Raw genomic sequence first — 72,089 nt, forward strand, 5'->3', positions numbered from 1 at the left:
AAAAAGAGAATTGGTACAATAAAGTAGCCAAAAAACTTTTATTGATCTAAAATACACAATAAAATACAGAATTAATTAATTATTATACACAATTTTATTGTGTATTTTAGATCAATAAAAGTTTTTTGGCTACTTTATTGTACCAATCCTCTTTTTATTGCACTCTCTATGCACTTTAAACTTTTTTTTTACCTATTCCTGGCATTTTAACCTTTCCGGGTTACTTTTACTTCCACTGGCAATTTTAAAGTTACAGTACTCCAAGGAATCCTAGGTGGGGATCATACCACCAGCGCCTATCCATAGAGCAGTACCTCTGCTCTATCTTTGTGAGTATTATTTTATTTCCTCTACTACTCTCTTAACCTATCACAATTGAGAGCACTATTTCTGCTTTTTATTTTTCTATATTGGAGCCTTGGATCACCAGACGGTGCTGACGGACGTATCGCCGCTACAAATCCTATAAGCGGGGATTATACCGCTGTACGCTATCCACACCAGAGCTGGCCATAGCTCCCTCAAATGTGAGTTTTTTACCTCTTCTTATCTGCACACTGAACCACATCAAAATTGAGAGCACTATTGTCCCTTTCTGTCTTTCCTTTCCCAGTTCTGGACTACCAGACGGTGTTGACGGAGACCCCCTCCCTACATATCCTATAAGCGGGGATTATACCGCTGTACGCAATCCACACCAGAGCTGGCCATAGCTCTCTTGAATGTGAGTTCTCTACATTTTGTTACCTATCACACCCTGAACTTTCATACTATACCATTAGTCGCCTCTACCTCTCTTGTATTTTCATATACGGAACGGTCTACACTAGACGCATCCACAGAGGAACTCTATCAAGTATCCTAGACCATCTATTGGCACCCTATCAATACTTTACTGGACTATCTACCCTTATTTGGCGCAGCCCTTCCATATCTTTTTGTATCTATCCACCGAAGGACCCGAGGGGTTTTCCTTCATTTGGGTTGCTGCCTACCTTGACTAATTTTGTGATTACTAGCGCTGAATTCTTTTTGTGTTTATCTATATCTGTAACCCTTACACTACCTGATCGATACAACATCATACCTGATGTTTTAAAGCACGTTATTCCAAACAATTTAGGAATGCTGGGTGATTTATGCCCTTTATGGATTAAAACCAGACTCTGCATCAACTATGTAATTTTCCATGGGAGTTTTGCCATGGTTCCCCCTCCGGCATGCCACAGTCCAGGTGTTAGTCCCCTTGAAACAACTTTTCCATCACTATTGTGGCCAGAAAGAGTCCCTGTGGGTTTTGAAATTCGCCTGCCTATAGAAGTCTATGGCGGTTCGCCCGGTTCGCCCGTTCGCAAACATTTGCGGAAGTTCGCGTTCGCCGTTCGCGAACAGAAAATGTTATGTTCGCGACATCTCTAGTGACCTTGTGTCCTATGTATTGCCCTATTTATGAATAGATATCCAGATAATGGCTTGTACTGGCCCCGAATATATTTGTATAATGTTATCATATCCCACTGAGGCACCGTTTTTTCCAAACTAAAGAGATTTACATTTTTAAACCTTTCTTCGCAACTAAAATGCTCCATTCTTTTATCGGTTTTATAGCTTGTCTCTGCACTTTTTCTACTGTCATGATATCCTTCTCTAGAACAGGTGCCCAAAATTGCACAACATATTTAAGGTGTGGTCTTGCCAGCGATTTATAAAGAGGCAAAATTATATATTCCATCCCGAGAATTTATGCCCCTATATATACATGACAAAACCTTACTGGCCTTAGCAACTGCAGATTGACATTGCTTATTGCGGCCTAATTTGTCATCTATAACAAATCCCAAATCCTTCTCGTGTGTGGTTATCCCTAATTCACTACCATTTAGGGTGTAAGTTGCTTGTGCATTCTAAAACCCCAAAGTGCATAACTTTGCATTTCTCTACATTAAATTGCATCTGCCATTTTAGTGCCCAGTCCCCCAATCTATCTAAATCCCTCAGCAGCAAAGCAAAAGCCTGCTCACATTTTATTACTTTACAACATTTTTTGTCATCTGCAAACACTGAAACATGGCTTCCAATGCCTATTTCAATATCCTTTATAAGTATGTTAAACAGAACCCTGAGGGACACCACATACCACTTTTGTCCAGCCTGAAAATGTACCATTAATGACAACTTGTTGTACTCTATCCTTAAGCCAATGTTCTACCTAAGAACAAGAATATTCATCTAGACCAATTTCTTTTAGTTTGAAGACTAACCAATTGTGAGGAACCTTATCAAATGCCTTGGCAAAATACAAGTAGATCACATCCACTGCAACACCCTGATCTATATTTCTACTTACTTCTTCGTAGAATGCAATTAGGTTAGTTTGACATGACCTATGTTTAATAAAACCATGTTGATTATTGCTAATAACAATTCCCCATGAATTCCTGAATATTATCCTTTAATAGCCCTTCAAATATTTTCCCAGCCACAGAAGTTAAGCTCACAGGTCTAAAATTTCCAGGCAAGGATTTTAAACCATTTTTAAATATAGGAACAACATCTGCCTTCCTCCAATCCATCGATATAATACCTGAATACCGAGGTTCACTTGTTTCCCCACTTAGCTCCTTAACCCCTTAAGGACCAAACTTCTGGAATAAAAGGGAATCATGACATGTCACACATGTCATCTGTCCTTAAGGGGTTAAAGGACCACCATAGGCACCCAGACCACATTAGCTCAATGAAGTGGTCTGGGTGCCAGGTCCCTCTATTTTTAACCCTGCACTGAAAACATAGCAGTTTCAGAGAAACTGCTATGTTTACACTGAGGGTTAATCCAGCCTCTAGAGGTCGCTTCTAGAGTGAGAAGAAGCCATAGGAAACTATTGAGTAATGCTTTCCTATGGGCGGTTTGAATGCGCACGCGGCTCTTATGCCTCGGCAGGAGAAGGAGAGGTCACCAGCGACGAGGAAGCCCGGCGATGAAGAAAGGTAAGTGGCTGAAGGGGGTTTAACCCCCATATTGTTTAGTGTATGCTATTGCCTCTAGTTCCCCCATTTTGTTATATAGGCCCCTTGCATTAGTAAGCATGCATTAACTATTATCATGAGTACCCCTTGTAAACTTCTATAGAAATAATGTCTACTGTGGACCACAACCATGCGGATAAAGATGGCAGTACTAGTACTTGCCAATAATTGAAAACTACTAACAATAAATGTGGGAGAAGATTACATGTCAATGTATTATTATATACTATTATATATAACTAGTAATCTATCTGTGATTAATATTGAGATTAGACACAATCATTTAACTTGTAATTTTCTATCAATGTCCCAGAAAAAAAAACCTTGCAGCTCAAACACTGATAGAGTATGCAAATATACATTACACAGGGCACATGTTGATGATGGTGTACAAAACACATTTTCCGTAACAACACTTTAATTCAGGCATATTTTACTTCGGTGATTCCAGCACACTTAATGATAGTGCAGATGTCATCGTATGTAATTCTCAGCAGACGCAGAATTAAGCAGTAAAACAAAAGTCTTATTTTAGAGCATATTACCTTGTGAACAATAAAACGGTAATAAAGTAATCTTATGGCTCCATAATTCTATCTATGGAAAGGTTCACACAAGTGTCACCCTGAGTAACTGCAGAACAATCCCGTAAATTTTTAAAGTTGTATGAATACTCATTTTAGATGAGGCATTGGAGCTCTATATTGCTGATATACATATTTCTATATTCATTGGTGGTTTAATAAACTATAGCTGTAAATGTTTATTTGCATTAAAATGTTTGAGTATCATAAACTAGCATTGCCTTCTCTGTACCTATTTTTTTTTTGTTTTGTTTTTTTACCCACTATTAAATGTTTATATGAATATTTGTTTGATAATATGATATGTTGAGTTGAGGCCTACATGCTGTATCTGTCGAACAGTGGAAGTTACCCAAATGTTCAAATGTCCTCTTCCTTATAGTGATAATAACGCACTGTCCACACTTATATGTTTTGTACTGGCATCGTTGTAACCGTCTTGAAAATAAATAAAATTGAAAATCGAAAAAAAAAAATGTTAGTGTAGATTTGCAGAGTGCTTTGCTAGCTCACTTGTGTCTAGGCACCATGAAATGTATATACTATATGTGATGCAGCGATAATATCTGGTGAAACAGCAGCTTATGGATGAATTGGATTTAATCACTCACTGTTATAGAGAGAGTGCCAGATAGTGTGAATTTACTAATCTAATGATAATGCTGATAATAGAAACATACCAGTCACACACATATTAGTTTACATTGTTATCTAAGATTGTTCAATGAGGTGACAGAGGAAGTGTACGAGAATATGTATTCTTTGGGGTAGTGCCATGATGGTGGGATTTGCAAGACTATTTAAGTGGCAAAAATAAATGTAGAGTTATCTATATGAAAATTAAAAGGGAACAAATCGCATCTATGGCAATGTCACAACTGAATAAAACAATGAACATAACATCTATCATTCAGAGATGCTGTCAGGATCCTATCCTTACAACTAAGTTTATGTTCGTTTATTTCTGTTGCTTTAATAGTTCCAGCTCTGCACCACTAGTGGCCTCCCTAACCACTAACCTTCACCATCCTCACCTACCTGGGCTAATCAAGAAGCTACAAAAGGCTACACCCAACTTACCACAGGGCCTTTACAATGAAGTTGATGCTCATCCTGAAAAACTTCAGTTCCTGGCTCCTGTAAACGTTCCTGTGAATCTACTCTTCTATCCTGCTTACCAGCTTGATACCAACCTGTTCCAAACCAGTCTTACCTATCACTTCTATCTTGCTAACCAGCTTGATACCAACCTGTTCCAAACCAGCCTTACCTACACTTTTGTCGAGCTAACTAGCTTAATACCAACCTGTTCCAAACCAGCCTTACCTACACTTCTATCCTGCTAACAAGCTTGATACCAACCTGTTCCAAACCAGCCTTACCTATCACTTCTATCTTGCTAACCAGCTTGATACCAACCTGTTCCAAACCAGCCTTACCTACACTTTTGTCGAGCTAACCAGCTTAATATCAACCTGTTCCAAACCAGCCTTACCTACACTTCTATCCTGCTAACCAGTTTAATATCAACCTGTTCCAAACCAGCCTTACCTACACATCTATCCTGCTAACCAGCTTGATACCAACCTGTTCCAAATGAGCCTTACCTACACTTCTATCCTGCTAACCAGCTTGATACCAACCTGTTCCAAACCAGCCTTACCTACACTTCTATCCTGCTAACCAGCTCGATACCAACCTGTTCCAAACCAGCCTAACCTACAATTCTTCTCTGTATTATCCTACTTACCAGCTTTAGACCGACCTGCACCAAACCAACCTAACTTACACTTCTGCTCTGCTTAATCCTGCCAAATGATATTTACATCAACCTGTATAACACCAACCTGGACTTTACCTCTAATATTGCAAGGTGTTATTTCCATACATTATTAGTCACCCTTCCAAGAGGGGACTGATTCACTAAAGACTTATTTTCCTATTTTCCTGAAACCTTGTTGTTCCGTTCTGTTCTATTCTTTTATACTTGTCCCTCTATATTTAACCTATACTTGAATTTATAGGTTCACTTATTATCTACCTACATTCTGTATATTATATATATATATATAGGGCTTATTGTCTAAACCATTGTTTCTCTTATTTTCCTTCTCCCTATTATTTCATTTATAAGATATCCTGCTGTGTTCTATTATGTCCAAACTCACCAATAAAGCCTCTGTTGTTAACACTGGCACATAGTTTCTTAACTGACCTGCTCAAGATCATGACAGATGCCCTTGAATCAAGGGATAAGGGTGACCAAATAGAAGTGCCAGTTCAACCAGGCAGATTATAAGCATCCAACGAAAATGTAATTGCGTTGAAAGTAAGGTATAACAGTGAATATATTTACCAAATAGTTGCATTATTTAAAACTGCAAAAGTCTTGAACCTCCCTTTCCAACAATAACCATTAATACCATTGCATACGGAGTCATACATTTAGTAAACTAGAATTCATTTGCAACTTATTAGTGATTGTATAAGCAAATTGTAAATCGTAAAAAAAATAATAGTAGCCAATAAAGTAATAACTGTAGATAATATAAAATAACAAAGAGGAACAAAAACAAACATATTTAGCAATTACCAATGATTTGCATGTGGATCTGAGCAGTAAAATCCCATATGCAGTAAGATGAGATTTGAAGGAACACATTGCCCTCATTTGCATAAAAAAGTAAGTATGTATCTCATTGTTTAGGAGAGTTATGTCATTGCTGCTAAATTTTTGGTGCTGCTTTTCCCTATGCTTGTTTGGGTCCACAGAAATATCCCACTGGGGATGGGTCCTTGGAAATAAAGTGAGGGAAACACAGTCCCCTCTCTGACCCCCCCTTTCGGCACCCGGTGGGGTCTGCTTTGAATTTAAAGTGGGGGAACCTAGTGTCCGCTCCACTGGCCCCCACACATGCTGGTTGGTAGGGGTACTAAATTGCGTAATTAAGGGGGATTCTATTATCCCTGACTTACACCCATGCCATCCGGCGTGGCTCTTAGTTTGTTTAATAAATGGGGGGACCTAGTGCCCCATCTCTTTCCTACACCCATGCTAGCGGATGGGAGTCCCAATATTAAAAAATAGTTTAGCTTTTTGCAGGTAAGAAATGGGGAGCTATAGATACGGGTGGCAAACTTTCAAATAAGACTGGGGTGGTATTTAGCAGACGCGGAGGTTATCACCTAGGCTTTGTATTTCAGTATCTTACTAAGGAATATATTGCATAGTCTTTGATCCTTGTGGGGATACTACCTATATATAGTACCCATTTAGGCTTCATGCTGTGCTTCTTATCCCAGATATCTGTATTTTTATCAAAGCCCTATTTGAATGAATAAGGGTTTTTAATCCCTACCTCTCACTTCTTTACCATTGGAGTTTTGGATGTATAAACTAGGAAGAGGCAATTACTTTTGGGTTTCCTAATCTCCTACCTAATCTCCCTCCTATTTGGGTAAATATTTATCTCGAATACCCATTTTCTTACATTTATGCTGCTGTCTGCTCCTGCTCCCATACCTGCTCCAGCGGCTTTATTACCATGAATACTTATAGGTATGAAGTATACTATCAACCTACTAGTGTGGATAAACATTTGCAACAGTAGCTTCTTTTTTCTATTTAACCAATTAGGGCTATTAACATTGTAATTGCAAATAGTTACATACAACAGCTGCTCTGTATTTGGATATTTTCTCAGCAGCTCAAAGTGTAACAAAACTAATAAGCTACTTGGATCTCTCTTTTTTAAGCCACCTGCACACTTTTGTATCACAACGTTCATTTAGTTTCACGTTTTATTAGCTGTCTAACATTTAATATTGAATCAAGATTTGTATTATGCAATTTAATAATTAATACAAATTGAATATATGTAACCTTTATTTTTTTAACTGAGTTGTTATCTTCTATGTGGGTAAGCTTTTGGCGGGTGTGGTGCGTGACTATCCATGCGCCATTTGGCGCTTGGGTTCTCGCTCTCTACATGCCCGATTTAAGTATATTTTTTTTCTCTCTATTGAGTCCTAATATTAACAACAAGGGGGAACCTATTGTTTTCTCCCACAGCCTCCACACATGCCAGCAGTGGTGCCCTAATGAATAAATCTTGGTTATTGATAAATCTCTGATTCCGGTGCTGAGGATTGGTTTAGATATGAAAATCACTGATTTTCCAAACTCACCTGAAACAATGTTACAGAGTTGCTGGGAATGAACGAATCCTGGCAGTAGGCTTTATCTGAGAATTTCCAGTGCGGTCAGAAGTCAGTAGTTTTTACTGGATTTTGTCCATTCGGTGTTCAGTGAATAACCCTTTATGACTCTATTTACCACCTATTTTGGTACTATATAATTCCATAAGCAGTAGCCTTTAAGCTGGTCAGTTCTGGAGGAAGGTACAACCTGCAGAATAAGAAAAAAAAATGGATAAGAAACTGACAAGAAAAAAACACTGAGGATAAATGGAAACTATTCAACAAATATTAGTAAGGTACATTTATCAGTATGTAATAAATATAAAAAACAAAAACAAATTGAGACCAATGTGGCTTAGTAGAGAAGTAAAACAAGAGATTAAAAATAAGAAAAGGGCATTTAAATTGGACAAACCAGAGGCATCCTATATAATATATAAGGAAGCCAGTAATGTTTGCAAAAAGGCAATTGAAGTAGCTAAACTAGAAAATGAGAAAATGATAGCCAAAGAATGCAAAACTAACCCATAACCTTTTTCAAGTACATCAATTCTAAAAAAAAAAAAAAAAAAAAGTGTAGGTACACTGGAAGCAGAGATGGGTCTGTTAGGTAATAAAGACCAGGAAAAGGCAGAAATGTTATATAACAAATTTTCTTCAGTATATATTAATGAGGATCTGCAAGAGATATGCAAATGATTGCTGCAAAAAACTTGCAGATAACTTGTGATTGGATGACTCGAGACAAGGTGCTACAGCAGTTAAAGAAAATTGATGTAAATAAAGCTTTGGGGCCTGACGGTATTCACCCATGAGTACTTAATGAGCTAAGTGGGGAAAAAAGTGAACCTCTGTATTGAATCTTTCAAGATTCTTTTATTTCAGGTATTGTAGCGGAGGAGGAAGGCAGACGTTGTTCCTATATTTGAAAGGGTTCAAAGAGTTCAAAATCCTTGCCTGGAAATTATAGACCTGTGAGCTTAATTTATGTGACTGGGAAAATATTTGAAGGGCTATTAAGGGATTATATTCAGGAATTAATTGGGAAGAACTTTGTTATTAACAATAATCAGCATGGTTTTATGAAACATAGGTTATGTCAAACTAATCTAATTGCATTCTACGAAGAAGTAAGTAGAATTATAGATCAGGGTGTTGCAGTGTATGTGATCTACTTGGATTTTGCCAAGGCATTTGATACAGTACCTCACAATAGGTTAGTCTTCAAACTAAACGAAATTGGTCTAGATGAATATTCTTGTTCTTGGGTAGAACATTGGTTGTCATTAATGGTAAATTTTCAGGCTGGACAAAAGCGGTAAGTGGTGTCACTCAGGGATCTATTTTGGAACGCTTATATTTAACATATTTATAAATGATCTTGAAATAGGCATTGAAAGTCACGTTTCAGTGTTTGTAGGTGACACACAACTTTGTAAAGTAATAAAATGTGAGCAGGATATAGCTTTGTTGCAGAGGTATTTAGATAGATTGGGGGACTGGGCACTTAAATGACAGATGAAATTTAATGTAGAGAAATGCAAAGTTATGCACTTCGGGGTCAAGAATGCACAAGCAACTTACACCCTAAATGGTAATGAATTAGGGATAACCACACATGAGAAGGATTTGGGAATTGTTATAGACAACAAATTGGGCAGCAACATGCAATGTCAGTCTGCAGTTGCTAAGGCCAGTAAGGTTTTGTCATGTATAAATAGGGGCATACATTCTCGGGATGAAAATATAATTTTGCCTCTTTATAAATCGCTGGTAAGGCCACACATTGAATATGCTGTGCAATTTTGGGTACCTGTTCTAAAGAAGGATATCATGGCAGTAGAAAAAGTGCAGAGACAAGCTACAAAATTGATAAAAGGAATGGAGCATTTTAGTTACAAAGAAAGGTTAAAGAATTTAAATCTCTTTAGTTTGGAAAAACGTTGCACAGAGGGGATATGATAACATTATACAAATATATTTGTGGCTAGTACAAACCATTATCTGGAAATCTATTCATAAACAGGGCTATACATAGGACACGAGGTCACACATTTAGGCTGGAAGAAAGGAGATTTCATCTAAGGCAAAGAAAAATTTTTTTTACAGTAAGAGCAATAAGGATATGGAATTCTCTGCCTAAAGAGGTGGTGTTATCAGAGTCGATACAGCTGTTTAAACTGCAATTGGATAAATACTTGCAAAAACAGAACATACAGGGATATATTTTCCAATTAGTTGGGTAATAGCTGCTTGATCCAAGGAGATATGTGACTGCTATTTTGGGGTCAAGAAGGATTTTTTCCCTAGTTTGTGGCAAATTTGGGAACACTTCAGACTAGGTTTTTTGCCTTCTTTTGGATCAACAGCAAAAACATATGTGAGAAAGGCTGAACTTGATGGACTTAATTCTCTTTTCAGCTATGTAACTATGTAACTATAAAGTGATACAATTTGGTAATGATGCTTAGGGTAACTTTTTAAATAGGCAAATTTAAAGAAAAAAATCCAGTATATCAAACGACTGCAGTTAAACTTTATGGAGAGTATTTGAATAGCAATAAAAGTAAAGGCAAGCATGAAAGTGTCCAAAAGGCAGAGTACAACTCCTATAAAGCTGGCTATGCATCTTGAGAATTGTAATTCTGAGGAGCTGCTTTTTTAGGCTTGTAGCAACAAAATTGATACAGAGGATGATAATCATCACTTTACCTATCCATTATTTAAGCTGTAATGTTGTGCATTCATTTTCTTATTCATATCATACTACAGTGACTTACACTGGACCTTAATGGCTTTGAATAATTTACAGCTGAATAAAATACATAAAATAAAGCCTACTTCACTTTACTGATGTTTCCTCTATCAGTGCAAATAAAATCCAAACAGAGAGATACAGTAGTTCAAATGCTTAAAAAAACGAAAAGCTTATGAAAAATGAGATTGGTTAATCCATCACTCACGACCCAGCAAACATTAAGTAAACACATATGAAGTACTACAAGGCCAGTAGTTTAATGGATAACTCACCGGGGGTACAATAAATTGCTGTGCTCTAATTTTCTGAGCTGCTTCCCTGCTATTCTTTGAAATTGGGTTGAAACCCTTGGCATAATCCCAGGAGAAAATCTGTAGTAAAGTGTGTGCACTTATGTCTAAGTTCCCTTTTAGCACCAGTTAGGCAGTGACTACAGCCACACATCTTAGTCATAGCAGACATTTTTTGTGGTGAGAGCATTAAATCCACATGCAACTCTTTTTCTGTGGCCGCTGGGGGTCATGCTCCTTCCCCAATACCTGAATAAATCACAACGTCTGCACAGACCACACAAGAAGTACGGTTTGCAAGCCACAGGCAGTGCCTAGACTCTGTTATTCACGTTCTTAAAAAAAAAAAAAAAAAAAAAAAAAACACACAGCAAAACAGAGAAGGGGGGGGGGGGGGAGGAGAAAGACAGCAAACAGCAAGTTGTAGGAAATGTTTAGACATTTTTATTTGATCTCTTGAGGTAATGTGGAGACAACTTTTTTTTTCTACAGCCAGGAAATGTAATTAAAATATTTTGAAAATAAATAAATAACCAAATGTTTTAGCTTGTGTTGTGTCTCCAGTATGATGTTTTCATTTGCAACAGTGGAAAAGTTTCCCTCAAACCTTTGTGATGGCCTTGCTACTCTGTGTGTGGCAGTATGCTGCCCATCTTATTAAGACAGCTCCAAAGTGTGTGATTTGAGAGACGTTCGTTCATTTTAAATCAACAAAAGATAATGAAATCATCAGTTTAACCTCTTATTAGCATCGTTTTATGTATTTATATAGCTCAAACAAGATTCACACTTCATGATGCAATAATCAAATTTCATCTGACAGGCAGAAGAAATATGATTCAGCTGACTCCAAGAGCCTTGTCCACAAGCTTATATTGTTACCATTTAAGAGAACTCCCTGCTGTCTGAATTATGTGTGCGAATATCTATCCAGATGAGGAACTATCAATTCCAATTTTTATTTTTTTTAATATTGTGTTTACTTATCTCCTTTAGTTAACAAATAAGGATTTGTGAGGTCTGACAATTATTTTTGTGAGCAAGTCATATGGGCTCCCTGCTAATCATTGTTATAATATCTGCAATACTCTATCAACTTGAAAACCAGAGTAATCTGAATGTACCTTTCCTGGTTAAATACTCAGTTATTATTATTAAAGGGTTACTTCAATCCTTATGGAGGGGGGATCTTTCCAATTTAAAATTTCCTTTTGGGCACGATGGAGAAGGACCCCCCCCCCCCCTCTACAAACCTGTAAAATAAAAGAGTTTTGCTTACCTGGAATCTAGCACCAGGCAAAACTCCAAGTGCTGGCTTCCGTGCCCTTCAACTTCACAGGATTTGCTCACCGACCAATCACCGACCAATCAAAGCCTGTGATTGGTCCTTTTCATGGCTCAGAGCAAAGGCATGCTTTCCAGGCCAGGGAAGGGAGGGAGGGAAGGGGAGGGAGAATGAGGAGAGGGAGGGAGGGAGGCAGGAGGGAGCGGATTGCAAATTTACCCTTGTAGGCATGCTGCTTGCAAGGGAAAGTTTATCACATCTGTTGGCAGCATGCACTGAGTGCTTACGACAGACATCTTTTATGCACAGAATTGACAGTGAAGCCTGGAACAGAGTTCTGGGCTGCCAATTTCACGTGTGCCAAGGGTGCAACTAGCCCGCAACACACACACAGCTCAGTATGTGCAGTGTTTTGAGCACTTTAAATCACTGACCTGGTCATGGTGGTTGGAATGATCCTTTAAAAAAAAGAACCATGACATCTGGCATTAAACATAGAGAGAGAGAGCAAAAATAGAGACAGGAACAATGTTTCTGTAACTCCTACTACAGTGCATCGTGGGCCCCAGCAGGCACACATTCACTTGCCCATACACCCACACTTCATACTCTGACACACACACTGACACACACAACCACTAAAGCGCACACACTCACTAGGAGCACTTCCACTGTGAGCACTGAGTCAGAATCGGTTCTCATTTTAATGCTGCTCATGTTCCCATATGGGGAAGCATTGGGTTGTCGGAGATCATCATTCTCAATCATCCCTCAGCCAAGGAAGCGGGGTGGTCATGGTGAGTTCAGTGCTGCCAGGGAATACAGATAAGTAAGACTCACCTTTTAAACCCTAACGAGGGGGGAATCAAAATAGGTAGTGCAGAACTATATAGTTTTAGGAATATTGCTTTTGGGTAAGCAGTGTGGCTTATTCTTAAATGTAAGACAGATTTTACAGTCTCTAAATTCAGCTAAATATTTTCAGTTGAATGATTTTTTCCCATGTGTCACCTTTAAAACTGCTTACTAAATATTTACCATTGGCCTACTGACTTGAAAGAGTAAGCAGTACATTGATTTCACAAACGGAAAGTGTCTTATATAGATGCTTTAGTCAGCACTAGAACTGCAAAGTGTCTTTCATGGGTTATACAGTCTAATGGAATTCATGAGGATATTTTTTTTTCATGAATTCGAACAGAATCCTGAAAAGAAATACCATCTTCCTTAAGTATGAGCCATGTACCGAAGTTAATAACCAGAATCCTGGTTATTAACTACACTAATATGCAAAAAAATAAATTAATATACAAAAAAAATAAACAAATAACTGCATCCCTAATAGGCATGGAAAAAAAAAAAAACTATTAAATATTATGAGCTTTGAAGTTGGTATTTATTGAACACACACACAACCAAGAGGGCTGCAATCACCTGAACATGCATACAGTATAGGGGTGCTGCTGGGGCCAATTAACAAAACATACAGGGTGCAGTGCACTCACTTAATGAACACCAACTTCAAAGCTTATAATATTTAATAGTGAGATATTTAAGTTAGGTATTTAAAAAATAACTGATATTTTGTGAGCTTTAAAGATGGTGTTTACTGAGTGAGTGCACTGGATCGTGTTTGCTATGTACATATTATGAGAATAACTTTATAGTACACTAAATGTACTTTCAAATAAAAAATGAATCATGATATATAAAGACTCTTTCCTTGTTTTAACCCTATAGTGCTAACTAGAGATGTCCCGAACAGTTCGCCAGGAACTGTTCGCCGGCAAACATAGCTTGTTCGCGGTCGCTGCGGCGGGCGAACTTATGCGATGTTCGGTTCGCACCCTATTTGTCATGGAGGTGGGAGGGTCTGGGAGGGAGGGTCTGCTGCTGATAGGCTGGAATGTGTCTGCTGACTGTGAGGTACAGGGTCAAAGTTTACTTAATGATGACGAATAGGGGGCGGACCGAACATCGCATATGTTCGCCCGCCACGGCGACCGCGAACAAGCTATGTTCGCCAGCGAATAGTTCCCGGCGAACTGTTCGGGACATCTCTAGTGCTAACCTCTTAAACCACTGCCCAAATCCTAAAACATTAAAATCACTTTGTACAAGATGTACCCTATTATGAAATTATTCTTTTTTCTTTTTATTGGGGGTATATCTACAAACAGCTTGTAAAAGCTACAGATCTCTTGTCTGAAGCATTTGGAAACCCTTTTCTCACCCAGCCCAGACTTGCTCTGGTGCTTTTGGCAATTGCCTGCCTCTTGAGTTTTGCTCCACTAAGCTAAAGAACTAGGAAGTAACAGAACCAGTTGTCTGTTTGATAGCCAGGGGATATAACAAGGTTCATTTATAAATGTACCAATTTCAATAAACAAATCTGCACCTTTCACAAAATTAAACAAAGAGGACCCTCTCTTCACACATAAAACACTACATGAAGCTTAAATAAACACTATAGAGTCAGGAACACAAACGTGTATTCCTGACCTTATAGTGTTAAAACCACCAATTTGGTGACTTGCCACTCCCCCAAATCCTATAAACAGGTAAAAAAAAAATATCTATACCTTATTTTCAGCGTCACGCCGGGCTGCCAGCACTAGCCCGGCCCCCGATCCACCTCCTTAACCCCTTAAGGACACAACTTCTGAAATAAAAGGGAATCATGACAGAATATTTCCGTCATGTGTCCTTAGGGGTTAACTAACATAATCAGAATTGATAATCTCAGCCAATCCAGAGCTTTCCCATAAGAAAAAGCATTTCAGCCTCATCAAAAGCCAAGTAAACATCCATTAATTCCCAATGCCACTATTAATAATAAAAAAGACCTGATTCACAAAAAGTTCAAAAATAAAAAAAATATGTCACACAAAAAATATTTAGCCATCTTCATCCATGAACAGCTCCTGAGCAGGATGAGCCATTGTAAGGCTGTCCCAAGCTTTGCCAGCTCAGTCAGTGCAGTTTGATTGGTTGACTTCTCGTGAGACTTGCGTTTGAATATTTGGAATAGGCAGATCACACTGAGTGAGTAAGCTAGCAAAGCATGTGAAAGCTTTATTAAGGTTTTCCTGCCTTGCAAGCTCATTCTGCGTAGAGCCCTCCTTGGCTGAAGATGATTTCTCCACCCTCCATTATTTAATTTCCATCACCTGATGTCCACAGATGGAGGGCATGGGAGGGGGGGGGGGGGAGGGGGAACCTATGCAATATATGCTGTGGTCTGCCAAAATTAGAAGGGGTTATGCTCCCAGGCAGTATGCTAATTTGGTTTTCCCTTTTGGGAATTCTATGTCCTAAGATGAGTTGAACTGACAGAAAGAGCATGATTCTGTCTCCACAATTCCTCTGTCAGTGGATCATTATTGGCAGAAGAGCTCATGAGAGTTCATGAGAGCTGTTCTCATGAGTGTTCCTCCCTAAAACGAAAGGAACCCTACCGCAAGTCCTAACCCTAGCTCTAGCCCTAACCTTGAAACAGTCACATTATAGAGCAATACAGAATGTTGAAATGTATTTTAAAAAGGGAGAGAAATGCAATATTTCGGTCCTAAAGACCACTATAAGCCACTTGATCTGTGATCCTAACCTTTATTATGATATTTATAGAACCCCAATGTCATTGTTTATTTTCCATAAATATATTCATTGCTGTGTTTTCTATATAAATATGTATTACTTACAAGTTTTTTGTGATTTTTGTTTGAGTGTTTTGAATAAAGAACTCAATTTGGCACCCATTTCTCTTTCTTCCTGGGCGGGCACACCATATTTTTTTAATAGCACAAATGTGGACCTCATTTACTTGTTATTACAATAACTGAATACAGTTTTTTTTAAAGTAACTATTTGGTATTAAGCTAAATATTTTTTTTCTGATCTTTTTGAATACTTGGAGGTTTATTTATATTCTGGAACCAACCTCTGTATTTTCCTACGTGAGTCTTTGTTACGTCAAGATACATCAACACATTTTTGTATGTGTGGATAATGTGATTAAGTGCTGAAAGAAGCATGAAACATGTAAGATGAAATAACAATAGGATTTTAGTTTTTGGGCTATTGTAATTGTTAAACTTTATTGCATGTAAGTTTTTTGGTCTAAGCGGTATGTTATTACTTTTTATATAAAATAATAAATGGTTTGTTTTATACTTGATCATATGTCCGGGAAGCATACATTTTTCTTGTATGTTTAGAACCTCACTAAAGTCATGCAACATCACAAGAAGGTGAGAATCCTATACATGATGAAGTGAGGATAACGTACAATCCTAATTACTATAAAATAAGTTACGTAAATAACACTAGGTTTAGAGTCGGTTTAATGAACCTTTATGAATAAATATATCATTTAGGCAGGGTCTGGGATTTTTTATTGCATTCACGATGTTGGAAAAACCTAGTTTTTCTCTTTAATTCTCCTTTTCTTCCCTTTCAAATTTCAACTATATTTATTTTTAGTACACATGGAAACAGTAAATAAGGACACAATGGAAAGTTTAGGTTTTACAAAACTGCTTGTATATGACATAATTTGAGGTTCCTTGAACTCATTAACAATCACTTTGTTCATTAAAAGGGCAATAATTAAAAAAATGTTTAATCCTCTCCAAGCCAAAGCAACCAAGGAATTACGAAAAAATTATTTGATTACAGTAATTATTGGAATTTTTTTGTCCTCCACAACATCTTATCTCATTTCTAGATTACAGAGACTGATTGCAACCATTAATGTTGCAGAGTACATTTCAGTAGAGGAATGAATCACATTGTAAATACCAAGACAATGCATTAAATAGCTCGTATCTGATGTATTTTAAGCATTTATCAAGTGAATTTGAATTATATACTGTAAACTGTTTTTAGAACAGATTGCAGCATATTGTAGCACTCACACAAGATCCACAGACACTCGAGGACTGATGATAAACCTTTACTTTTATTGAAAAGGTTAAAACATAGCAAAAAATGAATGCCACTGGGACTACAGCAAAAAAAAAAAAATCATGTGTTGTGCTACTACAGGACTTATTCATAGGCAGGGCCGCCACGATGGGGGTACAGGCAGTACACTTGAAAGAAGCCTGGTCCAGCTCAGGGGTCTTCAGGGGCCCTGTTGCACTTATTGGTTCAGTTTGGGAGATAGCTATATCTCCCTGAACCAGAATGCACTGGCCCTTTATTAAAGAGGAGCCTGCAAACCTAACTCACAGGTGGCAGCACTGGAGGATGTGATATCATAGATATCAGGTGTGGGACTGTGTGTAGAGAGAATGGGGATAAGGCATGTTATATCACCACCCTCCTTCTCTCGCTGCCTCGCAAGCTCTAAGAAAGCTTAAATACATGGCATGTGAGATAGCACTGCTGGGGGGGAGGAAAGGGTAGGGCTGAGGATTTTTATGGTTAGTTACTGTGGATGCAAGAGGTTGTGGATCTAGGTTTGTAAGTGTCTGACCATGTGTTTGTGTGTGTGTGTCTGTCTGTATGTCAGTTTGACAGTGTATGTATCTATTGTATGTGAGTGCGTAAGTCGTATGTCTGGCTGTGTGTCAGACAAAGTGTGCATGAGTCTTTGGCTTTGTGTGCGTGTCTAACAGTGTATAAAAAAGTGTATTTGGCTGTGTGTACAAGTCCAACTGTGTGTCAGTTCAATGCTGTGTGCACACAACTTTGTGTATGGCAAGTGTGTCAGACAGAGGAAATGTGTGTATATGTTTCTAACATTGTGTACCTGTGTTTGTGACCATGTATGTTCATGACATTATTTGTTTGTGTCTGGCAATGTCTATGAGTGTGTTCTGAAATAGAGTGTGTGTTTGACAGTTTATATGCATATATCTGTATGTATGGCAAGGAATGTATATCTAAGCGAGGGGGTCTTGCCAATTTTTGTTAAGGGGCCCTGAGATTTCTAATGGCTGCCCTGTTTGTAGGTATACCTACCACAGGTTTAGGTGTATTAGTAATACCTGTGTATAAGTGCTTTTATTAGCATGAAACTATTTTTGCTGTGTTTAAACCTTTACTCAATAAAAAGTTAAGCTTTATCTTCAGTTCTCGAGTGCCTTTGGATGTTTGTTTCATGTTCTCTCTGCTGCATTTGGATATGCTGTGCTTAAACTCGGGCTGTCTATTCCTTGTGCTACAACGTACTTCACATGAAGTAAGCATGCTGGTATTGTTTAGTTTTTTTATCTTTAGGCCACAAATGACTTAAAGGAACACTCCAGCAGCATCTAGCTTCTGAAATTCAGGAAGCATGGAGTGCCAACGGCCAGGGGTTTTGGTGGTTATGGTGCCTTAAGTCCCGTGGTGCCACCCTACCATTCAGTGTTAAACAGTTTTTGAATTATTTAATACTAAATGAAGGTCCTCTGCAACCAACAGCCAAGCTTCGCAGTGCTGCTTGAACTAATACTTCTAGATTAGCCTGAGCAGGAATGGGTGGCAGTCACAGACTGAGAGCACCAGGTGAGCACGTACTGCCTATCAATACAGGCCATGACTGTTTGTGATACCACCAGAGTGGCTGAGCCACTGTCATCAAAAACACTTTAACACCAAACCATGGTACAGAGCCAGGGGACACCAAGCACCAAAACCACTTCACTGAGATTACATGGTTATGGTGCCTAGCATGTCCATTTAATGTAGCATTTCCATTAATGAACCAAGGGACTTTGCTTTTCACCCACATGCATACTGAACAGTGTTTGCCTTGTTCATACCACCCACACATATTTATCACCTATTTATGTTTTTAACAAGATAAAGTGGTAGTAACTTCTGATGTCAGATAGACAGACATATACACATTCATTCTTCAAACAATCAGGATTAAGGAACTTTTGCAATTTTTTTAATGGATTTTTTTAATATGCCTGTTCCAATGAACAATATATGCAGATAATGTGGGTCTCATTTCACCAAGATTTTGTATTTTGTATTTTAAAAGTATGTTAAGGCAGGGATAGGCAACCTTCGGCACTCCAGATGTTGTGGACTACATCCCCCATAATGCTCTTACACCCAGAATGCTGGCAAAGCATCATGGGAGGTGTAGGTAGTCCAAAACATCTGGAGTGCCGAAGGTTGGCTATGCCTGTGATAAGGTGATGATAGGCACCCAGCTGCTGTTTTAGAAAAAATGTAAGCATTATTTGTGGCACAGACATTTTCTTTGCTCCTTGATCAACAATTAATTCTGAGATGCTTCAAAAGCTCCAATTCTTATGATAGCTCAACAGTGGTGCATGATCCATTTGCCTCATTAGAAAGTGCACTTGCTCTTGTTTTCTGATAGAATAGCTTGTTCCTCAAATGATTGCCAACTTGAGCACTAGATTTCGCGGGTGTCTAGCTCTAATAGGTTTAGTTGCCTGCCTACAACGTTTGTCTTTCTCTTCACTACAGAACCCTAATGCAAATCAGCTGTCAAATAGATCAATTTAGACTGCTTGTACAAACCTGTCTTTATTCTGGTGTTTATTATGTTCCCATGTAGTCAATGTCTGATACTCTAAAACAGTGCAGCCATATGTCAACATCTTCCCGGTGGTTATGAATGTTCTAAACAAGCGAGAGGGTGCGTTGAACCTCCCATGTAAACTTTATACAACAGTTTCAGCAGAACTGTAATTATTTATAAAATGAAGGCATGAGAAATTTCTGGATTTATATCGAACGCTAAAGTTACAGTGGTTCTTTTTGAATAATATTACAGTTTCACAACAGGCATGCCAAATTATTTTTCTTTGCTGGTTTCTAGACTTGTGCAGGGTGGAAAAATTTGGTACTTCTGAACCACTTTGGCAAGAAAAAAATATATATTTTGGTCTGCAGAATTTAGTTCATGCTGCTGTTCGCCGAGTTTCTGTATCACAAAATATTCGGGAAGGAATCCGGTCATTCAAAACAGCAGGAAAAATGGTAAATGCCTGGTCTAATGACTGTGCAATATCAGGCATTTTTGCAATATCAATTCGGAATTGCCATAATTATATCATCTGATAAAAAAAATAGGAAGTGGAAGAACTTTCATAATGACGAATTGTAATATTTTCCCCTTTGCTATCTTGTACTAATAAAAAAAAAAAATGGGGAGCATGGGTAATTTCAAGTTCAAATTAGGGGATTTATTCAAAAAATAATCGAAAGAGTCAGTGGGCAATTGACCACTCACTCATCTTTCCCACAGTCTGTAGCATCAGTGACCATCCAACAGTGTGGAAAAAATACAATGTCCAATCAGCTTATACTAACAGTGTCTCTGGAGGTATCAGGCACTGCAAGACCCAGCCAGGAAGGTTGCAATCACTAGAATCAAAGGCTTTTTAAAAAAAGGTGGAGCTGCAACAGGAGGACACATTTAATTAGAAAATGTATTTATTCACCACAAGATTTTAGAATGCTTTTAAAAATTTATAAACAACTTTGAAGAGAGAGGTGAGTTACCAATGGTTCTCAGGTAGAAGATGATAGCACATCAAGTATCAAAGTGAAGAGCAGGGTAACCCAAATTTGAAAGACTGAACTTGAGGAAGACTCCATCGGTTTACAGACTTTTTTTAGAGTTGTGGGTTGGCATGACAATAGCTGGTGGGCAACCAGACACAGAGAAGGCCAAACACTTTTTTCATCCCAATAGCTCAGAGACTCCCCAGCAGGAGGCCATGCACATTCAGGCAGGTAAGATTTGATCATTTAAGAGGTACAACTCTTCTTTCCTTTGCTTGCCAATTCACTTTCTCCACCCAAACTGGCAACAACATTAAACCAAAACATAGTTGCTCCATTCTTCTGAGCTGCTGGCCCTTCTGCTGAGAGCAATAGACAATGGCAACATGGTAGGTTCAATGTGCACATCTTCCTCAACAAGAATGCTTCTCTTTAACCTCATATCAGGGGTCGTAATCAGTCTGTCCCTTCAGTATGTCAGACTATTGGATCAATCCTTCTTCATCATGCATAGTCATTGTAACGGACCGTTTCAGCATACAAGGGGAAAAATGCGTTTAGGCGATAATCCCCTTTTCCATAGACAGGCACAGCTACTGCAGAACATCAGAACTCACGAGCTGGATACGAAATACACTCCGAACTGGAACAGCTGAACAAGAAAAGCATACAATCGGCTTACACTCTTGGCAGTCAGCTTACAATCCAATCCCCCCCAAGAACGAGACGACACTTCATTTTGAGGGTTAAGCAGGAACTCAAGACTGGGACACCCAGTCTGGCTTTTATTACCAACAAGTACATACAGGACACTCCCAGGGGGAGGATGAAATTAACCAATCACATGGATGTACCTCCCACACATTTCCTCCCCTTAGTGTGACACATAATCCCATTATGCATACAGAGTAAAATATACTTTTACACAACTTTCATAACTTTAAAACCATACATCACATTCACATAAAAATACATATCCACAATCAATCCATTCAGGGGAACAACATATTAAAAAATGGCATGAATCCGACCAGGGGTTTAAAAGTTACTAAAAGTATATTTTGGGCCCTTGCTTGCAGCATGGCACAATCTGGCCCAAACAGAAGTAAAACATCCCCCACAATGCATCCCGGCTTCCTCCCTTCTGCCCTGGAGATAATTGGAGAAGTAATCCAATTATCTAGGACTAGAGTCAGACTCCATTAACCACATGGTTGCAAAAAGACAGTAAAAGACATAAAATTACATACTGATACATTTAACACATAAAACACACATTTCTACATATCCCCAGTTTAACTGAACACAAATACCTACATAATATTTAAGACAGTATTACTGTGATATGTTACAAAGTCTTAAAGGGACATTAGTCCCAAAATGTCCACCGCTGATTTTAAAGGGCCAGTAGCAGCAATATAAATTATACATGCCCAAATATAGTCTTTAAAGTGCAATATGTCCAGGGGCCATAGTCGCAGGGCAGGAGGCTAGCAGCCAGGCTTCTCCAGCCCACAGTGGCGAAGTTGGTTTCGCCACAGTCATTGTCGCAACACTGAGGAAATTTATGATACATGACTATTGCAATTGTCAAAGAAGAAAGAGAATACCGCATACCTATGCTGATCCCGGGGCTACCAGACTTGGGGTTGGCCATCCCACTGTTATAGTTATACAAAATTATGGCCAAGGCACTCAAGGGTAACGTGCAACAGATTTATTGGAAAAAAAATAGGACAAAAAGTGCAGCATTTCGATCTCCCACTAAAGCTTACATACTGTACAATTTAGCTATATTTTTCACACTGTTTATTTTGACCATTTTCCTTTTAGGTTGGTGGATCATGGGCAGATATAGCTTGTTTAGTGATTAGCATAACTGTATAGCTGTAGGTCATCATCTCTGTGTTTTCTCTGTGGTATGATGTTGCTAAGTGGGACTGCTATGGACATCTAGTTGTTTTTAAGTGCTTAGATGTATTCTAAGCAATTGTATATTTTAAAAAGCCTGTTACTTGATGATATACTAGAATACCTTAATCAGTTTGTTTCTTCATGTAGTAGCCTGATTGCTACTTTGTTGCTATTCTTTAGGTACCTTGGTGATTCTCTGTTTAAGTCTGCAGAGCACTGCTGTGATCGCCATATCGCCGTATGCTCCAATAAGCGTTTTTTACATGACACCCTGTAATTGAATGTTGCTGTGGCTCTCTAGTAGCTCATGTATACATTTAGTTAGTTTTTGTGCTTATTATATTGATTTTCTTCTCCCAATCATGCAAGTCCAGTTGTGATGAAGTCATGTCTGACCTCAAATGCTATCTGTACTGCCATCAGCTGTTTCTGTGGTTTATAAATGGATTCAGGTAAGCCCATGTTTGACTATCCCTTGAGAAAGGGATCATATGATGCCAAAACATTGTGGGTCCCTGTGACACGTGTCTCACTCTGGTAAGCTAATTGTTAGCATTTGAATTTGCTCTATATATCTTTCATATTCGAGAGAAACAGGGCTTTCATATCACATAAAATTTTTTGATATGAAACATAATTTTATATGTATAAAAACTGAATACAAATTTTGAAAACGTAGACAAACCAGGGACAAACACACTCCAAAATTATCGTTGATATTTGTTTTTTCTGGTTGGGGAGATGATATCGTCAGCATTAAATGTTTTTTGTTCATGCCCAGGTTTTATGGTGTTTTGGAAAGTTACAAGGTCAGATATAAGACTTGCCCATTTTTGCCTATTACAATTTGCCAGATTGCTTATGTTGTCTTTGAGACCACATAGCAGCCCAGGAATTACCCTCATCATAGCATACCATTTGAAAAAAGTATTCAAAAGTGGGGGAATGTTGTGCTAAAAAAACAAAATATAAAACAACATAGTGTAAAACTGTATTTTTAAAACCAAATATTTTTGTTCCAATTTCCACTCACAATTTTGAAGTAGTTTTAAAGGCTTTGAGTTGGTTTACTGCCAATTTGAAAGAGTTCCCCTTTATTGATTTATTTGTACAAATGTGTACCAATGAATTAGAAAAACAAACTAGTGAACATCCATATGTATCAAACCTTATCTATAACGAAAAGCAAGCCTTACATGAACTACAACAATTGTCTGACATTGTCATTAAATCTTCAGACAAAGGGGGTAACATTGTACTCACAAACAAAGAACAATATATAGATATGTGCATGACTCACTTATCAGATGAATCCTGGTACCAAATTCTAAAGGAGGATCCCACTTAGGATTACCTAACGGACCTAAAATCAATTGTACAAATGGCCCTGACAGATGAAGTTATTACACAAAATGAATATAGGTACATTGTATTTCTGACTAACCTAACCGTGGCTACCTTTTATTGCCTCCCCAAGGTGCATAAGGACATGAATAGAACCCCAGGGAGACCAATTGTATCTGGGAACGACAGCCTGGCAGAAAAAAAACAGTAAGTTTCTCGATAAATTATTACAATCCTTGGTACTGCAACTATACTCATGCACATGGGACACCAAACAAAAGCTAATAGTTTTGGAAGATTTAATAGTTCCCCCGTATACATCACTAGCAAGTCTGCACGTAGGGGCACTATACAAAAACATCCCACATGAGAAAGGGCTACAATCCTGTGCCTATTTTCTGGCAAAAGCAAACATGTTCAGTATATCGGAACAAACTTTCATCTTATCTCTCCTCAGGTTCATCTCGACACACAATTACTTCATGTTTAATGGAAAATATTACCATTTTCCATGGGGTTGTCTTGTGCACCCAGTTTTCCCAATCTCTTTCTGGGATTGTGGGAGGAAACTATGATGGACACCACTATGAACAGTAGATATACCGCACATATTTTCAAATGGTATAGATACATAGATGACATTTTTATTTTTTGGACTGATCCCTTTGCACTTTTTGAAGAAATGGCAGAGGTTCTTAATAATAATAATAACATCTTAGAACAACCCGCTTTAGAAAACCAACTGCCACAAACATCTGCCACCTTCTACATTGGCACAGTTTTCATCCATACCATCTTAAGGCCAACATCCCATAAGGTCAATACCTGCGTGCAAAAAGAACTGCTCTAACCCTTTGGATTTTGAAAGGGAAGCCAGAGAATAGTGATGTCGCAAACATAAAATTTTCGGTTTGCGAACGCCGAACGCGAACTTCCGCAAATGTTCGCGAACGGGCGAACCGGGCGAACCGCCATAGACTTTAATGGGCAGGCGAATTTTAAAACCCACAGGGACTCTTTCTGGCCACAATAGTGATGGAAAAGTTGTTTCAAGGGGACTAACACCTGGACTGTGGCGTGCCGGAGGGGGATCCATGGCAAAACTCCCATGGGAAATTACATAGTTGATGCAGAGTCTGGTTTTAATCCATAAAGGGCATAAATCACCTAACATTCCTAAATTGTTTGGAATAACGTGCTTTAAAACATCAGGTATGATGTTGTATCGATCAGGTAGTGTAAGGGTTACGCCCGCTTCACAGTGACAGACCAAACTCCCCGTTTAACACACCGCAAACAATCCATTTGCACAAGGTTGGATACCAAGCTAGCCATGTCCCATTCCTTGTCCTCACTGATGTCATTGAAGGTCTCTCTTCCTCCACCCAGGAAGCGGGAGATGGAAAAAGATGCTTGGTCGGTCCTCCTACTTCAAATTTGGAGCACTGCGTGTGCAATCTAATGTGCCACCAGATAGGAGTGGTGTGTCAAGTAGTACTAATCCTATCAGTTTAATCCCTGTTACGTCCCCTATCAGGGGACGGGTATATAAGGCATCGATTTTAGGAAGCGGGAGATGGAAAAAGATGCTTGGTTGGTCCTCCTACTTCAAATTTAGGGCACTGCGCGTGCAATCTAATGTGTCACCAGATAGGAATAGTACTACTTAACACACCACTCCTATCAGTTTAATCCTTGTTACGTCCCCTATCAGGGGACGTGTATATAAGGCATCGATTTTAGGAAACGGGAGATGGAAAAAGATGCTTGGTCGGTCCTCCTACTTCAAATTTGGGGCACTGCACGTGCAATCTAATGTGCCACCAGATAGGAGTGGTGTGTTAAGTAGTCCCCCTCATCAGGCCTTTTTTAGTAGAATGTATCGCCCACTGTCAGTCCCTTCGGGATCCATCCCTCATTCATCTTAATAAAGGTGAGGTAATCTAGACTTTTTTGACCTAGGCGACTTCTCTTCTCAGTGACAATACCTCCTGCTGCACTGAAGGTCCTTTCTGACCGGACACTTGAAGCGGGGCAGGCCAGAAATTCTATCGCAAATTGGGATAGCTCAGGCCACAGGTCAAGCCTGCACACCCAGTAGTCAAGGGGTTCATCGCTCCTCAGAGTGTCGATATCTGCAGTTAAGGCGAGGTAGTCTGCTACCTGTCGGTTGAGTCGCTCTCTGAGGGTGGATCCCGAAGGGCTGTGGCGATGCGTAGGACTTAAAAAGCTCTGTATGTCCTCCATCAACAACACGTCTGTAAAGCATCCTGTCCTTGCCAGCGTGGTCGTGGGAGGAGGAAGATTACTTTCACCTCTTCCCCTGTTAGATTCCCGTTGTGCTGTGACATCACCCTTATACGCTGTGTAAAGCATACTTTTTAATTGATTTTGGAACTGCTGCATCCTTTCCGACTTGCCGTAATTCGGTAACATTTCAGGCACTTTCTGCTTATACCGGGTGGTCTAGTAGCGTGGACCCCCAGTACAGGTTGGTCTCCTTCAGCCTTTTTATACAAGGGTCCCTCAACAGGCACAACAGCATGAAAGACCCCATTTGCACAAGGTTGGATGCCGAGCTACTCATGTCCTGTTCCTCGTCCTCAGTGATCTCTCTGAAGGTATGTTCTTCCCCCCAGCCACGTACAACACCACAAGTACAAGATAGGTGACAACGAGCACCCTGGGATTCCTGTTGTGGTTGGTCTTCCTCCTCCTCCTCAAAGCCACATTCCTCCTCTGACTCCTCTTCCTCACAATCCTCTTCCAGCGTTGCCGCAGATCCAGCAAGCGATGCTGATAAGGCTGTTTCTGGTGGTGATGGTGACCACAACTCTTCCTCTTCACGCTCATCTATGGCCTGATCCAGCACTCTTCGCAGGGCACGCTCCAGGAAGAAAACAAATGGTATGATGTCGCTGATGGTGCGTTCGGTGCGACTGACTAGGTTTGTCACCACCTCAAAAGGACGCATGAGCCTACAGGCATTGCGCATGAGCATCCAGTAACGTGGCAAAAAAATTCCCAGCTCCGCAGAGGCTGTCCTAGCACCCCGGTCATACAAATACTCGTTAACGGCTTTTTCTTGTTGGAGCAGGCGGTTGAACATTAGGAGTGTTGAATTCCAACGTGTCGGGCTGTCGCAAATCAAGCGCCTCACTGGCATGTTGTTTTGCCGCTGGATATCGGAAAAGTGCGCCATGGCCACGTAGGAATGCCTGAAATGGCCACACACCTTCCTGGCCTTAAGGATGTCCTGTAAGCCTGGGTACTTATGCACAAAGCGCTGTACGATCAGATTACACAAATGTGCTATGCACGGCACATGTGTCAACTTGCCCAACTTCAATGCCGCCAACAAATTTCTTCCGTTGTCACAAACCACTTTGCCGATCTCCAGTTGGTGCGGAGTCAGCCACTGATCCACCTGTGTGTTCAGGGCGGACAGGAGTGCTGATCCGGTGTGACTCTCTGCTTTCAGGCAAGTCAACCCCAAGACGGCGTGACACTGCCGTATCCGGGATGTTGAACAGTACCTGGGGAGCTGGGGGGTGCCGTTGATGTGGAGCAAGATGCAGCAGCAGAAGAGGACTCAGACGAGGAGGTTATGGAAGAGGATGGAGTAGGAGTAGTAGAGGAGGTGGCAGCAGGCCTGCCTGCAAGTCATGGCGGTGTCACCAACTCCTCTGCAGAGCCACGCATTCCATGCTTGGCAGCCGTCAGCAGGTTTACCCAATGCGCAGTGTAGGTGATTTACCTGCCCTGACCATGCTTTGCAGACCAGGTATCAGTGGTCAGATGGACCCTTGCCCCAACACTGTGTGCCAGACATGCCATTACTTACTTTTGCACAATCGAGTACAGGTTGGGGATTGCCTTTTGTGCAAAGAAATTTTGTCCGGGTACCTTCCACTGCGGTGTCCCAATAGCTAAAAATGTTTGGAACACCTCAGACTCCACCAGCTTGTATGGTAAAAGCTGGCGGACTAAGAGTTCAGACAAGCCAGCTGTCAGATGCCGGGCAAGGGGGTGACTTTGTGACATTGGCTTCTTACGCTCAAACATGTCCTTGACAGACACCTGACTGTGGGCAGATGAGCAGGAACTGCTCAAGGTGAGAGACGGAGGGGCGGATGGTTGAGAGGGGGCAAGGAGGACAGCAGTGGTTAACGTGGCTGAAGATGCTGTACCAGGAGGAGGATGGCGGCTTTGAGTTTGTGTGCTGCTTGTAATCATGTGTTGATCCCATAGGCGTTTGTGATGTGCGATCATGTGCCTTCGCAAAGCAGTTGTACCTAGGTGGGTGTTGGACTTCCCACGACTCAGTTTCTTTTGGCACAGGTTGCAAATGGCATCGCTGTTTTCAGAGGCAGACACACAAAAAAAATGCCACACTGCTGAGCTCTGCAATGACGGCATTCTGGTGGTGGCAACAGCATTTGTTGATTAGCGTGCTGTCTGGCTGACCCCAGGTGCCGATGCATGCTCTCTGACTGTGCCACTAGCTCCTTGCGACCAGGGCCGTCCTTAGGCATTTAGACGCCCTGTGCGAAAAATCTTCACAGTGCCCCCCCCCCCGTCATCCATGTATGCTGTTATGTTTGTGTTGTCTGTGTATGTAATAGTACGTGTGAGGACTGTGTGTGATATGTATGCTATGTGTGATATTTGTAATGGGTATATTAACAGTGTGTGATATGCGTGTATTGGTTGTATGTGACACACACACACACACACACACAGAGTCAGACGGCCATACACACACAGGAAGACATCCACACACACACAAGCAGACAGTCATACACACACTCACAGACACACACAGGCAGACAGTCTCACACACACACACACACACACAGACACACACAGGCAGACAGTCAGTCATACACACAGACACACACAGACAGTAATACACACAGACACACACAGAGGCAGACAGTCATACACACACAGACACACACAGGCAGACAGTCAGTCATACACACAGACACACACAGACAGTAATACACACAGACACACACAGAGGCAGACAGTCATACACACACACACACACGAAGACAGTCATACACACACAGACACACACAGGCAGACAGTCAGTCATACACACAGACACACACAGACAGTAATACACACACAGAGGCAGACAGTAATACACACAGACACACACACAGAGGCAGACAGTCATACACACAGACATACAGAGGCAGACAGTCATATACACACACAGAGGCAGACAGTCATATACACACACACACACAGAGGCAGACAATCATACACACAGACATACAGAGGCAGACAGTCATCTACACACACACACACACACACAGAGAGACAGACAGTCATCTACACACACACACACACACAGAGGCAGACAGTCATACACACACACACACACACAGAGGCAGACAGTCATACACACACACACACACACACAGAGGCAGACAGTCATACACACACACACACGCACACACAGAGGCAGACAGTCATACACACACACACACACACACACACACACAGAGGCAGACAATCATACACACAGACATACAGAGGCAGACAGTCATATACACACACACACACACACACACACAGAGGCAGACAGTCATACACACACACACACAGAGGCAGACAGTCATACACACACACACACACACACACACAGAGGCAGACAGTCATACACACACACACACACACACACACAGAGGCAGACAGTCATCTACACACACAACACACAGAGGCAGACAGTCATACACACACACACACACAGAGGCAGACAGTCATACACACACACACACACACACACACACACACAGAGGCAGACAGTCATACACACACACACACACACACAGAGGCAGACAGTCATACACACCGGCAGAGAGTCACACTCACCTGACAATCACACAGTTACCTGTGGAGTTCATTGTTGAGGCAGTGCAGCTCCTGGTGACTGTTTGGTGGGGAAGCAGGGACTCCTTCCTGCTTCCCCTGCAGCAATTTTTCCGCACTTTTAGCTCCGCCCCGCCGCACGGTAACCTCCGCCCCCGCTGCAAATTTTTAAATCGGCTGTGCGGCCGCACGGCGCCCCCTGCTCCATGGCGCCCTGTGCGGCCGCAAAGCTCGCACACCCCTAAGGCCAGCCCTGCTTGCGACGACCTCCCCCTGCTTCCCATTAGTCTCCTCCTCCTCTCTGTCTCCCCATCTGAACTTTCCCCCTGTTCTTCTTCTCTTCTAGCGGGCACCCACATGTCATCCACGGACGCATTGCCGTCATGAACCGCTTCACTTGTATCTGACAACTCAGCAAAGGAAGCAGCAGTGGGTACAACAACATCATCATCATCACACCGTACGTGTGTAATGCTGCCTGACTGAGACATATCCCTGTTATCTACATCCTCTGGCAATAATGGTTGCGCATCACTCATTTCTTCCAACTGATGTGTAAATAACTCCTCTGACATACCAAGTGAAGCGGCTATGGTGCTGGTGTTGGTGGTGGCGGCAGGCGGGCGAGTGGTAACTTGAGAGGTGCCCGAAGCCAAGCTGGAGGAGGATGGTGCGTCAAGGTTCTGAGCGGAAGCTGTAGAAGATTGGGTGTCCTGTGTTAGCCAGTCAACTATGCCCTCAGAACTTTTCAAGTTCACGGTACGTAGCCTCTGAACACTGGGCATCATTCCAGGGCCAAAGGGAATCACAGCACCACGATGGCCCTGCGGGGTGGCCTGCCTCTGCCTGTCATTTTATTTTTTGATTAGTGGTACTATGCGTGCAAGCTACTGTGACAACAGATATGAGTGCCACTGGTGTGACACTGTGCCCTGGCAGGCCCTGAAACACACACTCGTGAAGGAAACTGACTGCTATTATATTACAGTCCAAAAAGTTTAGGTTTTTTTTAAATGCAAGCTATTGAGACACCAGTGAGTGAGTGGTGGCACTGGGCAAGTGGGCACAGTAAATGCTTTGAGCCTGACACACAGGCTGGCAGGCAGGCAACTGCAATTACTTTACACAGAAAAAAAAAAGCAGACTTATGTTCTAGCCCTAAAAAGGGCTTTTTGGGGTGCTGTCCTTACAGTCCTTCAGGACTGAATACACTAGCCTAGCTATCAATTTCCCTATCAAATCAGCAGTAGCTACACTGTCCCTACTCTCACTAAGAATGCAGCTTCACAATGAATGTAAAATGGATGCTGTCCAGGAGGGTCTGGGAGGGAGGGTCTGCTGCTGATTGGCTGGAATGTGTCTGATGACTGTGAGTTACAGGCAGGGTCAAAGTTTACTCAATGATGACGAATAGGGGGCGGACCGAACAGCGCATGTGTTCGCCATCCGTGGCGAATGCGAACAAGCGATGTTTGCTGGGAACTATTCGCCAGCGAACAGTTCGGGACATCACTACCAGAGAACTCAAAAATAGAGTCAAAAGCCTTGGTTATCTAAACAGGGTACTCAAAAGAGCCTATAAGCGGGCAAAGGCAATAGACTGGTCCCAGAGTCTGCATAGACCCCCCAGGAGTATATCTTCATCCCCTGGGACCACTAGATTTATAGGTACATATGACAGACATTGGGAGAAAGCCCCGGAGGTTTTCCGAAAGAATTGGACAGTACTTCACTATGACCCATTCCTTAAAGACACAATTGTAACACATCTTTCAAATAATTTTAGAAGGGTAAAAAATCTTGAAGACTACTTAACACATAGCCACCTAAAACCCACACAACCAGTGTCTACATGGCTTCAACTTACCAAAGGAGTTTACAAATGCTGGCATTGTAAAGCTTGTGACTTAGAAACATAGAAACATAGAAACATAGAATGTGACGGCAGATAAGAACCATTCGGCCCATCTAGTCTGCCCAGTTTTCTAAATACTTTAATTAGTCCCTGGCCTTATCTTATAATTAGGATAGCCTTATGCCTACCCCACGCATGCTTAAACTCCTTTACTGTGTTAACCTCTACCACTTCAGCTGGAAGGCTATTCCATGCATCCACTACCCTCTCAGTAAAGTAATACTTCTTGATATTATTTTTAAACCGTTGTCCCTCTAATTTAAGACTATGTCCTCTTGTTGTGGTAGTTTTTCTTCTTTTAAATATAGTCTCCTCCTTTACTGTGTTGATTCCCTTATGTATTTAAATGTTTCTATCATATCCCCCTGTCTCATCTTTCCTCCAAGCTATACATGTTAAGATCCTTTAACCTTTCCTGGTAAGTTTTATCCTGCAATCCATGAACCAGTTTAGTAGCCCTTCTTTGAACTCTCTCTAAGGTATCAATATCCCTCTGAACATATGGTCTCCAGTACTGTGTACAGTACTCCAAGTGAGGTCTCACCGGTGTTCTGTACAATGGCATGAGCACTTCCCTCTTTCTACTGCTAATACCTCTCCCTATACAACCAAGCATTCTGCTAGCATTTCCTGCTGCTCTATTACATTGTCTGCCTACCTTTAAGTCCTCAGAAATAATCACCCCTAAATCCCTTTCCTCAGATGGTGAGGTTAGTAGTGTATAAAATATTCTGTACTCTGCCCTTGGGTTTTTAAGTCCAAGATGCATTATCTTGCACTTATCCACATTAAATGTCAGTTGCCACAACTCTGACCATTTTTTTAGTTTACCTATATCACTTGCCATTTGGCTTATCCCTCCTGGAACATCAACCCTGTTACATATCTTAGTATCATCCGCAAAAAGACACACCTTACCATCAAGACCTTCTGCAATATCACTAATAAAAATATTAAAGAGAATGGGTCCAAGTACAGATCCCTGAGGTACCCCACTGGTGACAAGCCCAAGCTTTGACTATAATCCATTGACTACAACCCTCTGTTGCCTGTCACTCAGCCACTGCCTTACCCATTCAACAATATTGGAATCCAAACTCAAAGATTGCAGTTTATTGATAAGCCTTCTATGTGCAACAGTGTCAAAAGCCTTACTGAAATCTAGGTAAGCAATGTATACTGCACCACCCTGATCTATAAGTTACCCAATCAAAAAAATCAATAAGATTAGTTTGGCATGATCTCCCTGAAGTAAACCCATGTTGTCTCTGATCTTGAAATCCATGTGTTTTTAGATGTTCAACAATCCTATCCTTTAACATGGTTTCCATCACTTTCCCCACTACTGAAGTAAGGCTTACTGGCCTATAGTTGCCCGACTTCTCCCTATTACCTTTCTTGTGAATGGGCACAACATTCGCTAACTTCCAATCTTCTGGGACTACCCTGTTAACAATGATTGGTTAAATAAATCTGTTAATGGTTTTGCTAGTACACCACTAAGCTCTTTTAATAGCTTTGGGTGTATTCCATCAGGTCCCATTGACTTATTTCTCTTTACTTTTAACAGTTGAAATAGAACCTCTTCCTCTGTAAACTCACTTCATTCTTCCAACAAAATCGGTGGTCAGTAAACAAACCTTGAAAGAGGTTACTATAAACGCCTTTATTAATTGCAGTTCCACCAACATAATTTATCTCATCACATGTATTTGTGGTTCACAATACATTGGTAAATCTTATCAACAATTACATTGCAGGATCTTGCAACATGTCAACTCCGCAACCAATTCTAACACCGATACTCTTGTGGCTAGACATGTACGACAGAATCATGTGGTCAGTAAACAAACCTTGAAAGAGGTTACTATAAACGCCTTTATTAATTGCAGTTCCACCAACATAGTTTATCTCATCACATGTATTTGTGGTTCACAATACATTGGTAAATCTTATCAACAATTACGTTGCAGGATCTTGCAACATGTCAACTCCGCAACCAATTCTAACATCGATACTCTTGTGGCTAGACATGTATGACAGAATCATGCAGCCAACCCTGGTTTTCTCAAATTCCAAGTGATTCAGAAATTATTTTTTACCATGCAAAGATGACATAAATGTAGCATTATTAAGGGCAGAATCACACTGAATCTATCATTTTAGGAATTTATCTCCTAAAGGTCTGAATGTTACCTTGGTCCCACAGGTAACTTAATAATAAAAACCCACCAAATACAATATCTAAGCAATTGCAAAACACTAATTAGTCTCTTCAGGTAACGTGATTCTTTACCAGACAAGAGCAGAACTTAATAAAGGAATATTTATTATGAGCAAAAAAATAGTCACAGGGCATGCAAAAATATAGATGACAATCAAATTAGTTACACCAACAACAGATAAAAAGAAAAGGGATAAAACAACAGAAGTCCTAATCACTTACTTATGTTTTCAACGTAAAACTTCTGCCCAGGGGTTCTCTGGTAAGAAAGGTATTGACTCACTTAGAATTAGATTCTGGCCCCCAAGTAAGTACAAATACACATCACAGTATCATTGGATATATACCCCGTGGATTATCATGCCACACCAAGAAGTGGAGTTAAGGTGTATCTATAGAGACAATAAGTGACCATCCCCTTGTGTTCCAGACCCACATCAATCCAAATAGAAACATTTCCTTCTATCCCCTTTTTTGTACTTGCCACAGAAATAATAATTGTCTCTATGAATTTGTTACCATTTCTCCATCCCATAGATATGTCACACCTCTTGCTTGTGACCCAATATAGCGGACATCATAATCCCTTCCCCTATGGTTAAGTTATACAAATCATGTTTAGGCTTGTTTAGAAGATGGCGCTTGTCCCATTCTAAATATATTAAAAATTAGGCTTACTTATTATTCTGTGGGTACATATTAATGTTTCTTTTGGATATGATACTTGAACACAAGGCTAATGACATTAACATTTCAAAGAAATTAACTCATCAATTAAGAGGCAGAGGCCACATGGCTGAAGGCAGTTAGTTTACATTGGAACTAGACTTCCTGGATACTAATTTGTGACTTCTCACACCTTACAGAGCCGTTGATTAATCAAAGGATCAATCCATGTTGTAAGCCATCTGCCTCATTTCACATTCCTATGCAATTCACACTACCCCTTCTGTCATCTGACCTTGCAACCAAGTGGCCAATTCATATATGCATTACACAAATATCATTACATGGCAATATTCTATTGTGCAACAATTAATTATGTACCCCTGGCGTGACACAGTATATACGTAATTTCTTAATTTGCACTCTATTCAACTTTAGAGTTATTATAGGACTAATCTTACAACAACTATATTTTGGGCTTGCTCAATTTCATCAGGACTGCTATCTTGGTACTGTAGTCTTTTTTAGATTTACAGATTCCTTGTAGAAAATTAAGATAATTATGTCAGACATATGTCCATCCCATTCTATTAGTCAATCATTAAGTGCATTTAGCACAATTTTAAGATATATAGTAATCTGGTAAAACTACACTTGCTACTTACAATCGTTATTCACCATCACTTAAAAATGTTGTAACTTAACTCACATAAAGATATATGTCTACTCGTGCAGAATTTGTCTCCCTCCACGTTTACAAGATGCAGGAAAACAGGGCAGCTCATCTTTTGACTAACACTTTTCATGCAGAGAGCCATGAGACACCTTCCTTCTCATGTCTCCTTTTGTTCATTTATTCATTTTTTGTTCATTTATTTATTATTTATTTGTCATTATTTGACCATATTAGCAGACATTTAACGTTCTTAAAAGGTGCTTTTTAATAACAGCATTACTTTTGCCAATATATATATATATATATATATATATATATATATATGTATTCTATCAGGAGTCTTACCTGTTTATGTGTCATTAGTAGAAATCTCTAAGATTAGTATATACTTTATACATGTAAGGGGTATTATTCAACGATATGTATACATGTAACACCTATGAATCACTTTGGGACACCTTTTCTGGCTTTAATCAAACATCCAATTCCTAATAGCATGATTATAGGCTTCTCCTCACCTAAACTATGCCCACACTTTTATTAATATTATATATCATATGCCTACAATCCTGTCATGGGAGGACTTCACCTAATATGATGATCCTCAAACATGTTCGGGATTTGTTTATCTACCTAAGGAACTTCACCTTACTTACATGAATAGCTCTTTGAGTATAAGATTGACAAAGAGATTTGTCTATTTAATATTTGGTCCAACTACTAAAAAAATGTTCAAATATCCCTTTTCATCATGCAATGGATTAATAATAATAATTCCTTTTCTGTTCAATCTCCGCCCTTGCTTTCGGTTGGTGGAATTAGCATCCAACTGTCAATGAAGGTGCAAGATTTTAACCCCCAATACCAATGACCCAGTTCCCCTGGAAGAGCCATTTATTGGCGAAATGCGCATCGGGAGGGTTGAGTTTGTGGTTGGCCTGTTATATGGGACGATGCTGCAGCAATATGTGATTTTGTAGATAGCCTCCACACACTTACTATCTATTATTGGTTCTATTAATTGGTTTTAAACAATGTTTCCATTAATTCTACTCATTCTTTCCTTTGGATACCTATCTTTTTTTTCCCTATTAGGGTTCTATCCTCTTCACCCCTAATTGTTAGCAGTTATGCAGAGGGGTTGTTTCTTTACTCAGCTATAGGCATTGCATTTTTTTTGCTAGGAGGAAAGGGGGGTTTAGATATATTTTTTGAGGGGTGCCTTGGAAGGCCCAGTAGGAGTAAGATTTAGTTCTTCCCTGTCCTTACGGTCGTTCCCTATACTCTCCCCTTCAGATCAAAGATTTTCAGATACGTACCTGCCTTTTTCCAAGCCTGCTGTTTAGCTTCTCCCTCTATTCACCATGATGCTTTTTGCTAACAGAGGTTACATTTGTTTCCTTTTTCCAACTAAATGAGGATAACATTTATTAAACTTATTATATCTGAGTATCTATTCTTTGTTGAATAATAATAATAATAACAATAATAACAAAGTATTTAACCAGGAAAGGTATATTCAGATCACTCTGGTTTTCAAGTACGTCTAGATACTAGATTTTTTTATCCTTTCCTAACGTTACTAGCTTTTCAGTCCTATTGGGGATTCTCATACACTAATAACCTCACCATGGCTATTAATACATTTTCTGGTATTTTTAAAGGTCATATTTTATCTATTAATGGGTTGCTTTCTCCTATGAGGGGTTGGGTTTGAGAAGAATATATCATTCTTCCTCTTCTACTTTCCCTTTGTGCCCTTGTCCAGACTTAAAATAGTTTTAGAGTCTTGTATAAAGTCTCCCATCAAAGGGTTGACATTCTTCTGGTCCCACCATGCATGTTAAGCAATGATATGTATCCATCCACTCAAAAAGGAAAATTAAAATTGTAGTGCAAATAGGCAATGTAGTTTAAAACAATTTATTAGACTTACATTAAAGTTTAAAACAGCAGGTGTATTAACTCAACATCACCACTTGTCATCCAATGCATTTTGTCCGATTTAGGGACTTCCTCAGGGACTTGACTTACCAATGAACAGCATGGAACCGCACTTCCCCACTTCCCTCTCCAGTCCTTGTATACCCTTCTAATTGTCTTTCCAGGCTTCAGGTGCTGATCCTTGATGCTTTCCCAGTGTCTTCAGGGTGCGCTGATGTCATTTAAAAAAAAAAAAAAAATTTTTTAAAGTATTCAATCAGTATACTATTGTGAAATAAGGGATTCCACCCCCAACTCTCTCAGTCTATCACTGCTTTCCTAGATGGACGAAACTGACATTGGCAATGTAGATGTCTAAATTAAGCATTATCAGTATGGCCAAGAAGAATGTAGTCTCTAGTTGCTGGGAAGAACACTGTTTTTTATAACTGCTCTCAAACAGTTTGTCAAAGAAGAGGGGAATTAAACCAAGACCCTCTTAGCAACTTAACCACTACTCTAAATTATAGATGTTTTGTGTTCCCCTTTAAAAGAACATGGTGCAGTTAAAAGGGAGACATTAATTCACTAGGCACCATAAAGGTCCAGCACATGGGAGACAAATTATAGGAATCTGTGCTACCGTGGCTTGATCGACATTCATACATGTATAACACAATGAAAGGAAGATGAGAGAAATGAAAGTTACACTAGCTTTATATCTAAATAAATCTTTAAGTATAAATATATATATATATATATGTATATATATATATATATATATTTTTGCCCTCTGGGTCATCTTATACGATATGTAGAAGCGTTTTAAAATGTATTCCAGTTAAAAACTTTCAACCCGATAACATGTTAAGTACTTAAAAGTAAAGGAAAACTATAGTTGTTAGGAAAACTCCATTCCTAACACTATAGTGTCCCTCTTCCCCTGTGCCTCCGCTTGTGCATAGGTAGAGGGTAAATGTGGATGGGCATAACTTTCACCCACCCATAAACCCCTAACCTTATTGCCCGAAAAAAACAAACCACAGACTTGCTTGGAGAAAATAGGCCACAGCTTTATTAAAATATAAATATATACATCTTTAAACTTTAACTTTATAACATAAAACATTCTATATACATACTTTACTCAGTAAATAAATATCTGTCACTGAGTACCACCTTGCTAACCAAAAACATTCACTTAGGGCATCTCCCCTTCCCCCTCGTTCCAACCATCACAAGGCCTTTTCCTGGGCCTTCCATTCTCATAAGGCTAACCACTAGCCGATTATTGGCTCATCCACTTTCCACGGATCGCTGGTCCAACCCACTGTTGACAAGGGCCATATACCGCCATGCTGTATATAAATAAGACACAACAAGTGGAGGGAGGGCCAGAAGCTGTTACCAACTGATAATTAAGATGGCTGCTATCCTGTAAGCTGCCTACCTATTATACTAACCCACCCTTTTGCCCATTAATACTCCTCCCACCATTCAAAGACCTCCTTACCATTCTATCTATACACTCCCCTTCACACTCACATGCCCCTGTTCTGTGTAGGCCTTGCCTGATTCCTAAGGGTCTTTCCTATGAATACAAAGCGTGAAGACATCCAATGTCATTTTACGGAGTTAAACTCTGTGTAAATCAAGGACGCACCTCTAGTATTTGCCTGGGATACAGACACTTGAGGCAATCTTAACCCTGCAATGTAAACATTCCAGTTTCTCTGAAAAAAATGTTTTACATTGCAGGGTTAAGGGGGCAGAGACACTGCACCCAGACCATTACAATGAGATGAAGTGGTCTTAGGTCCTATATTGTTCCTTTAAACTGTCAGATAAAAATTATTCCCTATTTCTAAAGGATTCCTTCAGTTTACAAATAGCCAGATTCACAGTTTAGTTAACCAGGCTAAGTAAAGCTCTTGGCAGAGCATCTGTTAAAGTTTGTGTAGTCCACAGTTCCGTTCTCTCTCCTGGGAAGAGTTTTGCATGTGGCAATTTTATTTTGGATGAAACAAATACATATGTTAAAAACTGTAAATATCAGGCGCCACTGTATATAGTTGTTCTATTGTTGTACCTATTAACTATGTTTTTGTACACCACAACCGGTCAGGTGGGTGGCCAATGCTACTTTTCATCACCGCTTAGGTACGGCCTCCTAGTGAATCAGGAGTGCCTTTCCTCTTTCCAGAAAAAGGGACAAACAAGGGAAAACTATCAGGGAAGAATGCCCTGCTTGTTACAGCTGGGAAGGGTGTACCCCCCAACTAACATAGATTCCTTACACACCACATTATTTACATTGACCCACATATATAAACATCCATGACCATGTGTACATATAATGTTCGAGGCTTGAATACACCAGTTAAGAGACACTTGCTATGCAGGGAACTTAAACAGGCATGTGTTGATATAGTCTGTCTTCAGGAAACACACTATAAGACAGATTACTTTATCCCATCATTGCAAACAGACTTTCCGCACAAATTCCACTCCACGACCACAACCAAAACCAAAGGGGCATCTATCTTGATCAGTAAAAAGGTTGCATTTACCCTCCAATCGCACAAAATTGACAAGCTAGGTCGATATGTTTTCATTGTCTGCCTTATCAACAATATGCAATACACTCTAGCTAATGTATATACCCACAATGTTAACCAACGCAAGTTCCTATATCAAATATTCTGCAAACTGGCTAAAATACAGACAGGTGTGATGATAATTAGCGGTGATTATAACCAAATGTTTTATCCTAAATTAGATAACACATTATCGCCATTTAGCAAAAGCTTTAAAACCCTCAAGCAAGGCTGCCAAGAATTACAAAAACTCTTATTATGATGCCTGGAGGACCACATATTATGATGCCTGGAGGATCACATATTCGCAGGAACGCTTAGATACGCATTACTCCCAGGTACACAACTCCTACATTCGCATAGATGGTTTCTACTTACACAGCTCTTCACTTTCTCAAATCATAGGTTGTGAGAAAGGCACTATAACCTGGCCAGATCATGCCCCAGTTATCCTAGAACTTAAAGACCAATACGATTTCCAACATAAAAGCCCTTGGAGAATCTCGGGAATTATAAACTGCCCTCACTAATTATTTCCTAGATAATCACAAGCCTGGAATGTCTGCTAGTACAACATGGGCAGCTCATAAAGCTGTAGCTGGAGGCTTATTAATAAGAAGGGTATCCTTCCTACGGAAAAAAAAAATAATTGTATCATTTAAACATTCAAAACCAAAATACACAGTCATATGACTTGAAAGTCAAAATTGTATACCTTACACAACAAATACACCACCAAGCATTAGAACAAACAGGATACAACCTCAAAAAGTGAGAATCAATTGGCACCCACCGGGTAATAAGGCTAATAAAATGCTAGCATCACGTCTCAAGATCAAGCAAGCTACCCAAAAATTGGCATTTATACTCATTATGATACCCAAAGGTAAAAGCAAAGAATTTGTGCAATATTACGATGGCCTTTACAACCTAACACATGATGCACCTACACACCAGCCATTACAAGAGAATATACTGCATACCTACAAAACACCAATCTCCCCACACTAACCACGCAGATGAACCTGATGGCACCTATCACAGAGGAGGAGGTACTATCAGTGATAAACACCCTGCCAACAGGGAAATCCCCTGAACCGGACAGTTTTGATATTTCCTACTACAATACTTTCCGCAACATCCTAGCTCCACAATTCATACAGATGTTTAATGAGGCAGTTACCGGCCAAACTCTACACAACGATCGTCAGGTGTGGCGGTCCGGTGACTGGAACCCACCCAGTATGCTTGATCTTGATAGTAGGAGTCACTGTGTGGAAATGGATTATCAGGACCTGGTGCAGGTTAACTACATGCCCCCTGGTGTTGAGCACCAGCGTTTGTGCGGCCACATACCAGGGCCCTGATGCAGCTTCTGCTGATCCCAGGTGCCAGATGACAAGAAGCAGACCTCCCAGGATCTAAATAGGGAGGCCTTGCAGCAGATATGTATCCAGTACAGAAACAAGGCAAGACTAGAATAGACGCCAAACAAGCAAACAAGACAAAACTAGGAGAACCCAGAACCAGAGCAGGACAGAAAGCAGAACCCAGAACATGTACACAAGACATGAGAAAAACATGAACAGGGCAGGACAGGACAACGATACACTGATGTCCCACATAGTAACACTACTCAAACCAGTTAAACCCCTTAACCCAACCACAAAACTTTCGGTCGATTTCACTTTTAAACACGGACGCAAAACTTTTTGCCAAGCTATTTGAACTCAGATTGGGTAAAATCTTGCCCTACATAATACATTCTGACCAGGTCGGATTTGTGGCGGGCAGGCAAGGGTCGGAGACAGGGCGGACTGACAACTTATAGGGCTATCGGTCAATAGGAGATCAAGGGCCCCCCTCCCGGTGCAAGGTCTTTGTGCAGCTGTCATACAGATATGTGCACGCTACCCAGCATGGCTGTGTGCGTCATGGCGTCCCCCAAACAGGAGGGGCTACTTGTGTGGTTGCATGTGTGGGATGCTGCTTGTGTTCCTGTATGTCAACATGTTGAATTTGAATTCATTGTTTGTCTTGTTTTACCTATTGTACTGTGCTGCAGAATATGTTGGTGCTATATAAGTAATTGTAATAATTGCGTTTGTATGTATAAGGAGGCTGTATGCAGTATTGCCATGCTGGGGATGCCTCTTGTGATGTGTGTGTGTATAAGGAGGCTGTATGCAGTATTGCCATGCTGAGGATGCCTCTTGTGATGTTTGTGTAGGGAGGCTGCATGTTGTATTGAATGTGTGGGAATGCTGTTTGTGGGATTACGTGCATAAAGTGAGGTTACTTGTGGGTTTGTGTGTGTATGGAGCGGTTTGCAGTGTCGTATGTTAGTGGAGAGGGCTGGTTGTGTTGCAGAGAGTGTGTGGATAGGGGCTGTTGTGTGTGTGTGTGGGGGATACAGGCTATAGTAGGCAGCTGGGGGCTACTGGGACTGTAGTGTATGTTTGTATGATACTAGAGGCTCTACTGTGTGGGGGAGATACAGAGGCTGCAGTATGTGTGTGGATAGTGACACTCGGAGAGTACACGTAAGGTTCTTGATATAATACATAGCATGAAGCACCTTAACATAGGCGGAGGGCTGATTCTGTCCTTAGATGCAGTGAAAGCCTTTGACTGTCTACACTGGGATTTCCTGGAGGCGGTCAAGGTGGAGATACCAGAGGGATTCTTGGCGGTTGTTAGAGCGCTTCAGAGTACACCCACCACAAAAGTAATTAATGCGGGATTCTTGTCAGACCCATTTCAAATCACCAACGGGACGAGTCAGGCATGCCCGCTATCGCCTTCACTCTATGTACTGGTGCTAGAACCACTCGCAGTTAGAATCAGGTACAATACTTCCATCCATGGAGTCAACATAGGAGAGTGCGAATATAAAGCTAATTTATTCGTGGATGATGTCCTCCTCGCCTTGACACAACCGCAGACATATTTGCAGAAAGAGATAGAAGAATATGAAAAACATCATACTAGAAATTAAATGTGTCAAAATCACAGGCTCTGGGGATAGATATCACTGCCCCTCTACTTTCAACGCTGCAAATGTTTTTATATTTTGATTGCAGGTCTGACTATGTGTCCTTCTTAGGTCTTCACCTCACTCAGAACCCAGATAGCTTGTTCAAATTTAACTATGAAAAATTCCATAACGAAATAGAAACAATTCTGCAGTCATGGGAAGGGAAATACTTATCATGGCTAGGTAGGTTAGCGGCGGTAATGATGCTCCTTTTATCAAAACTCCAATATTTATTTTGCACCCTAAAAATTCCTGTCCCACAATCTTATCTCAATTCCATGCAGAAATCCATAGTGCAATTCATATGGGAACGTAAAAAGGTTAGGGTTGTTACTAGAATCCTTCATAGTCCTGTGGAAGAGGGCTGCCTTAGCTTACCAAACCTAAAACTGTATCTCATCCACGAATGCAAACGCCACAGTGGATAGCCATAGAGTCCAATTGGGCTTGAGTGCCAACATTACATTACTTATTCTGGATACCAGTGACCCAGCATCCAGATGTTGCCTTTGTGCTTCCCACCACAAGAACTTTATTTTGTGTGTGGGATGCAGCGAGGAACAATTTATGTGACACTCACCCTTGGTCACGGGTTTCCCCTTTGAGGAGTATACAAGTAATGAACCCTACTTTCAGCTATCATTTATGGACAGAGAATTGCTGCACACACATACATCACCTCTTCCAGGATGGAATTCTGCGATCATTTCCCGACCTGAAAAAAAAATTACAATCTGCCCACTAGAGCAACCTTTTCCAATCTCCAACTTAAATCCCTGTTGTTTGCCGGGAGGCACTAAAACCTCATTCTCACACTTTGAGAGGGCCTGCATGACCATGAGCACACCCAAAAAAACTCTTTACAAACTATTAAATCAAGCAGACAAATACCAAACACTGTGGCATGCGGACCTCCATACTGTAATAGACCAAACTAAATGGCGGGCAGCATTCAGGGCACACAAAACTTTATGTACTTCTCACCTAGAATTCATCAAAGTTTTATTATAGATGGTACATGGTGCCAACAAGATTGGTTAAAATATACCCAGGCACATTGGATAAGTGCTGGAGATGCCATAAGGACCCAGGCACGATGCACCAAACATGGTAGACATGCAGCCTCATTCAACCCTTCTGGAAAATGGTCGAAAGCACAGTTTTGGAAATATTACACTCACAGGTAGTGCTCAGACCAGCGTTGGCACTGTTATTTGTTGATCTTGATGACTTCCCCAAGGGTGACACCACCCTAATATTCCATATACTTATCGCAGCCCTCACGTTGATCGCAAGAGCCTGGAAGACGGTAAACCCCCTACCAAACAAGCTATTCTTCAACAGATAGCTACCAACCTAGACTACGAAGCGATAGCTAGGAAACAATCTCAATCCTGTCAAGGGATGCAACAATGTGTCAACAAACTTGAAACATATATGAATACTGAGTCGACCGAGGTGGATAGGTAGGAGTAATGGGATAGCTAGATGGCAGAGATCTTGATGAAGGAAAAGCCACACATGCCATAGCACATATCTCCACAACCCCCTTTTGATGCCCAATGTGACCTGTCAAGACCAGCAGTGGTCTCCAGGAATGGATAGGAAACCCTGTGAGCCAGAGCATAAACGTGGACACAGGCTGCAGATAGCTCCATTAACAATTGAACCATATAGCAAAGTCTCCTAGAATAAATCCTATACCAAGTCCCTAATTGTTCATGGTAGCATGACCCAATATATGTACATGGTTTCTTATGCAGTTTTTTACCCCCATAACACTTATGAGACACCATTGCTACAGCTCTAAGGTCTCAAACATAAACAAAACACATGAACAGTCCTGTGACTCGATTTCCTCACAGGAGATGGGGACACCCACAACGTGATTCCATACATCAAAAGCCTCAGGGATATGTTCACTGCATGTAGATTATTGTGCCAATGTGAAGAAGTGTATATTACGATATTAACAAATGTACCTTGTATTGCAAAAAAATTACCATATATATTACTCGACCAATGTGGGTCCCCTTTTCCCCTCTCTTTCTTCTGTACCCTAAAAATAAATACAAATTGTGAAATAAAAAAAAAATAATAATAAAACCTGTAAATATCTTAAAGCTAGTATATGGGGAAACACTGCACAGATCATGTCCTTGCACTGTATCAACTTAAGCAAGCTGAAGTAGTTATAGTACCTGCAGTAACGCCTTAGTAGTCATATAGAACACAAACATGGAATCCTAAAAGTCACTTTAAACTTGGAGACATGAGGGAATGATAATGGGGAGGAAATACTTTATAATTTATGAAGCTAGGAAATTGGATACTTTAAGAGGTTAAGACAGGTCAAGGGCTGGCTCAGTTAATTATATATATCATATAGCAACAGGTAAAACAGAACTTGGTGACAATTTCAAATCCTGAAGGTCTGATCTTGTTGGGAATTCTGCCTGGCACAATAGAATGCATTTGTAAATGAAAAGATCATTTCATTACATCGGTTGCCAGTGTGCAGTGTGTGCTGATTACAAACATAATTTTGCACAGAATTATACTTAAGCAGTCTGGATCACAGTTCTGGGCTGCTTAAGTCATGTGTGCCGGGGTGTAACTAGCCCCTGGTTACTTACTTATTATAAACTTCTAAAAATTAATGTATCACTGGTATAATATATATATATATATATATATATATATATATATATATATATATATATATATATATATATATATATATATATATATATATATATATATATATACACATACAGGGAGTGCAGAATTATTAGGCAAGTTGTATTTTTAAGGATTAATTTTATTATTGAACAACAACCATGTTCTCAATGAACCCAAAAAACTCATTAATATCAAAGCTGAATATTTTTGGAAGTAGTTTTCAGTTTGTTTTTAGTTATAGCTATTTTAGGGGGATATCTGTGTGTGCAGGTGACTATTACTGTGCATAATTATTAGGCAACTTAACAAAAAACAAATATATACCCATTTCAATTATTTATTTTTACCAGTGAAACCAATATAACATCTCAACATTCACAAATATACATTTCTGACATTCAAAAACATAACAAAAACAAATCAGTGACCAATGTAGCCACCTTTATTTGCAAGGACACTCAAAAGCCTGCCATCCATGGATTCTGTCAGTGTTTTGATCTGTTCACCATCAACATTGCGTGCAGCAGCAACCACAGCCTCCCAGACACTGTTCAGAGAGGTGTACTGTTTTCCCTCCTTGTAAATCTCACATTTGATGATGGACCACAGGTTCTCAATGGGGTTCAGATCAGGTGAACAAGGAGGCCATGTCATTAGATTTTCTTCTTTTATACTCTTTCTTGCCAGCCACGCTGTGGAGTACTTGGACGCGTGTGATGGAGCATTGTCCTGCATGAAAATCATGTTTTTCTTGAAGGATGCAGACTTCTTCCTGTACCACTGCTTGAAGAAGGTGGCAGTAGGACTGGGAGTTGAGCTTGACTCCATCCTCAACCCGAAAAGGCCCCACAAGCTCATCTTTGATGATACCAGCCCAAACCAGTACTCCACCTCCACCTTGCTGGCGTCTGAGTCGGACTGGAGCTCTCTGCCCTTTACCAATCCATCCATCTGGCCCATCAAGACTCACTCTCATTTCATCAGTCCATAAAACCTTAGAAAAATCAGTCTTGAGATATTTCTTGGCCCAGTCTTGACGTTTCAGCTTGTGTGTCTTGTTCAGTGGTGGTCGTCTTTCAGCCTCTTACCTTGGCCATGTCTCTGAGTATTGCACACCTTGTGCTTTTGGGCACTCCAGTGATGTTGCAGCTCTGAAATATGGCCAAACTTGTGGCAAGTGGCATCTTGGCAGCTGCACGCTTGACTTTTCTCAGTTCATGGGCAGTTATTTTGTGCCTTGGTTTCTCCACACGCTTCTTGCGACCCTGTTGACTATTTTGAATGAAACGCTCGATTGTTCGATGATCACGCTTCAGAAGCTTTGCAATTTTAAGAGTGCTGCATCCCTCTGCAAGATATCTCACTATTTTTGACTTTTCTGAGCCTGTCAAGTCCTTCTTTTGACCCATTTTGCCAAAGGAAAGGAAGTTGCCTAATAACTATGCACACCTGATATAGGGTGTTGATGTCATTAGACCACACCCCTTCTCGTTACAGAGATGCACATCACCTAATATGCTTAATTGGTAGTAGGCTTTCGAGCCTATACAGCTTGGAGTAAGACAACATGCATAAAGAGGATGATGTGGTCAAAATACTCATTTGCCTAATAATTCTGCACTCCCTGTATGTGTGTGTGTGTATATATTTAATACATTGCTAAATTGCTAAACACAAATACACACTTTTTTGCCTCAATTGCTGATGAGTTGCATTAACAATGAAACAACTGTCCAGGAGTGGTTCACTGGCTTTGCTCCTCTTCCTGAGTTATATACAGCAGATACATACTCCAAGGAATCCATGTATAATATGTAATTATGAGACAAAAATGTGGTTCTTTGTTGAGCTCATTTGCATACACCTACCCAGAATCCCTTGCAGTAGCGAGAGCACTGTTAAAGTGAGATTTCTGTGGGGAAAGTCAGTCTTATGGCTTGACTGGTGTGTGTATTTGTGTTTAGCAATGCATTAACTATCCACTTACTTCAGGTGGAAGGGGTTTTCATCTACACTTTTTTTCCCCACCACAACTTCTTTAGTGTATATACATCAGTTTTCAATGTATAAATTTGGCACTCATCTGTTAAATGATTTAATCAAATTTCAACCATCAAGTTACAAATGTAATACAAAGTGTGAATACAATGTTAGTGTGTAAAGTATTGTAAGGGTTAAACACTGTAAGGGTTATCAATCAATCAATTCATCACTATGCTGGCTGGAAATTTAAGGAAAATAAATTACAGTTTAATATGGTATAATATTAAATCAGAAAAAAATCAAGAGGTGTTCTACTGGTTGTTGCTTTAGACCAATGACATTGTGTCTTTTACTATATAATAATAATAATAAGTAATAACAAAGTTTCTAGTAGTAAGCTGTTGTGCCATTTAGTTTTTTTATGTGCTAAGCCTATATATATCCTTTTATAAATTAACTGTGCCCCTTTTATGAATTAGTATGATGTTTCATTTAGGCCACCATGGCTTCTAGGAATACATTTGTTGTGTCACAACTGTTGTGAAAATTCATTCTCAATTGCTGCTATAATTTATTAAGTTCATAGCACTTGCATCTCAAGTCAATTATATCTATGATAATTTAAAATGCACTTATCTGTATTGGATATTGCTAGGAAAGACTAATTAAATACTCTTGCTCATCATTACTAAAAAAATAAATAAAAATAAATCCAAATTGTTTAAATGTGAAATAATAAAGACATTACTCTCTGTGCCTAGAGGGGTAACAGCTACACCTCGCTGATGAGGCCCAGAGAAGGCCAAAATGATTGTCTGGGGTTACTGTATCTCTCGTGTTGAGATAACTTGGCGGCATTTCAGTTCTGGACTGCCCTTATGTGTGGGATCACTCTTGCCTGTTCTAAAGGTTCTCATACTCTCTAATTTTGTTGTTATGTTTGATTATCCCTATACATAAGAAATATGTGTATTGATTGTGGGCAATAATAGTAAATGTTTTACAAGTTTTCACAGATGTGGACCCCATGCTTACTGTACCTAGAGGGGTAAAAATAAATTCTTGAAAATACAGTCTCCAAGACAAATTCCTTTTTTTTTTTTTTTAATAGGGCTTGGTACGATATGTAGATGATGCACAACAATAAAACATATAATTTCCATAAATCAGTGAGATGTATGATCATTAATACTTGGCTATATTAAATAATACAACAAAGACTACTCAAATGCACTAGCAACTGGTGCAAAAATATCTAAACAAATTCAAAGTGTACATAAGGTAGACTTTTCAGGATAAGTGAAAAAATGCTTGACATGTCTCCAAACAGAAATATAAGTATTCAAGAGGACTGTCACTTCAATAAGGCATTGCGGATAGAAAAATGAGCCAAGTATGTGGTCCAATAAATGTATTTTCACTTTAGCCTGGTGTTATAAAATGAGCTGGAAACGTTAACCTAGGAGTAGGATAACATGCTTTCCATGCATGTCCTCTTTTGTATCTTATCTTGGACCATTCTTCATTGTCATTCTTTAATTAGACTACAGTGATCTAATTCTAGAAGGAAAACATCATTTTCAAAGAGTGACCATAGCAATTACATTTGACATTAAGGTGGAAGAACTGAGTGGGACAGATAAAATACGGTATACGTTTGGAATCTAGAAAATTTAACAGATGGCTGAATTAAAACAAAGCTGGTTATGTATGCAGACATTCATTGCTGTATACATGAATATTAATATTTAAATTACATTATATATTTATATTTTTATCCAATATACTTGGTAAAACACAGAATGGTTAGTATATGACTGTAGAAATGATTACCGTAGTTACTTTTTCTGTGATTTTGTTTACTAGAATTTTACAGTCAAACACAGTTGTTTTTCCAATGTATTCACAGTCACACTAGGAGACTTTAGTGAGCTATCAATAATAAAATTAAGCTCTATTACACATACAGCACCTATTGCCAACCATTTCTACATACAGCCAATTTGGCCTTGATTCCATATTGTTGAATACGTTTTCCAAATGATTTAATATTTTTGGATAAACCTTAAAAAGATTTAAAAGTGTGATTTTTTTTAAAAAAACAATTGTAATGTTTTGATATTTAAAAAAAATATTTTTGTTTAAAAAATTGCAGTATAAAATAAAGCTATTAAAGGCCACACATTTTCTAAGAGTTGTGATTTACTGTGTTGTGTGTTTTTTTCAATTATATCCTTGAATATTCTGTTAATGCAACAAAAAACATCCAAGCCTTTTTTAAATGTATCTATAGAATCTGATAACACAACCTCCTTAGCAGGGAATACTAAATCTTTATTGTTCTTGCTGTAAGGAACCATTTCCTCTGCTGTAAATGTTTCCTTTCTTCCAGCATCAATGGGTGGCGTCTTGTCTCTTGTATATTCCTGCTAATGAACAGGTTAGCACATAGTGATTTCTACTGACTCTTTATATATTTGTATAGTGCTATCATAACCCCTCTGATGTGCCTTTTTTTCTAAAGAAAACTATTCCACTATTTCTTAAATATAGGGATAATCAAACATAACACCAAAAATAGAGAGTATGAGAACTTTTAGAACAGGCAAGACTGTTCCCACACACAAGGGCAGTCCAGAACTGAAATGCCGGCAAGTTTAAAAAACAAAAACAAAAAAAAAAAAACATTTTAACAACTGTATATTGGTAACTTTGTCTCACAAAGGAAACAATGATAAAATGTGAAAGTTCTAAAGCCCACTCAAAGTTATTTCAAATTCCCTGGCAGTAGCTAATAGAAAGATACCTCAGCACGTGAATACTAGTGTCACAAAAGGATCAATGACCCAGATTATCCCACACTCCCACACAGACACAGCAAGGGTAAAACGCAAGGTATCCCTTCTGGTCTGCCTCCCACAAAGTGGCATTACTACTAGTGATGTCCTGAACGGTTCGCTGGCGAATAGTTCCTGGCGAACATAGTATGTTCGCGTTCGCCACCGTGGGTGAACACATGCGATGTTCGGTCCGCCCCCTATTCTTTATCATTGAGTAAACTTTGACCCTGTACCTCGCAGTCAGCAGACACATTCCAGCCAATCAGCAGCACACCCTCCCACCTACTGGACAGCATCCATTTTAGATTCAATCGGAAGCTGCAACCATTTTATTTTATTTTTTCAATTTATTTATTTTTTTGTGCATATAAATGTTACAAGCAGATACTCCCCCCAGACACTCTGTGTTACTGCAGATACTCCCTCCAGACACCCTATGTTACTGCAGATACTCCCTCCAGACACTCTGTATTACTGCAGATACTCCCTCCAGACACTCTGTATTACTGCAGATACTCCCTCCAGACACTCTGTGTTACTGCAGATACTCCCTCCAGACACCCTGTGTTACTGCAGATACTCCCTCCAGCAGGGGCGGGCTGGGCCGGGGGGCAGGGAGGCAATTGCCCCCCAGGCCGCCCGAAATTCTTTTAGGACCGGCCGCGGCGGGCCGGCCCTTTAAATGCTGCAGCCGCCGAGCGCTCTGTAAAGAGCGCTCAGGCGGCTGCAGAACAGATTCTCCCCTCCCTCCCCTCCCCTGTAGGTGGCCGAGCTGGTCTCCGGTCCGCGGTCCCGGCCGGAGTGATAGGAAAGTGCACTGAGTGTGCACTTCCTGTCAGTCCGGCCGGGTACAGGAAACAGAAACCCCTGTTCCGCGCGGAACAGGAGTTTCTGTTTCCTGTACCCGGCCGGACTGACAGGAAGGTGCACACTGAGCACCTTCCTGTCACTCCGGCCGGGACCGCGGACCGGAGTGCAGCTCGGCCACCTACAGGGGAGGGGGTAAGAAGAAGGGGGGGAGAGTAAGAAGAGGGGAGGGGGGGAGAGTAAGAAGAGGGGAGGGGGGGAGAGTAAGAAGAGGGGAGGGGGGAAGAGTAAAAAGAGGGGAGGGGGGGAGAGTATAAAGAGGGGAGGGGGGAGAGTAAAAAGAGGGGAGGGGGGAGAGTAAAAAGAGGGGAGGGGGGAGAGTAAAAAGAGGGGAGGGGGGGAGTAAGAAAAGGGGAGGGGGGAGAGTAAGAAAAGGGGAGGGGGAGAGTAAGAAGAGGGGAGGGGGGAGAGTAAAAAGAGGGGAGGGGGAGAGTATAAAGAGGGGAGGGGGGAGAGTAAAAAGAGGGAAGGGGGGAGAGTAAGAAGAGGGGAGGGGGGAGAGTAAAAAGAGGGGAGGGGGGAGAGTATAAAGAGGGGAGGGGGGGAGAGTATAAAGAGGGGAGGGGGAGAGTAAAAAGAGGGGAGGGGGGAGAGTAAAAAGAGGGGAGGAGGGGAGAGTAAAAAGAGGGGAGGGGGGGAGAGTAAGAAAAGGGGAGGGGGAGAGTAAGAAAAGGGGAGGGGGGAGAGTAAGAAGAGGGGGGAGTAAGAAGAGGGGAGGGGGGAGTAAGAAGAGGGGAGGGGGAGTAAGAGGGGCGGGGGGAGTAAGAAGAGGGAAGAGAGGGAGTAAGAAGAGGGGAGGGGGATAATAACAGGGGGGAGTAAGAAGAAGGGGAGATAAGAAAAAGAGGGGGGTAAGAAGAAGAAGGGGGGAGTAAGAACAAGAGTGGGGAGTAATTAGAAGAAGGGGGTAAGAAGAAGAGGGGGTAAGAAGAAGAAGGGGGAGTAAGAAGAAGAGGGGGGAGTAAAAAGAAGAAGGGGGTAAGAAGAAGAGGGGGGAGTAAGAAGAAGAAGGGGGTAAGAAGAAGAGGGGGGAGTAAGAAGAAGAGGGGGGAGTAAAAAGAAGAAGGGGGTAAGAAGAAGAAGGGGGGTAAGAAGAAGAAGAAGGGGGTAAGAAGAAGAAGGGGGGTAAGAAGAAGAAGGAAGGGGTAAGAAGAAGAAGGAAGGGGTAAGAAGAAGAAGGAAGGGGTAAGAAGAAGAAGGAAGGGGTAAGAAGAGGGAGGAGGGTAAGAAGAAGGGGTAAGAAGAACAAGGGGGGGAGTAAGAAGAACACAGGGAGGAGGGGGGTTAGAAGAACACGGGGGGTGAGAACACACAGAGGGAGGAGTGAGAAGAACACAGGGAGGGTGGAGGGGGGATGAGAAGAGCACAGGGAGGGTGGGTGAGTGTGAGAAGAGACCGCTAGGGGAGGGTGGGGGAGAGGAGAGACCACTAAGGGGCAGAGGAGAGCTCTAAGGGACAGAAGGGACAGCTCTATAGGACAGGGGGCAAGACAGGGAGCTCTTTAACACTACGCGCACACACACACACACACACACACACACACACAATGCATCCCTATACATACACAGAAACACAATGCATCCCTATACATACACAGAAACACACAATGCATCCCTATACATACACAGAAACAGAACATGCTTCCCTTACACACAGAGAAACACACAATGCATCCATTACACACACACACAATGCAACCCTTACACACAAAGACAATGCATCATTTGCACACATACACAGAAACATACAATGCAAACCCTTACACACACATGCAAACACACACACTGTTTTTCTTACATACACACAGAAACACAATGCATCTCTTACACTCAATGCACACACATACAGACACACACCTTGCATCCCTTATGCATACAAACACAGATTCACACAATGCATCCCTCACACACAACCAGAAACACATAATACATCCCTTATACACAAATACACACTGCTTCCACTACACACAAACACACTGCATCACCTGCACAAACTGGTATCCCTATACACTACATACCATAAGCACACATATTAGATAACACATAACACATCCCCTACACACTCCACTCCCTGTGAGCGAGCTCATGGGTGGGTGGAACATACAAGTGGACTTATGAGTGGGCCTTATGGGCATACTCACCGTCAGGCACTGGAGCCCAGACCTTGAGATGTGTAAGAGGCCCCCAAAAAATGGAGCTGCTTCCAATTCTCCCAGAACGTTGAATTTTGTGACCACAGTTGCAAACAGCCTCCAGAGGTCCTGTTCTACACCAGACCAGTGGAGCCAAACTGCAGCCCATCATCATCCTCATCTAATTGTAAGTAGGCAATCTAGTATATTATTAGTGACACTAATCTATAATTTACCTCACATTAAAGGGACACTATAGCTTAATGAAGTGGTTCTGGTGTCTATAGCTGGTCCCTGCAGGCTTTTTAATGTAAACACACACTGTGTGCAGCACTGGCGTTAGTTCATATGGCAGATCATATGGGTGGGGCATTGTGATGTCACATGGGGGGGGGCGGCAAATTTATATTTTGTCTAGGGCGGCAAAAATCCTTGCACCGGCTCTGATCCTGGGCAGGTGCACCAGTCTACTGGTGACCCACAGGAGGGGAGTGCACTGATTGCACTGCACTCTCCTCCTGCCCAGACCCGTCTTGACCGCAGTGCAAGTGCCCTCTGCCCCTAATTTACAGTGGCTCACACTCACAACAAGCAGTGCCTGGAGCCCTTTGCAGAGACGGAAACAAAGAGGTTCTGCGGCAGCTGGCCGTCCTGCAAGCATTACATTAAACAGCTGTTCCCCATGCAGCCACAGGTGGCATTGTGCTGGGAGACTGTGATTACTCTTCATTTCCTCCCAGCCTACAGAGCAGCGCATGGGGGAGAGAGGAGGAGGCATGATTTAATCTTGAATAAATCCTCTAAGCAAACCTTTATAAATTTGGGGGGGATCAGCTCTAGTTTCCACAGTTTATTTGTGTTTACTCTCATCTCTGTATTAATATTGAGGGATGTCTAAGTAGTAACATCAGTGTGTGTCAGCAGGGCCAGCCGTTGGGGTGGGCAAGCTGTGCGGTCACGCAGGGTGCCATGACCACAGAGGCGCCCGGCGGCCAACACAGCTCACAAGTTGGGTACACCAGCATATTTAATTTAAACGATTCGCTGGTGGTCCACTGGTGCGCACCAGCAGTAGGTGCAGTCAGATCATATCCTCTCCCTCGTGGTTCCGGCGCTCAGTTACTGAGTCAGAGCACAGGCTCAGAGATTCTCAGCCTGTGCTCTGACAACATTGAAAGTCAGAGCCGTGAAGGAGCGGGTATGGCAAAGAGCTACTGATTAGCATTACATCAATATCCGTTATAAAACCAGAAAAAGGTGGGCATGGATGGTGAACTGATTTGGTGGCGCAATGGGCCACTTGACTGGTTTTGCCCCCCAGGCCTAAGGCTGCCAGCCCTCCCCTGCCCTCCAGACACCCTGTGTTACTGCAGATACTCCCTCCAGACACCCTGTGTTACTGCAGATACTCCCTCCAGACACCCTGTGTTACTGCAGATACTCCCTCCAGACACCCTGTGTTACTGCAGATACTCCCTCCAGACACCCTGTGTTACTGCAGATACTCCCTCCAGACACCCTGTGTTACTGCAGATACTCCCTCCAGACACCCTGTATTACTGCAGATACTCCCCCCAGACACTGACACAGAGCAGAATAGGGACTGTTCCCCCTACATAGGGTCACTTGGCAGATATGGATTGACACCTATCCTAAGGATCCCTGATACACACTGACACAGAGCAGAATAGGGACTGTTCCCCCTACATAGGGTCACTTGGCAGATATGGATTGACACCTGTCCTCAGGGACCCTGATACACACTGGGGGGGACCTACTGTCCTCCCCCCACCCCCACCCCTGCGTGGTGGGTGGGGGCCATAAAAATAATGAGGGGGGACCTACTGTCCTCCCCCCGGCCCCCACCCCTACACGGTGGGTGGGGGCCATAAATCACAATGGGGGAGGACCTACTGACCTCCCCCCACCCCCACCACTGCGTGGGGGGTGGGGGCCATAAAAATAATGAGGAGGGGACCTACTGTCCTACCCCTGGCCCCCACCCCTGCGCGGTGGGTGGGGGCCATAAAAATAATGAGGGGTTGACCTACTGTCTTCCCCTCTGGCCCCCACCCCTGAGCAGTGGGTGGGGGCCCTAAAAAAACAATAAGGGGGGACATACTGTCCTCCCCCAGCCCCCACCCCTTAGTGGTGGGTGGGGGCCCTAAATAAAAATCCCCCCCCCAATCAAAGGTGACTAGTGGTCCCCAAGCCCCTAGTCACCCAACCCCCCACACCAATAAAAAGTTACCCCCTACCTACCCCCCTCACCCTAAAAAATAGTGAAGGGGGAATAAAATAACTAACCTGTAAAGACAAATTCAACTTACCATTTGACGTCTTCTTTTTTCTAAAATCTTCTTTTTTCCATAAAAGCCATAAGAACCGACGCAATTTAAAAAAACAAACAAAAAAACACTGAGCGCAAAAAAAAATAATCCATCTTCACCCATGGAGGGCTCCGCGCAGACTGAGCTCTGCAGGGCGGGGGAAGGCTTATAAAGCCTTGCCACGCCCTGCAATTAGGCTAAGAACACTCTGATTGGCTGGTTTAAGCCAATCAGACTGCTCTTTGTCATTTTACACAGCGTGGGAAAGTTCTTTGGAACTGGGGGCGCAAGATTCCAGTGACCGGCAGGAGGGAAGCTCTCCCTCCTGCCAGGTCACCTCCTGGATCCCCGGTGTGCTCTGCTCCCTCGCGTGATGTTTGCTGATGCCGCGGGACCCGGAATATGACGTCATATTCCGGCTCCTGCGGCATCAGTAGACAGCCCGCGAGGGAGCAGAGCAGTCAGGTTAGAGCTCCCTCGCCACCTCTCATTAGAACACTGCCGCATGCTGCCCAGCAGCCCCACTGGACCTCAGGGACAGATCCACGGATTGTACCGTCCAGGTGCACATATCTGGAGCTGAGTATAGGCTCCAGAAAATTGTATGTGCAATTCTTTTCCCTTCATTTACCATCACTTAAGATCTCAATATACTACACTATATCCGTGTCTTTTTCCTTCCCTCCTCCATGTCGCTCTGAGCGTGGGAATTCATTCACAGGCGCTGCTCCCTGATCTGGGTAGTGATCTTGCCGGTGGTATTGCCTTTAGACACCCTATCCTGAGGATTACTTAAGGCTGCAGTGGTTACACCAATATGTAATGGTAACCACAGTTTTTCAGAATCATAGGATCCATTGCCAATGGGGCCTCTTCAGGGGTATAACTACCACTTTCAATGATCAAACTCATGACATGCCCTCCATAGCTTTACTAGAGAAACTCATACAGTTCCTGTGATCTTGCTTCTGGAAAAAAAAAAAAAACCTTCCTTTGGATGCTACACCAGACATTAACTGCAGACTGCTTTCAATAATAAGTTATTGTGGCTTCCACGCCTAGGTGAGGGCTGAGCTGAAAATCCAACCATCCCTTTCAGTTTGTTCTCTGATACAGGATCAATAACATGCGCCATAATATCCAGGATCCAGTTTCAGCTGACACCTACTTATTTTACTTTATGTATGTTTGACTCATTTCCCTAGTGTGTCCCATTTCTTGTTTGTTTAAAATTGTATATGATTGTTGGCTTCTTATTTGGCTGAAGCAGACAGGGCTCTTTATATGTTCTGCAACTTGAACTTAACTTAATATTGTGCACTAACATATGCCTGTCTCCTACGTTGCTGTCAAATGTAGGCTAAATTCTTGACTATCTGCTTGGTTTCTAAGTGCCATAGATTACATTTAGTGATGTTGTAAACATAACACTTCCGCAAATGTTCGCGAACGGGCAAACCGGGCGAACCGCCATAGACTTCAATAGGCAGGCAAATTTTAAAACCCACAGGGACTCTTTCTGGCCACAATAGTGATGGAAAAGTTGTTTCAAGGGGACTAAAACCTGGACTGTGGCATGCCAGAGGGGGATACATGGCAAAACTCCCATGGAAAATTACATAGTTGATGCAGAGTCTGGTTTTAATCCATAAAGGGAATAAATCACCTAACATTCCTAAATTGTTTGGAATAACGTGCTTTAAAACATCAGGTATGATGTTATATCGATCAGGTAGTGTAAGTGTAAGGGTTACGCCCACTTCACAGTGACAGACCAAACTCCCCGTTTAACGCACCGCAAACAACCGCAAACTCCCCATTTGCACAAGGTTGGATACCAAGCTAGCCATGTCCCGTTCCTTGTCCTCACTGATGTCATTGAAGGTCTCTTCCTCCACCCAGCCACGTACAACACCAAAGGTCCCCGAAAACAACAAGCCCCCTGAATTTTTTTTTTAAATGTACACTACTGTTACACCAGATATGAGTTGCACTGGTGTGACACTGTGCCCTGGCAGGCCCTGAAACGCACACGTGTGAATGAAACTGACTGCTATTATTTCACAGTCAAATTTCTAGTTTATTTTTTAATGTACACTACTGTCACACCAGATATGAGTTGCACTGGTGTGACACTGTGCCCTGGCAAGCCCTGAAACGCACACGTGTGAAGGAAACTGACTGCTATTATATCACAGTCCAAAAAGTTTTTTTTTTTTTAAATGCAAGCTATTGTGACACCAGATATGAGTGGTGGCACTGGGCAAGTGGGCACAGTATACGCTGTGAGCCTGACACACATGCTGGGAGGCAGGCAACTTTAATTAGATTACACAGGAAAAACAAAAAACAGACTGATGTTCTAGCCCTAAAAATGGCTTTTTGGGGTGCTGTCCTTACAGCAGAGATCAGATGAGTCCTTCAGGACTATAGTGGACACTAGCTATCGATTTTCCTATTAAATTAGCAGCAGCTACACTGTCCCTCCTCTCACTAAGAATGCAGCTTCCGGGGGGCGGGGCCTAGCTGTCATGGAGGAAAGACGCACTTCGTGTGGGCTCCCTCAATATCTCACTTTAAGCAGCTATCAACAAGCGAATTTCACCCCAGAAGGGGATGACCCAGCAATGTTGCTCCTACCTGACCGACCCGACATGCTTAATAGTAGTCAGCAACTCGACAGAGTCTTACTTACCTCCGCGTGGCAAGTGTGGCCTGCTGCTCACAGGGCGGGAGAGGCGTCCGATCTCCTGATCCTGGGATGCCCAGGAGCAGCTACTTCCCGGCAGGAGCTCCGTTACCTCCCCCCACCCCCCTCGGACCGGTGGAGGTTATCCCGGTACACCCATGAGAGGCTGTCTGGAGCTAATGGATGCACAGAGCACAGCCGCCCAGGCTGACATACTCATCTGCGACTCTCCCAATATGGCGGCAGCCGCGTGTCCTCCTGGTACCAGCAAAGCATGGCAGGATATTGAGTCTAATCTGGACAGACTCTTTAATCAATTTTGGAAGCAAATAACAAGCAGGAAGCCCCAACAAGCTCCACCACAGCTAAGCGAAGCAGTCCCCATTAAAATCCACCAACGCAAAAGGCGTTGAAGACGGGACCGGAGGCACAAACAGAAATGCAGAGCCTGCCCCACATCAAGCACTCGCCTCCACCTTAAGCCACCACAATCCCGCACCGGACGTGAAGCACCACCGGGACAGATCCGACCACCCGACAAAACAAGCTTCCACCACCTCAAGCCGCGAACCCGGCACTCAGCCAGACACTTGCCTTTGTTGTTCCAGGTATCAGGGACTCCCAGGGTCTGCACCTGGCGCCCAGAAGGGATCGGATGAGCACAAGCAGTAAACAGCAGCCTGCCAAGCATGTCCCACTATAGCCGATCCTCCACACCATGCCTTTGATCACATGAACTGCTCTCTGCACATTAACTAATCGTAAAGTAGCAAGCGTTTAAACATGTCATTATTTCACCTCCTAAAGAGTTTATTGTCGTAGTTCCTTACATGCCTTTACCTTAACCATTCATGTATTATGTTATCCACTAGTCTCATCTCATGGGGCGACTCACACTTGATTTATAACTAGTGGGTGAGCTGTTGATATAAATACACAGTTGCTAACGTGCAAGCTACACCCTAAACATGACAGCCATCTTTCACAACAATGTACAGCTATATACTCATACCCTCAGTGCAACTAGCCATGATATACGCACGTTCAGCCTAGCATGCTCAAATATAACACACTTCTGTCTAAAATAAATAAATAAAAAAAAATAGAATGCAGCTTCCGAATGAATCTAAAATGGATGCTGTCCAGGAGGTGGGAGGGTCTGGGAGGGAGGGTCTGCTGCTGGTTGGCTGGAATGTGTCTGTTGACTGTGAGGTACAGGGTCAAAGTTTACTCAATGATGACGAATAGGGGACAGACCGAACATCGCATATGTTCGCCATCCGTGGCGAACGCGAACAAACTATGTTCGCCAGGAACTATTCGGAACTTCTCTAGTCGGGATAGATGCCTCTGGAATGGGAGGTACGGGTTGAGATGGTACGCATACCAGTGTCTCAGGGGCCAAATAAGCATTTCTGGACAAAAGTGTCTGATGGGCCTGGGCAATCTGGTCCATACGGTGATCCTGTTCTTAAAATCTTGCCTCATAGGAGGCCATTTGCTGTCCTCAACCTCCAGGGCCCATGGTCCTATCATAATGTCATGATGTAATACCCCAACACGCAGAGTTTAGGATAGCAAGGGACAAGACTAGTATATAACTTATTACCTGGACTTAGAATGGCCAGACTAAACATCAGACAGAGATAAAGAGTAGTGTTGTCGCGAACCCGGAATTTTCGGTTCGCGAATGGCGAACACGAACTTCCGCAAATGTTCGCGAACCGGCGAACCGCGCGAACCGCCATTGACTTCAATGGGCAGGCGAATTTTAAAAACAACAGGGACTCTTTCTGGCCACAATTGTGATGGAAAAGTTGTTTCAAGGGGACTAACACCTGGACTGTGGCATGCCAGAGGGGGATCCATGGCAAAACTCCCATGGAAAATTGCACAGTTGATGCAGAGTCTGCTTTTAATCCATAAAGGGCAGAAATCACCTAACATTGACACCTGTCCTCAAAGCCCAGCCCTGATACACACTGACACAGAGCAGAATAGAGACTGTTCCCCCTACATAGGGTCACTTGGCAGATATGGATTGACACCTGTCCTCAAAACCCCTGATACACACTGACACAGAGCAGAATAGGGACTGTTCCCCCTACATAGGGTCACTTGGCAGATATGGATTGACACCTGTCCTCAAAACCCCTGATACACACTGACACAGAGCAGTATAGAGACTGTTCCCTGTCCACAGAGACCATGATACACACTGACACAGAGCAGAATAGAGACTGTTCACCGTCCACAGAGACCATGATACACACTGACACAGAGCAGAATAGGGACTGTTCCCCCTACATAGGGTCACTTGGCAGATATGGATTGACACCTGTCCTCAAAACCCCTGATACACACTGACACAGAGCAGAATAGAGACTGTTCCCTGTCCACAGAGACCATGATACACACTGACACAGAGCAGAATAGAGACTGTTCACCGTCCACAGAGACCATGATACACACTGACACAGAGCAGAATAGGGACTGTACCCCCTACATAGGGTCACTTGGCAGATATGGATTGACACCTGTCCTCAAAACCCCTGATACACACTGACACAGAGCAGAATAGAGACTGTTCCCTGTCCACAGAGACCATGATACATACTGACACAGAGCAGAATAGGGACTGTTCCCCCTACATAGGGTCACTTGGCAGATATGGATTGACACCTGTCCTCAAAACCCCTGATACACACTGACACAGAGCAGAATAGGGACTGTTCCCCCTACATAGGGTCACTTGGCAGATATGGATTGACACCTGTCCTCAAAACCCCTGATACACACTGACACAGAGCAGAATAGAGACTGTTCCCTGTCCACAGAGACCATGATACACACTGACACAGAGCAGAATAGAGACTGTTCACCGTCCACAGAGACCATGATACACACTGACAGAGCAGAATAGGGACTGTTCCCCCTACATAGGGTCACTTGGCAGATATGGATTGACACCTGTTCTCAAAACCCCTGATACACACTGACACAGAGCAGAATAGAGACTGTTCCCTGTCCACAGAGACCATGATACACACTGACACAGAGTGTCCGCGTGAAATAGGGCCGTGAGTAATGACGTCACGGGTAGCCTGCCCATAGTATCGCATAGGGTGGAAGAGCTGATAGGACATCTGAAACGTATTGGGATGGAGATGCTTAATTGTTCTCCAAAATGATTGACACCACCCCATAGTGAATCTCTGCAAACTTTAATACCATCAGAGGAGGAAGAATGTGGCAGCCCACTGGGATTATTCGAAAAATTTCAAATTGATGATTTTCCAGACCCTGGGGTTGACATTAGTCCAGATTTACATCTTGTGACCCATGAGGATGTTCCAGGCACTACTTGTGAAATAAAGACAGATAATAAAGTGAATGATCCTTCTCCTTGGGACTTGCACCCTGTCGTTGAAGGTGGAGTAGGCAATGGCAAGAGCATGCTGTGGGTAGTCAGTGCAAACACTCTCTTCCCGGTGAATAATGAGGAGACTAACTATGATGACGTTATTTGCGTTGAAAGTAATGATGCCAGAGATCTTTTGAAACCATATGGAAGGAACGAATTGGTTAAAAGAAAGGCAAGAGACCACCTGCATATAGACAAGAATATGCATAAGAGAAAGAAGAGAACAGGTGAAAAAGAGAAGCTGCAGACTGCCAATCTGCAAATAGTTGAGTTATGTCCTGAAGATGTCCGTGTTACCACAGTGCAGACTCTGTTTGATACACTACTGAGGAGAGTCAGAGAAACCCCAGATCTTCACGTATTGGATGAGTCGGTGCGTGGAGTTGCAGAGAACGTAGAACAAGAAATATTTAAACTTTTCCTGTGTACTGACAGCAGATATAAGAATAAATACCGGATCCTCCTTTTCAATTTGAAGGACCCTAAAAATCAGATCCTGTTCCGTCGTGTGGTCCTTGGTGAAATCACCCCACAGTGTTTGGTTCTAATGAGTGCAACGTAAATTGGCAATGTGCACTGGAACAGTTCTGCAGAGCACACGCTGAAGGAAGGACTGACAGAGCCGCTTGAAGACAAGTAACTGCTATTCAATCTATAACAGTGAAAAACAAATTTTGGTTTTAAAAGCACGCTATAGAGACACCAGATATGATTGGCAATGTGCACTGGAACAGTTCTGCAGAGCACACACTGTAGGCCTGAGACACCCGCTTGAAGACAAGTAACTGCTATTCAATCTATAACAGTGAAAAACAAATTTTGGTTTTAAAAGCACGCTATAGAGACACCAAATATGATTGGCAACTGTCAAAGCACGCTGGAACAGGTCTACAGAGCACACGCTGAAGTAGGCCTGACACCCAGACGCTTGCAGACAACTAACTGCTCTTCTATTACAGTGAAAAAAAATATTTATTTTAAATGTAAAGCTTAACCAATTGTTAAAACAGATATGAGTGGTGGCACTGGGCAAGTAGGCACAGTATCCAATGTGAACCTCACACAGAAGCTGGCAGGCAGGCAACTGCTCTTCTATTACAGTGGAAACAAAATTTTGGTTGTAAAAGCACGCTATAGAGACACCAGATATGAGTGGCAACTGTCAAAGTACGCTGGCAGGGTTGTGCAGGGCACACGCTGAAGGAAGGCCTGACAGAGCCGCTTGAAGGACACTGACTGTCTGCTATTAGCTTACACTGGAAACCTTTTTTCTTTGTAAAAGCACGCTAAAGAGACACCAGATATGATTGGCAACTGTCAAAGCACGCTGGCACAGGTCTGCAGAGCACACGCTGAAGTAGGCCTGACACCCAGACGCTTGCAGACAACTAACTGATCTTCTATTACAGTGAAAAAAAATGATTTCTTTAAAATCTAAAGCTTAAGCTATTGTTAAAACAGATATGAGTGGTGGCACTGGGCAAGTGGGCACAGTATCCAATGTGAACCTCACACAGAAGCTGGCAGGCAGGCAACTGCTCTTCTATTACAGTGGAAACAAAATTTTGGTTGTAAAAGCACGCTATAGAGACACAAGATATGAGTGGCAACTGTCAAAGCACGCTGGCACAGGTCTGCAGAGCACACGCTGAAGTAGGCCTGACACCCAGACGCTTGCAGACAACTAACTGCTCTTCTATTACAGTGAAAAAAAAATATTTATTTTAAATGTAAAGCTTAACCAATTGTTAAAACAGATATGAGTGGTGGCACTGGGCAAGTAGGCACAGTATCCAATGTGAACCTCACACAGAAGCTGGCAGGCAGGCAACTGCTCTTCTATTACAGTGAAAAAAAAATATTTATTTTAAATGTAAAGCTTAACCAATTGTTAAAACAGATATGAGTGGTGGCACTGGGCAAGTAGGCACAGTATCCAATGTGAACCTCACACAGAAGCTGGCAGGCAGGCAACTGCTCTTCTATTACAGTGGAAACAAAATTTTGGTTGTAAAAGCACGCTATAGAGACACCAGATATGAGTGGCAACTGTCAAAGTACGCTGGCAGGGTTGTGCAGGGCACACGCTGAAGGAAGGCCTGACAGAGCCGCTTGAAGGACACTGACTGTCTGCTATTAGCTTACACTGGAAACCTTATTTCTTTGTAAAAGCACGCTAAAGAGACACCAGATATGATTGGCAACTGTCAAAGCACGCTGGCACAGGTCTGCAGAGCACACGCTGAAGTAGGCCTGACACCCAGATGCTTGCAGACAACTAACTGATCTTCTATTACAGTGAAAAAAAATGATTTCTTTAAAATCTAAAGCTTAAGCTATTGTTAAAACAGATATGAGTGGTGGCACTGACTGTGCAAATGGGCAAGGCATCCAACCTGACACAGAAGCTGGCAGGCAGGCAACTGCTCTTCTATTACAGTGAAAAAAAATTATTTATTTTAAATCTAAAGCTTAACCAATTGTTAAAACAGATATGAGTGGTGGCACTGGGCTAGTGGGCACAGTATCCAATGTGAATCTCACACAGAAGCTGGCAGGCAGGCAACTCCTCTTCTATTACAGTGAAAAAAATTTTTTATTTTAAATGTAAAGCTTAACCTATTGTTAAAACAGATATGAGTGGTGGCACTGGGCAAGTAGGCACAGTATCCAATGTGAACCTCACACAGAAGCTGGCAGGCAGGCACCTGCAATTACATTACACAGGGGAAAAAAAAAAAGCAGCCTGATGTTATAGCCCTAAAAAGGGCTTTTTGGGGTGCTGTCCTTACAGCAGAGATCAGATGAGTCCTTCAGGATTGTAGTGGACACTGAATACCCTAGCCTAGCTATCAATTTCCCTATCTAATCAGCAGCAGCTAAACTTTCCCTCCTCTCACTAAGCATGCATCTTCCGAATGAATCGAAAATGGATGCTGGGAGGGAGGTTGGAGGGTGTGGAAGGGAGGGAGTGCTGCTGATTGGCTGGAATGTGTCTGCTGACCGAGAGGCACAGGGTCAAAGTTTGCCCAATGATGACGAATAGGGGGCGGATCGAACTGCGCATGTGTCCGCCCGCCGCGGCGAACGCGAATACGCTAATTTCGCCGGGAACTGTTCGCCGGCGGACAGTTCGGTACATCACTAATAAAGAGTAATCAGAAATGAGACGAGGTCATGGTAACAGAGAGACTACGAAAACGAGAACAAGCCAGAGTCAGGTAGATGGTAATCAGTCACACAGGCAAACAAGACAGGAAAGGGTTAAATATAAATTCAGAGTCAAAAACAAAGCCATGGTCAATACCAAAATAAACAAAATAGATCAAGGAACGCACTAAAGGGTACTGACACAGAAACCATGATAGGACAAAGTGGATAGGGCTAGGGAAGTTTAAATATCCTTTAACATTTGATTGGCCCACGTCATGCCTACGCCCCCAAAACGTTTGTGTGTGGGGCTGCTGGAATGACGTGGGCCAATGGGAGCCTGAATCAACTTTGGGCTCCCACTGCCCCTTTAAGAGCGAGCTCGTGACTCGAGCCGTGCTCCTAGTGCCAGGCGGGTCACGTGACCGATCACTGCGGTCAGTGCACGCGGCTAAGTCAGAAGAGGAGATCAAGCCGCATGCGGCTCGTGTGGAGGCAGGAGTGATCCAGCCACGCGCGGCTCAAGCTTAGGAGCCAGGTCGGTCCCAGGATAAGGTAAATACAGCCACAACCACTTATCCCAATCACACACCTTTCCTAATGTCCTATCCCATTAAAAGCATATTACCGCGTATTTAATAAAACAGATAGACCCCCTACTTCATCCAGGTTACCGATCGATGGTTCGATATTCTGAGCCCTCTCTGATTTACTGTACACGACTATTCAATATTCCCACAAATTTTATATTGATTCCCTTTTATTAATATATTCGTTAATGATATACAGACAGTATGAAAAATCTGCATCACACTTGCACAGCTCATTCTCATCATCAACTGATTATCTCCTGAGCAAACACTAACTGATGTGCACACCTCGCGGGGAAATACAACATGATCTAATTACACATCTAGCACAACTTCACAGCGAATGTCTCATTCTTCAGGTGCGTTTTAAGACAGGTAACATTACATGTATGTACGCCTGTAGCAAGGTCAGAATATTACCCGTCTTTGTGTGGGCATTTTGCTGTGAGGCTGTGCTGGACATTTGTATTCATTTTTTGGCTGCCTTATCAGTTTTGGAGGAGATGGGGTGTGTGCAGCTTTTTTTTTTTTTTTAATTCTTTATTTTTGTAGTGCAAAAGATGACATCAAACTCACAATGCCTCAATAGCTATTGCAAGCATTTCAAAACAGACAACTGTATGGCATTTGGTACAACTGCACATTTTAAATTACCATATAATAAATTTGTCAAGACACAGCAGTGGTCGCCATTAAGGAGCATAGCTGCACTGGGTACAATATATGAATATTTCGTTATTTAGGTTATCTTACTCCAATTTCCATTTGTTTGTGTGTTCAATCGCTTTCAACAAGATTAACAAAGAACGAACAGCTTAGCATTCAAAATTAAACGATATGACTGGCTAACCTGGATACATCACAATAATCTATCTGGTCATATAATTTAAACCAGGATGTTTTGCCTTGGGTTTGTTTAGACTAGGGCTTATGGTTTGGTACGTCCCAGGAGGCCACATGGAGGGGTAGAGCTGGGAGTGAAATGTGGTAGAATGGGTAAGGGGCTTTAAGCATTCTTATAGTGCCCTTAGTCCCTGGATCAGTCCATGCCATTCATTCTCCCTCTCTTGTGGTGGAGACTTGCGGTCCTGAGTCGAGGTCAGTGCTTCTCCGTCTTTTAGCTGTCGCTGCTGTCTGTGTGCAGGCGCTTAGTGCTGGAGGGGGTTGGTAAGGCTTCTCTCTGTCGCTCGTCGCGGGGCCCCCTTTACTGCTTGTTGCCGTTTGTGGATTGCCACTGACCTCTTCTGCATCCACTGCTCTGCCGCTGTATAGAGACGCCCGTTGCTCTGGTGTGGGACAGCTTGTTGGTAGGAGGTAATGTGGTGTGGGTTGCCGCCATCTTGGGTGTGTGGAGCGTTGTGGTATTCTCCCGCTCCCATCTCTTCACGGGCCTGCTTGTGTGGTAACAGGCTGGTGTGGGTGCCATGGTGGACCGTGGTAACCCCCATCGGTCCAAAGGGGGGGGGAGAGAGGTCTGCGTCTGCAGGACTTCGGGGCTGGATGACCGGCCGCGTCCTCCGCCCCGCATCAACTGCTAGGCCGCAAGTCGGACCTGCCTCAGGTAGTGCATCCGGAGGCTCCATGCTTTCCCAAACTGGTCCAGCCGTGGTTTCGGTGGAGTGGGCAAGTGTGTTGCCCGTGTGGCTTGTTTTAATTGCTGTCCGGATGGCTTAGAGTTTGCCTCTTTGCAGGAGCACCGGTTTCATGCGACTTCTCCGCATGGCGGTCAAGCTCCGCCCCCCCCCCCACAAATTTTAAATAGCATTTTATGTTTGTTTGAGACCACCTTAAAAATATTGGATATCGCTAAAAATCTTGATCACTATATACTTTCTCTACAAACCTCTAAAACAAACCAAACTACTCATCCATCCGCTATACCACTTTATCCCACCTAGAACTAGTGCCCAGTAAAAATACTTGACTCTTACTTACCCATACTCAGTCATGCCACACACATTTCACCACTACTCTCACTGAATCCCTCTGACTACAGCTAAATTCATCTTCTACATCAGAACACTACTCCTAAGATTGGGTTGTATCCATGTCTCGGGTCTTTCATTTAGAATAGGGGCAGCTTTGGTCTCCTTCAACACTGACACTCCAGTGCATATTATTAAAAGATTGGGCAGATTGAAATCCTCAGTCTACAAATGATATATTCCTCATCCCGAGAAAGAAATGAGGAAAGCTTTTAAAAGTTTGGCTTTGTAAATTTGATGCAATAAGTGTGTTTTTCTTTAATACCTTTTCACCCTCTTTGCATGAACCCGATTTACATATATTACTAATATGTTTCTGAAAATATATATTATATTATTCACTCACTCTAGGCCGGCCTAAGACATCATGCTGCCTAGCAGGGGAGGGCTGGCAGCCTTAGGCCTGGGGGGCAAAACCAGTCAAGTGGCCCATTGCGCCACCAAATCAGTTCACCATCCATGCCCACCTTTTTCTGGTTTTAAAACGGATATTGATGTTATGCTAATCAGTAGCTCTTTGCCATACCCGCTCCTTCACGGCTCTGACTTTCAATGTTGTCAGAGCACAGGCTGAGAATCTCTGAGCCTGTGCTCTGACTCACTAACTGAGCGCTGGAACCACGAGGGAGAGGATATGATCTGACTGCACCTACTGCTGGTGCGCACCAGTGGACCACCAGCGAATCGTTTAAATTAAATATGCTGGTGTACCCAACTTGTGAGCTGTGTTGGCCGCCGGGCGCCTCTGTTGTCATGGCACCCTGCGTGACCGCACAGCTTGCCCACCCCAACGGCTGGCCCTGCTGACACACACTGATGTTACTACTTAGACATCCCTCAATATTAATACAGAGATGAGAGTAAACACCAATAAACTGTGGAAACAGAGCTGATCCCCCCAAATTTATAAAGGTTTGCTTAGAGGATTTATTCAAGATTAAATCATGCCTCCTCCTCTCTCGCCCATGCGCTGCTCTGTAGGCTGGGAGGAAGTGAAGAGTAATCACAGTCTCCCAGCACAACGCCACCTGTGGCTGCATGGGGAACAGCTGTTTAATGTAATGCTTGCAGGACGGCCAGCTGCCGCAGAACCTCTTTGTTTCCGTCTCTGCAAAGGGCTCCAGGCACTGCTTGTTGTGAGTGTGAGCCACTGTAAATTAGGGGCAGAGGGCACTTGCACTGCGGTCAAGACGGGTCTGGGCAGGAGGAGAGTGCAGTGCAATCAGTGCACTCCCCTCCTGTGGGTCACCAGTAGAATGGTGCACCTGCCCAGGATCAGAGCCGGTGCAAGGATTTTTGCCGCCCTAGACAAAATATAAATTTGCCGCCCCCCCCCATGTGACATCACAATGCCCCACCCATATGATCTGCCATATGAACTAACACCAGTGCTGCACACAGTGTGTGTTTACATTAAAAAGCCTGCAGGGACCAGCTATAGACACCACAACCACTTCATTAAGCTATAGTGTCCCTTTAATGTGAGGTAAATTATAGATTAGTGTCACTAATAATATACTAGATTGCCTACTTACAATTAGATGAGGATGATGATGGGCTGCAGTTTGGCTCCACTGGTCTGGTGTAGAACAGGACCTCTGGAGGCTGTTTGCAACTGTGGTCACAAAATTCAACGTTCTGGGAGAATTGGACCAGCTCCATTTTTTGGGGGCCTCTTACACAGCTCAAGGTCTGGGCCCCAGTGCCTGACGGTGAGTATGCCCATAAGGCCCACTCATAAGTCCACTTATATGTTCCACCCACCCATGAGCTCGCTCACAGGGAGTGGAGTATGTAGGGGATGTGTTATGTGTTATCTAATATGTGTGCTTATGGTATGTAGTGTATAGGGATACCAGTTTGTGCAGGTGATGTAGTGTGTTTGTGTGTAGTGTAAGCAGTGTGTATTTGTGTATGAGGGATGTATTATGCGTTTTTGGTTGTGTGTGAGGGATGCATTGTGTGAATCTGTGTTTGTATGCATAAGGGATGCAAGGTGTGTGTCTGTATGTGTGTGCATTGAGTGTAAGAGATGCATTGTGTTTCTGTGTGTATGTAAGAAAAACAGTGTGTGTGTTTGCATTGTATGTTTCTGTGTATGTGTGCAAATGATGCATTGTCTTTGTGTGTAAGGGTTGCATTGTGTGTGTGTGTGTGTGTGTAATGGATGCATTGTGTGTTTCTCTGTGTGTAAGGGAAGCATGTTCTGTTTCTGTGTATGTATAGGGATGCAGTGTGTGTGTGTGTGTGTGTGTGTGTGTGTGTGCGTAGTGTTAAAGAGCTCCCTGTCTTGCCCCTTGTCCTATAGAGCTGTCCCTTAGAGCTCTCCCCTGCCCCTTAGTGGTCTCTCCTCTCCCCCACCCTCCCCTAGCGGTCTCTTCTCACACTCACCCACCCTCCCTGGGCTCTTCTCATCCCCCCTCCACCCTCCCTGTGTTCTTCTCACTCCTCCCTCTGTATGTTCTCACCCCCCGTGTTCTTCTTACCCCCCCTCCTCCCTATGTTCTTACTCCCCCCTTGTTCTTCTTACCTCCTTCTTCTTATTACTTCCCCCTTCTTCTTCTTAACCCTCCTACTTCTTCTTACCCCTTCCTTCTTCTTCTTACCCCCCTTCTTCTTACCCCCTCTTCTTCTTCTTACCCCCTCTTCTTCTTACTCCCCCCTCTTCTTCTTACTCCCCCCTCTTCTTCTAATTACTCCCCCCTTCTTCTTACCCCCCTCTTTTTCTTATCTCCCCTCCTTATTATCCCCCCTCCCCTCTTCTTACTCCCCCCTCCCCTCTTCTTACTCTCCCCCCTCCCCTCTTCTTACTCTCCCCCCTCCCCTCTTCTTACTCTCCCCCCTCCCCTCTTCTTACTCTCCCCCCCTCCCCTCTTCTTACTCTCCCCCCCCTCCCCTCTTCTTACTCTCCCCCCCCTCCCCTCTTCTTACTCTCCCCCCCCTCCCCTCTTCTTACTCTCCCCCCCCTCCCCTCTTCTTACTCTCCCCCCTCCCCTCTTTTTACTCTCCCCCCTCCCCTCTTTTTACTCTCCCCCCTCCCCTCTTTTTACTCTCCCCCCTCCCCTCTTTTTACTCTTCCCCCCTCCCCTCTTTTTACTCTTCCCCCCTCCCCTCTTTTTACTCTTCCCCCCTCCCCTCTTTTTTTTTTTTTTTTTTAATTCTTTATTTTTGTTGCGCAGGTGGGTACAGACTTATTGACGATCGCCACAACAGCGTATATGTGCATAACAACAGATTAAACAGTGGCAGCAATACATGCGCATTTTTTTAATTCTTTGGTACAGGCTTATCCCTACGCCATAGATGCGTTCCTAGGTGCGTATTCATGCTTAATAATGGCGTGAGTGTATGTATAGATTGAAAAAAATAAAAATAAAAAATATCTGACTAGACATTTTTGCAGTAAACAAAACTAGTGGGTTGTTACGTAGCTATATGGTACGGTCGCATAGTAGTAATAACAGTTGTATAGCTAACATATCATGAGGCTTAACGAGTGAAAAAGACATTATGCTGGCAAAGCTGTACTGTATATAAAAGTAAACTTAAGAGCAAGGCATGCATATAGAAATTAGTGATACTGTTTGGTAGAAGTGATACACTGGTATTAACTGCTAAATTAGCCCTCTCGTTTTTGGGTCTGCTAATACTATTGGAACATTGTGGGCATATTCATAGGCAATTATAAGCAAGACCGGAATTAAACTATAAAGATCATAGAAAACGGTAGACACAACAAAGAAAAGGCAAAGAAAGTAAAGCCGTGGGGTTTCATAATACTGAAAGTCCATGTTGTTACTCAGGACCTTCTCCTCTGCTTGGGCGAGGTGTCTCGGCCCCAGTCCATCGTGGTGACCGTAGTCAGCCAACACCTCTTCTGCTTGTTCGCTGGAGTTGTGTGTAGGCCCCTTGGTCTTGTATGGTCCTCGCCTCGTCTGAGGCCTGAGGTGGTACTTCCAGGCCTCTAGGTCCCCAGGCTGACCTCAGTCCCAGTGGGTTTGTGGGCCATTTAGGACCTATGTGCACTTTTCGTACCCTTCTGCCCTGGTACCTCTTGAGAGCTGATGCCCTTGTGCCACGAGCTCGGGGTCCTTTGTGGCCCGAGTTCTCCCCTGTCGGGGTTGCGCGGTGGGTTTTATTCTGTGTTCGCCGTCGCTGAGGTTCTGCCACCCTCCGCCGGTGTGGCTGGCACCTGTGGGGTACATCCCCTCTTGCTCTCGGACCAGGAGGGCCTCCGGTTTGGGAGGATGTGGTTCGGGAGTCTCCAGCCCTAAAAGGCGATTGTCTAGAGCCCCTCTTTGCCGGGGCCACACGCGTTGCGGGCTTCTTGTGACTCGGCCCAGCAGCTTGCATGCGGTTGGTTAGTTGGGTCCAAAAGTTCTCAAAGATTACGTCTATCGGATCCTTCTCGGTTTCTCCAGCGCCCGGCTGGGTAGATTGAGGTTTGTCTCGCTGTGTTCGAGGCGCTTTATCCGCCATTTTGGAGGTGCCGCTCCCCACATTGCTTGTATACGTCGCTTGCTGGATCGGGGGTTGTGGGGTGGAAGGCACTCCGCCTGGTGGGGACCGGGATCTCCCCCACCGGTCCATAGGGGGGGGGGAAAGCCGTACACA

Source organism: Pelobates fuscus, chromosome 6 (assembly GCF_036172605.1).
Source record: "Pelobates fuscus isolate aPelFus1 chromosome 6, aPelFus1.pri, whole genome shotgun sequence".
Classification (NCBI taxonomy): Eukaryota; Metazoa; Chordata; class Amphibia; order Anura; family Pelobatidae; genus Pelobates; species Pelobates fuscus.